Genomic DNA, 72089 nt, shown 5'->3' with positions numbered 1-72089 from the left:
TTCTGTGTCCATCAGATCCCAATCCCACAAGAGTTTGCTTGTAAGATTGAAATCCGATCCCCGTATCCGGCCCAGACCAGCAGGATAAAAGGAGAGGGGGAAAGGGACCAGGTAACTGCGTCCCCAATTTTGAAATCTCTAAGTAAAAAAAAAATATTCGACCCCTTAGAAAACTAAGAAGGTTCGAGGACAGTAATGAAACTAGAATAGAAGTATTATCTAAGATATCCCTAACTAATGATTTGCCGAAATAAAAAAAAAATTAAATAAACTGAATTTTGGATCGGTGATTTCTATTGCCAAACCTCACCGATAGCTACCCTGCGCAGACACGCCACGGTCTGGGATGTCGTTAATTTCCCTCGTCTAATTAAACTAAGAAAAGAAATGAAAATACTTAAAGGGACTAGGGGTCGACATCCGGGTACGCGAAAATAAATTTCAATAACTAATTGTTTTGATTCTGTAACCCTATCAGAGCTGTCGCCTCCATGAACATTGTAAGCTAGCCTGAGTAGGTAACGTGAAGGAAAAAAAAATCTCACGGAGCAGGATATTCTAATTTAAAAACCCGACCAGAAAATATAATTCACTACAGCCCTGTTGTATAACTGCTACTGTCTTTTCATAATTTATTATTCAATATGTCTAGTCAACGATTATATGATGCTACCCCTTCTATCAGATGGTATTACTATGGTTGATTATTATTATAACACATAAAACTACAAAGTATTACCATAGTCCGACTATATATTGCCCTCCGGTCCGCGTGATATCATGGTGCAGGGGTCAGAACCTGAGATGTTTGTAGTTACACGTATCTATTCAATATCTATATATCAACACACGGCGAAGTATTCACTGGGCTACTATATCTTTAACTATATGGGTGTCCTATATTCTATATTCATTTACTATAATATTCATATACTTATTATATTCATATTCGCATTAATATTCATTTGCCACGACGCTATATTCTACAAACACCCTGTTTCCTCTATCTACGCCCAGCCTATATACGCATTTCATCCTAACACTTTAAAATCTATAGCCACTACAAACATTTCCCATTCCGATCACCGCACGACAACCTCACTCGAACTCAAGACTCTTTCATCCCACACACAATACTATGTAATACTCGGTAGCTTTATTAAGAAGAAAGAAAAAAAATCCTACGTATATTCACTGAAAATAGAATTATCTGCGATAATGTTTAATGTTTATAAAATTCTGCAGCAACAATGGACTTCTGCAGCCACGAAGAAAAATGAACATCTAATATAATTTCAAAGCGAAGAACTAGCATCATATCGCCCGACTTCTGTTAAAAATTTACGTATTGTTTACTAGCAGCGTTCACCCCGCTTCGCTGCGGTCACCCCGGAACGCAATAAACGTTGTTACTTAGATAATTTTTACTTTTTCGCTTTCAAGTGATATGATAAAAACCATAGAAGATTGCATTAAATGTTAACATTATATCGCCTGTCATTTATGTTAACCCGCCCCGCTTCGCTGCGGTCACCCCGGAACGCAATAAACTTTGTTACTTAGATAATTTTTACTTTTTCGCTTTCAAGTGATTGCAATAAATGTTAACATTATAGCGCCTGTCATTTATGTTAACCCGCCGAGTGACACGGTCATGCGGGTTGCATATAAATACGTTTATTTTTACCTATGATGAATAACTAACAAAGGATTTGTACGTTATGGACACTTGAATGGTCAATTATCTCAAGACACTGGTAATTAAAAATTAAAGTGATATGATAAAAACCATCTAGGGTCCAAATCCTAATAACCCCCAAAAAATAAAAGAAATTGGTTCAGCCGTATTAGCGTGATGAGGGAACAAAGGATTTTGTACGTTCTCTTTTATATATAAGATTTATTTAAGTATTTCGATTTCTAGACTAGGCAGAGTGTTGAAATTTTCAGAATATATTAATTTTGGGGCACTTGACCTAACTGTACATTCATATGGGCTGTGAATTATACCTTCTAGGTTTTATTTCGGAAAGAAAGGCCAATTTCATGAAAACTAAATCACTAAGCACCTCGACGGAAGAATGGCGGTTAGTACTGACTTTTGACACTAGGGCTAGCGACGATATAATCAACCCTTGAACGACGGAATGTGACCTTGTACACGGAATTATTATACTATATTACGTTCACTTAATGACGGAGTAATAAAAATTTATCGCATAGTAAATACTACACTGTCCGTATTTAATTATCTCACACACTCTTTCATCACTTAACTACCACTACCACTGATACTACATTACAAATATACACATACTACTTAAACTACAAGACACATCATGCCAATACACACCAATTATCACTATCATTAATACATGTTGTACTGATAAATACACACAGAAAACATTCCTATTTTACCATTTTAAATCGGCTCTATGAAAGGAAAGGGGAAGAAAGGAAACAGGGCCAACTGGCCCTGTATTCACTAAATCACATTCTTGAGTGTTTAATTAATGCCCTGAGGGGACATATCGGAGTATTAGCTAACAATAGAACCCCTGCCCTGAAGGGGCAGGAACCCGGAAACAAACTACATGTTCAACTCATCCCGCTGGAAGCCGTACTCCCAATTTGGGAGTCAGATAGGAGCCCTTACTGTAAATTTACACGTACATTGTGATTACTATTCTAACTACAACAAAATTAAATACCGCCATGTATGCTAAAAAAAAAATCACTCGCTACCTACATAAACAGATTACTGAACGGACAGGTCTTACGTAACTCGAAAGGAAATAACTTTAAGGATAAAAATATTTTAAGGGGAAAACACTACTCTTCCGAAACTGTCTGTGGATATTTAAGAACCACTAGCAAACCGATGCACTTCGTGGAGCCTGTCCATCACTATCTATATCTGCACCTCCTATTTCAGCTTTTTTTAAAACCAGTTTTACTATGGAATTTAAGAGTTCATGGCTCCTCGAGACTTCCAGAGATTTTAGAGGTTAAAAAAATCCCAAATATTACCTTGTTTGTAGTTTCTCTCACTCCTTTCGACTTTTAAGTTAGACGAACAAAAACCAGTGTCTTCAGTAGCACTTTCCGGCGTGGAATGGAATAATTGCGCCCTAATATCATAGCGTGGGTTTATCAGCCAATCAAAACTAAGCATTTTGGCGGTGGGGCTTTGAAACGAATAAAATTTGGTAAAATCTGGATTAAACTAGTTTTTAGAAGGACCTAGGTATCTAAAAGAGAGGTGAAGGGTGGTCCTAAAAATTCTGTCGAATTTTAGATTGGTTATTTGATCTGGAAAGTTCCGTCCAATAGTGGATCTATATTTTCGGATAGCACTGACACCGTAAGAATTGTAATAATCCATTTACATATCCATATACAAGACTTATAACTAATTTAATATATAAATAAAGATATTGATTCCCAAAACTATAATTCCCAATAATTTTTTTTTTACAGTTTTCCATGTTAATTTGAAATAGAATAATGAACAATATTACGAATTATATGAACAGCCAGAAATTTTTTGTTAAACGTCAGGTACAGTCGGTGCAAAAAATTTCGGGCACCCTCCTATTAAGAACATAATATCATTAGACTGTAATGGCATATTACAGTTCCCCGGCGTCGTTAAAAAAATTTTGTTTGAATAACAAAATTTTGTTAAATAGAATTAACATGTATTAATACTAATAAACTAACTACTCACTCATACACTCATACACTCAAATGAGACAGTGTAACATTCACTTTGGGTATTGAGATAGAAGTTCCCGTTTTTTTGTCCTCAGTACAGTTGAAAAGCTTAAGATTTTGGAAATTGTGAGTTCACCTTTTAGGTAGCAGGAAAACACGAGGTAACCAGTTCGCAATGTTCCCATCAAACGTGGGAAAACGTTCGATGTCCCTCAGCGAAACCTTGGAACCCATACTAACATAAACAGGGGAATAGTTACTGGGAATTAACATATTATCCTGCACAATCGGAGTCGTCATCGGATTTACCACCGACGACGTAGTAGCGGTGTTATAATTACCCATGTAAGTGAAAGGGATTCTGTTGGTCGTATTGAGTATGTTGGGCTCCATCCCCGGACGAATCGCACCCATGAACAACGACTCAGAATGGCACCCATCTCCTCTTCCCGGCAACACGCTATGCGATTGTATACCTCCATGTAAGGAGGGAGCACTCACGCTAGTGACCGTAGTCGTCACAACACTCGACTGATTCGGCACACTATTAGAATTGAACCACGACTTTGGTTCTGACCGATGCATGGGGTAGTGCGTCGCAATATCCCGTGCATCAACCGACATTAAATTTTCTTTTCCTGCGCTACATGTAGTTGTTATCGCAGGTAATATTTCTGAGAAATCGCTACCGGGGAAAGGATAGGTTACCTCTGGTTTTCCGCAACTAGGTTTCGTTATTTCTCTTTGAATATTTGCTATTTCGTTCTGAATTTTCGAAATTTTTTGGTCAGTCATTTCCAGTTTGGTTTCTAATGATAAATCTGACAAGGTTGACTTTAAACTATCAATTTCGGCCTGCTGTGTTTCTAATTTATTGTTAATCTTGTGCAATTTGGTATCTATTTGTTCGATTTCAGAATTTACATTATCTAATTTACCCTCAGTCTCCTGCTGAAGTTGCTTTAGGGACTGTTGAGCCTCGCATCTGACCAAATCAATTTCAGTAGACGTTTGCTCCCTCAATTTGTTTATTGAGGAAGCAAAGTCTACACATATATTGTCTATTTTGTGAGTTAATACTTCGAATCGAGATTCGGTTTCTCGGTTCGAGGCATCTATTTTTTCATTCATTTCCCGGCTATTCTTATTCATTTCGCGTCTCATTTCCAGGCTATTATTATCTATTTTTTCATTTATTTCGCGTTTCATTTCCTGTAGCATTTGTTGCAATGAAAGGAGGAGAGCGTCATTATTAGACGACCCAGTCTTCCTTTGCTTTTCTTTGGGTTTATCACCAATTGGATCCCCATCTCTTTCATCATCATCGAGGTCAGATATCTCCACTGGAGATATTTGGCCTCGGTTCTTCGGGGTACTATACCCTCGCTCACCATCCGAATCGGGATGTTCATTTTCTTTTTCAGAGGATAAACTCATGGGTTGACGCGACTGGTGGAGCTTCCCCTCACATTCTTTGCAGTATTTAACTATCTCACCAGCCCGGACCTTTTCTGCGTTTTCAGCAGTATCCTCTAAATTAATACAACTGAAATGGATCCATTTCAGCCCACATTCGTGACACCTCACTAGCCTACGAGAGACGCGAGCTCTTTTCTCACTACTTTCTAAAGTACATTGCGTACATGAGACTTCCGCGTTCTCGTGTGATACTACTTCCCTATTGGTTGCCATAGTTTCCATATAAAAAGACACAATATAAACACATGCAATTATATCCTTATAAACTAACAATACTTATTAATCAAGTACTATTCATAAATTAAGGGACTCCTATCTAATTCCCTCCTTGGGTCAACTTCCAGCATTTTCAAATTTTAGAAGTCACTTTAGCAAATTCCTTCATTTCCCCCTTTCTACAGAGAGAGACAAAGATAGCAGAACAGCCAATGACTATGATTATTTAATCTCACTATAACTTTTTAATTATGCACCTTTTGTGGCCAAGTCAATATGTGCTCGATCCTAAACAGTGTTTAATAAATAATTTCAGATTCGTTACCAGGGAAAACAATTGTTTTCATGGTAACTGTCCGATGTCAACGGTCGCCAAAATTGAAAGAAAACGTAAACGAAGATAAAAGAGCTAATGTAGAGGAGTCGCTACAATTTAATTCTCTTTTACGAGGACGATTTACGAAACATCATCTACTAACTGAAATCATGATTATTCTCCAATAAAGTAACTTCCAATAAACTTTCTTGTTATCGTTAATTACTCCATATCGGACTCCCGAAGAAAACTCATCTAAACAACTTATTGACCGTGCCAATAGCGACTACTCGCAATCATGACTCCGTTTTCTTTCATTTAGAAATAGAAAAGAAAGAGAAAAAAAGTAGAAGGGTAAAAGAAGGAGGTAGGAAAAGAAGAAAGAAAAGAAATAGGGTATTTTAATAAGAAACAGATTACTGGATAATTCCGGAAATATAGTAAAAGGTCGGGAAAGTCGTCGAAAGATGAATCATTCTAAATGTTATTAACGACTAATCAATTTTGGAATGCTTCGAAATAGACACATGTTCCCTCATACCACCCAGACCTAGCTCCAGGCACCACGATCATGGGGTCGCCCAGACCTAGACCTGGGAATGAGAAAAGTGAAATCATTCTTTGTACTGTTATTCCAACCGGTGATTGATAACCATCCAGTATCTGAACTCTGTTCTCTAGGATCGACCACACATGAATTAGCCAAGGAAAAAGAAAAAAAAACTTATTAACTCAATATAAATTTATGTATCGTATCAATAAGAGGTTCGACTTCCTAGAAGAAAGATGTCGTATTTAGGCTTATCCTGCTATTTTTGCTTCACTCCTAGAGCCGATTTAAACCATTAGTAGCGGTCCTTCATGACCTAGGTTATTTACCTTAACACATATATTAAAACATGACACATATGTTGCAGCTGTTAATATGACAAATGACATCACTAAAATTACTTAAGTTAAATCTATCATGCATTCACTCGCTCACTCACTCAGGACAGTGTATATATGGTTAAAGGAAACCAACTAACTACAAAGATACAAATAATTTATTACATCCATAGTGAAAAGAAAAGACAAACAAATAATTATGAAGAAAATATTAAAAGCACAAGTTCTTGGTTATATATCAATAGAATACAAAGAGTTATATTTTAGTAAATTTTTATATATTCAATCATATTGACAAATGAAAAAGAAAGAAAAAAAATAATTACATATATTGTATCTTAGGCATGCTAAATCAAAATTATGATTTGCGACATACGCAAAGGAGACACTTATTTCACTTTAAAAAAAAAATTGGACAAAGCGGAAAGAAAAAAAACCTTTTGGTGGATTAGAACTTATATGAGTCTCTACCTCACATTGGGTAATAAAATATTAATGATTTTGAGCGTTCAAATCACAGATCACGCACTACTCATAGTGTCCAAAACATTTCGCTCCATTTAACTTAGTTTGTGTTTATATATATATCTCTATATGTATATATATATATCTATTGGTTTACAAAACCATTCGTCGTCTATACTTGGGTTATAACTTTTAACAGTTTATATCTGCAATCGCACACTGCGACGCTTTATACCCATCCAGGGATTTCGAAAAATCACTATCGCTAGAGGATGTTTCTCCTCTTAGACGGTCCATTTCCAAACTTATTAATTGAATAGTTTTAAGTTATTTATGCAACACTGGGACACGTCATGAGGCCTTTCCTTAGGATCACTTTCGTATATATTTATACATGGTTCGGATTAAAAAAAAAATGATCTTCCACAGGTGTACGGAGTATGATGGTTCAAATTGAGGATAAAAAAAACTGGTCAAGTCACAGGATACATATGACGGTGAGAAGGATTCAAGGTGCACTTTCCACAATGGTTTTTGGTTGGTAGATCAGGGATAATATTCGTTATGATGTGGGTTACGTTTAGACCTGCCGTTACTTTCCAATACATGCCATTACAGAATTACATAAGGTACCATTTACATTTATTCAAAAGAAAAGGAAAATTACTTAAGTGCACGGCGGTATTCTTAACAAAATCTACATTCTTACATTCGTCGGAGAACTTACTAGTAAACTATAGCAACCAATACACGTTTAGGGGGGACAGACACGAGCGCTCTTACATATATTCATAATACATTTAATATCATACTTTTACTTTAAAATCATATTCACATACTAATTACATATACATCTCGACGTATTCATTTCTCTATATATATATTTATATTCAATAAATGCGCACACATTTAAATTAATCACCCCAATAATAATATTTTTACAAGGTTGCAAACATTGTCCAAAAACAAATGACTTCCGACATTACATATGAAAAAAAGAAAATTGATTTTTTACTTGATACCGCGCATCTATAAATTTTTCACTTTTATATATTCAATTCGTGCTTAAATAATGAAAAAAAAACTTTGTGAGGCAGGCACGTAACACAGAGCATTTCTAAAGATATAACTAGATAAACCAAAGTACAATTTCTGGGCCCAGGTTAACTACAAGGTAATTGAAAACCAAAACAGAAAGGAAAGTGACCAATGGATCAAAAAAAAAAACTTAAGAGGAACGACGGTGAAAGAACGTAATCGAAGTGTCGTCAAATACTAAGTCTTTGTTCATTTCAGCGATAGGTCAAAATGTGATGGAGGACCCAATCACTATCTACTTTATCCATGAATCGTGTCTTGCAACGTCTCAGCTGGTAATTTCAGATCAGAGTTGTACGTTAAATAAATCGTAAGTAACAAGTTCAAAATCGGGGGGGGGGAGGTTGAAATTAAAAAAAAAACTTGAAGAAATGAAGACAGAGAGAGAGATAGAGAAGAAGGAAGACGAAGAATAGGGGCGCCAAAGACTTAAGTGAGAAATAACTAACGCTACAAAGATAGAAGTCGAATTTCGCTCTCAACAAAATCCATAGCCAAAATATTCTTAACATGCCAAAAGGGTGGTCTACTCAAATACGTAGACTCAAGGGGCGCCCTGCTGCCAAGGATGCAAGTTCTGTGTCCATCAGATCCCAATCCCACAAGAGTTTGCTTGTAAGATTGAAATCCGATCCCCGTATCCGGCCCAGACCAGCAGGATAAAAGGAGAGGGGGAAAGGGACCAGGTAACTGCGTCCCCAATTTTGAAATCTCTAAGTAAAAAAAAAATATTCGACCCCTTAGAAAAACTAAGAAGGTTCGAGGACAGTAATGAAACTAGAATAGAAGTATTATCTAAGATATCCCTAACTAATGATTTGCCGAAATAAAAAAAAATTAAATAAACTGAATTTTGGATCGGTGATTTCTATTGCCAAACCTCACCGATAGCTACCCTGCGCAGACACGCCACGGTCTGGGATGTCGTTAATTTCCCTCGTCTAATTAAACTAAGAAAAGAAATGAAAATACTTAAAGGGACTAGGGGTCGTCATCCGGGTACGCGAAAATAAATTTCAATAACTAATTGTTTTGATTCTGTAACCCTATCAGAGCTGTCGCCTCCATGAACATTGTAAGCTAGCCTGAGTAGGTAACGTGAAGGAAAAAAAATCTCACGGAGCAGGATATTCTAATTTAAAAACCCGACCAGAAAATATAATTCACTACAGCCCTGTTGTATAACTGCTACTGTCTTTTCATAATTTATTATTCAATATGTCTAGTCAACGATTATATGATGCTACCCCTTCTATCAGATGGTATTACTATGGTTGATTATTATTATAACACATAAAACTACAAAGTATTACCATAGTCCGACTATATATTGCCCTCCGGTCCGCGTGATATCATGGTGCAGGGGTCAGAACCTGAGATGTTTGTAGTTACACGTATCTATTCAATATCTATATATCAACACACGGCGAAGTATTCACTGGGCTACTATATCTTTAACTATATGGGTGTCCTATATTCTATATTCATTTACTACAATATTCATATACTTATTATATTCATATTCGCATTAATATTCATTTGCCACGACGCTATATTCTACAAACACCCTGTTTCCTCTATCTACGCCCAGCCTATATACGCATTTCATCCTAACACTTTAAAATCTATAGTCACTACAAACATTTCCCATTCCGATCACCGCACGACAACCTCACTCGAACTCAAGACTCTTTCATCCCACACACAATACTATGTAATACTCGGTAGCTTTATTAAGAAGAAAGAAAAAAAATCCTACGTATATTCACTGAAAATAGAATTATCTGCGATAATGTTTAATGTTTATAAAATTCTGCAGCAACAATGGACTTCTGCAGCCACGAAGAAAAATGAACATCTAATATAATTTCAAAGCGAAGAACTAGCATCATATCGCCCGACTTCTGTTAAAAATTTACGTATTGTTTACTAGCAGCGTTCACCCCGCTTCGCTGCGGTCACCCCGGAACGCAATAAACGTTGTTACTTAGATAATTTTTACTTTTTCGCTTTCAAGTGATATGATAAAAACCATAGAAGATTGCATTAAATGTTAACATTATATCGCCTGTCATTTATGTTAACCCGCCCCGCTTCGCTGCGGTCACCCCGGAACGCAATAAACTTTGTTACTTAGATAATTTTTACTTTTTCGCTTTCAAGTGATTGCAATAAATGTTAACATTATAGCGCCTGTCATTTATGTTAACCCGCCGAGTGACACGGTCATGCGGGTTGCATATAAATACGTTTATTTTTACCTATGATGAATAACTAACAAAGGATTTGTACGTTATGGACACTTGAATGGTCAATTATCTCAAGACACTGGTAATTAAAAATTAAAGTGATATGATAAAAACCATCTAGGGTCCAAATCCTAATAACCCCCAAAAAATAAAAGAAATTGGTTCAGCCGTATTAGCGTGATGAGGGAACAAAGGATTTTGTACGTTCTCTTTTATATATAAGATTTATTTAAGTATTTCGATTTCTAGACTAGGCAGAGTGTTGAAATTTTCAGAATATATTAATTTTGGGGCACTTGACCTAACTGTACATTCATATGGGCTGTGAATTATACCTTCTAGGTTTTATTTCGGAAAGAAAGGTCAATTTCATGAAAACTAAATCACTAAGCACCTCGACGGAAGAATGGCGGTTAGTACTGACTTTTGACACTAGGGCTAGCGACGATATAATCAACCCTTGAACGACGGAATGTGACCTTGTACACGGAATTATTATACTATATTACGTTCACTTAATGACGGAGTAATAAAAATTTATCGCATAGTAAATACTACACTGTCCGTATTTAATTGTCTCACACACTCTTTCATCACTTAACTACCACTACCACTGATACTACATTACAAATATACACATACTACTTAAACTACAAGACACATCATGCCAATACACACCAATTATCACTATCATTAATACATGTTGTACTGATAAATACACACAGAAAACATTCCTATTTTACCATTTTAAATCGGCTCTATGAAAGGAAAGGGGAAGAAAGGAAACAGGGCCAACTGGCCCTGTATTCACTAAATCACATTCTTGAGTGTTTAATTAATGCCCTGAGGGGACATATCGGAGTATTAGCTAACAATAGGACCCCTGCCCTGAAGGGGCAGGAACCCGGAAACAAACTACATGTTCAACTCATCCCGCTGGAAGCCGTACTCCCAATTTGGGAGTCAGATAGGAGCCCTTACTGTAAATTTACACGTACATTGTGATTACTATTCTAACTACAACAAAATTAAATACCGCCATGTATGCTAAAAAAAATCACTCGCTACCTACATAAACAGATTACTGAACGGACAGGTCTTACGTAACTCGAAAGGAAATAACTTTAAGGATAAAAATATTTTAAGGGGAAAACACTACTCTTCCGAAACTGTCTGTGGATATTTAAGAACCACTAGCAAACCGATGCACTTCGTGGAGCCTGTCCATCACTATCTATATCTGCACCTCCTATTTCAGCTTTTTTTAAAACCAGTTTTACTATGGAATTTAAGAGTTCATGGCTCCTCGAGACTTCCAGAGATTTTAGAGGTTAAAAAAATCCCAAATATTACCTTGTTTGTAGTTTCTCTCACTCCTTTCGACTTTTAAGTTAGACGAACAAAAACCAGTGTCTTCAGTAGCACTTTCCGGCGTGGAATGGAATAATTGCGCCCTAATATCATAGCGTGGGTTTATCAGCCAATCAAAACTAAGCATTTTGGCGGTGGGGCTTTGAAACGAATAAAATTTGGTAAAATCTGGATTAAACTAGTTTTTAGAAGGACCTAGGTATCTAAAAGAGAGGTGAAGGGTGGTCCTAAAAATTCTGTCGAATTTTAGATTGGTTATTTGATCTGGAAAGTTCCGTCCAATAGTGGATCTATATTTTCGGATAGCACTGACACCGTAAGAATTGTAATAATCCATTTACATATCCATATACAAGACTTATAACTAATTTAATATATAAATAAAGATATTGATTCCCAAAACTATAATTCCCAATAATTTTTTTTTTACAGTTTTCCATGTTAATTTGAAATAGAATAATGAACAATATTACGAATTATATGAACAGCCAGAAATTTTTTGTTAAACGTCAGGTACAGTCGGTGCAAAAAATTTCGGGCACCCTCCTATTAAGAACATAATATCATTAGACTGTAATGGCATATTACAATAATATTTACAAATATATACAAATGTACACATATTTACAATTATTTACAGGTCTAGTAAAGTCTCCTCCTCCACTCCGGGACTACTCCTCACATAGGCATATGAGACATGTTTCAGAGGCTCTTCAAGTTTCCAATTTGTTGCTCCTCCTGTTTGCTCTCCTTCAAAATTATTATCTTCTGAAATGCAAACTTGGTTTTCTGTTGGTGGCCCGGGGCGTCCTCCTCCCCTCCTGAGGGAATCACGCCTCTCCTGAGGGTGTCACATGTGTTCTAGATGCTCTTGATGCCTTCACTTATTGGCTGTGTTTCGGAATTATCTTCTTGAAATGTAAGGTTAGTTTGCTGTTGGTGACCCGGGGCGTCCTCCTCCCCTTCCCCGGAACCACTCCTTACCTGAGCGTATCAGGCTATCTAGAAAATTTTGAGTTTTATTTATTGTTATGTCTTCTGATTCTTGAATTGCAGCTAATTTATGAGGAATCAAAAATTTGTTTATTGTTGGTGGTCCGGGGTGTTCTCACCTAGAACAACTCATTTGAACGTTTGAGATATATCCTACAGAATTGGACTTTTGGTTGTCACTTCTTCTGGTTGCTGTTCTGGAACTAATTTCATGACAAACCTTTGTTTCTCTTTGGTGGTCCGGGATGTCTTGTCTTCTCTCCAGGGACCATTTCTCATGTGGCCATCAGGACATTCTAGAGTAGTATTTTGTTGTCATATCTTCCGGCTGCTGTCCTGGAAATTGCTCCCTGAGAAATACATCTCTATTTAGTGTTGTGGCAGAGGTTTAATCCATACTTCACCTGGATGTTTCCAGCATATTCTAGCTTAAGATTTTGCTAATCTCACTCATTTTATCCCTTAGTTCTTAGATTGTTGGAGACAATATAGTGATAAAACAAGATTTAGATAATAGGTGGTGACCCGAGGCGTTTTACTTCCCTTCCTCACGAGCAAGCTTCACCTAGGATGATGTCGATGTTGATTTAATTATGTTGACAGTTTCAGTGGATTAAACTGGAAAAAGATATTTTATACTGTCTTCACAAATAAGAGCAGGATTTTATACTGTCTTCACAAATAAGAGCAGGATATGTGATGACATTTTTTTTTAAACGATGAAGGAAATTTATATTTGCAGTGACGTTAACAGCAAAATGACATTCTAAATTTGAGTATATCATTCTAGTTGTGTGTTTTGTTAGCGTTACTCCAAAATTCTTGTACTTATAGAGTATACCAACCAAATATGTAGAATAACAAAGATACAGTATATACTCGTGGATTATGTTCAATCCTACTCATCTAGGGTTGAATCAGAGTGCGTTGTTTGATAGAGCAAAAATAGAAAAAAATATTTCGCTCATCTTTCCTTGTTCTCATGGAAGTGAAATTTTCAGATGATGAAAAATATGAAGTCTTATATTGTTAATTTGTTATGACAACACACCATTTCAAAACTGGCACATTGTTACGTAACAATATAGATTTATCAAACTATTTTCATCATTTATTAACTGTCTTGTCTGATAACTGAAGAGAACATTATCAGACCTGTAACCTGTAATATGTGATACTTTTAGTTAAATCGAACTTGGAATGTTAAAATGGAATAGTAAAGAAATGTTGTCCAAGTTTAATTTGAGGACGAAGTAATGTGTCACATGAAAATGAAAGTTAAAATTAAATAAAAGCGGGCTACTATTTCCACGTTAAAATTGAAGAAAATTTGTTGATATAGTGTTCGGTTGAATTAACCTTGCATTTTAGACGAGTAGGGGATTCACTTTACCGGTATCATTTTTTCGTCAAAAAAGAGGGAGAACATCTCTTATTTTGGAATATTCCAGTGATAAGTAAATGCCTGAAGTCAGGGATGCAAATAAGCAACAAAATTTTACTAGCCCAAGAAAAAAGCTACTAGCCCACATCTTACAATAGAAATCATTTAGGCCTACTTACTTTCGGTATGCTATTAAATACTCGCCCGCACCGATGAACCACTCGCCCCGGGCGAGTGGACTATTGCTTATTTGCATCCCTGCCTTAAGTACTTTATTGTGGCTACTTTTCATATTGAGTTAAAAAATACAATTTAATACAGCTTTGGTACTTGACGTTTAGAAATTTCCGTTATTTTTTTTAGAAACTAATACAATATAAGACATTGAAATATTGTTGGCTTCAAAGAAGGGAAAATGGTTGGAACATTGGCTAATAAGGAACTATAGCTAGAAAGGCGTGCTCGAGTGTATGGTGGCAGGTAGTGTTATATTTACGATGTTGTTTCGCGGGGGGGGGGGGTTCTAACTGTCTCCCTGGAAATGTGAAAATTCCACAAGATATTTCATTTACTTTAAAATAGTAAATAAAATTTCATTAGGGGCCCGGAAGCCCACACCATAAATACGCCACTGATATACCTCAAGTAAAAAATGGCCGTAAGAGATAAGTTAAAATTAAATGATAGTATCCAAAGGCGTATACATTTTAAGTGCATAAAAAGAGAGAAAGCAAACATACTTGGCTGCAGTTCTGGATTACTCGAATGGGTCAAATCACACATTAATTTTTTGCAGGGTTCTAAAATCGTCAAATAGCATACATTGTTTTGAATCGGACTTTGGTAATTCATGCTTTCCTTCCTTTGTCGTTTCCGTTTTTTGTGGTACTTTTATATTTTTCCTGAACATTTATACTAATCTTACAATAATTGTTACTATCCATTTAAAAAAGAAAGAAAAAACACAATAGCATCTGTCTTCTACGATCAATAAATCGTAATTGGTGTTTTATTGTTTTATTGCTACAGAAATTAAAATTTTGCTAATTGATGTAAAAAAAATCAAAACAAGAGAAATAAAGCATGAGAAGCGAAGAGGAAAAATAGAAAAGCGTTATTCACAACAATTGCTTATATTTTTGTACTCAATAGTCGTGTAATACAGCGAAAACATTTCTTCTCGCCCTTCATTTAGAAGATAATATTATAGGCCAACTATTTTTGTCACACTTTGTCCAAGGGCAGTGGAACAGAAAAGCGCTTCACCTTTCCACAACAATAACTAGGAAGAAATATTTATTTAAAACCACCGGCTACTGATTAGGATAGGAGTGGATCGATGACTAAATGCTTTAAAAGTAAGTCAATTGTATATTCCTTTAAAAGAAATATTAACTGAGACGCTGCCAAAAGCTACTGTGGGGAAAATTCTGCAATATTCGACGATCTGATCGCCTATGGTCCATTTCATGTTAATCGAAGATGAACCTTGAATTACCATTGGTGTCCAAAATATAAAATAAGTTAACTATGCAAGATAACGTTTTTTCTTCCAGGCAGTGATTTGAGAAAATTTCCAGCTATAACAGCAATTTAAAACGTATTTGTTTTGTTTTATTGTTATATCTAAGTAGCAATTATTCATTTCTATTTTAGAGCTCCTTTGTGGCTAAACGGTTAGCGCACGCGCCTTTGGCCTAGGTTTGATTCCCGCAGGAACTTGTGTCATTAGGGTCGCACGCTAAACTGTACGTCCACATCTGATGTAACCTCGTTAATGACATGGATGCTAAATTCCAAATCAAATCAAATCGTTTCCATGTTGTTTATTAATCAATATTTTAACTGAATATTTCAAAATTACTGGCGCCGACGTAGATTTACATAATTTAATAATCCAGATTTAGGTCGAAGTTAGAGAAAATAGGCAAGAAATTAGAGAAGGCAGGGAACAAAATAAGTAAACAGATTGAAATTCGAGCCGAAATGATAGAAAACATATAAGAAAATAAGTAAACACAAATTGAAATCAGAGAAGGCAATGAAGAAAATAAGCAAATGCAGACATAAATTAGAAACGAAATTAAAGAGAATAATAAAGTATTATGTGAAAAAGTTAATGAAAATTTCGAAAAATGCTATCAGAACTTTGTATTACTGCAAGCTCAAATTACTGAAAGTAGAGAGGAATTCAAGAAACTAGAGTGAAAATAGATTGGTTGGGAGAATTAATGGAAAGGATTCAGAAAGAATGTATTAAAATACTACGACAATAGAAGGAGACTTGCAAATGTAGAAGAAACCATTCGGAAAAGGATCGAACCCAAAATCTCAAATATCAAAATTATGTATCCACGAAGCGCATGCTAGAAATAAAAATAATGAGAAAAGTGGAAAAGTAGATGAGGTTTGTTATAAAGTAGATAAAAAAAATCACCCTTCAGCTCGTATTAACGAAAGATAAAAGTACTGCAAGGACAAATCAAGACCATTCACCGTAAGTGCGTCGCGACTCAACAACGCGAGCATCAAATGAATCAAGGCGTCCTAAACAAAATGTGCCAATACGAAGCATATTTGGAAAACAAATTGAATAGCGCTAGGAATGACCGATATAGTAATAGAGATTTAATTGGGATATGTTTTTCGAAAGTAGACGATCTGCAACATAATAAAGTTGAAGTAAATATACTCAAATGTAAAGTCAAGACAACAGAATTCATTCTTGGGGCGCTGAATCTGTAAAAAACAGTTTATTGATATCCCTTACCGGTTTTGCTCTACGAAAATAATTATTGAAACCAGAATTACTAGTAAATTTCAACAATTTTACTATTTTGGTAGAATGTTACTGATGCTGATGGTATGTTCTTCTTGCTGAAATCCACACTGAAAAAAAAATGTAGGTGACGTATTTAAAAAGGTAGGTTACATGAGTAATTCCTGTAGTTTTTGGACTTAACGTACAGCAGACGTATAACTGAAAACATGTTTTATAATACTTTTCATATAAGTGTTCCATCTATACGTACCTTCCGTATGAAACAATATAGGCGGCCAGGATCTCACATACAAATGGACGTATATAACATACAGCTGAGGAATATAACCTAAGTATATAAATGTGATATGCGGAAAATTGTTAGATGTCAGACATCCTGCAACGGCATGATGTGATACCTAAGGGCAGTGACTATGTAGCATATGGATAACGTATGCTCCGTATTGATTTCTGTAGTAAGCAAGAGGTTACCGTATATTTGTACAATATACCGCTGTCCGGAGAACGGATTTTTCTCAGTGCACTTGTTGCTATGTATTACATTTTTGTTCTATGGTGATCAACATTTAAACCGCAAATGGTTGATTTCTACCACTCTCGATTTGAGTAAAAGGTTAATGAAAGATTTGGAACTTATCCTTGAGATGCTGAACCTATTGAAAACGGCTTCTTGATATCTCTTAGTGCTTTCGCTTTATGAAAATGAATATTAGAACCGAAAGTAATAGTAAATTTTAACCACAACCAGTCTCGGTAGAGTGTTGCAGATGATGATGGTATGTTCAGTTAAATCGCAAAATCAGTTACAAAGATCGTTTGTCACTATCTATTATCGTTTCTGTTCTATGGGGATCAATGTTGAAACAGAAAATATTTTATTCCTACCACTTCCAGTCTAGATAGAGGATTAGCCTAGAATATGAAATATATTTTTATGACGCTAAATCTATTATAAAAAACCGCTTCGCGATATTATTTACCACCTTTGGTGTTTGGACACTAGTATTGAAACCGAAAGTACCAGTAAACTACCATTTCTAGTTTAGGTAGAGTGCTACAAGTGAAAATGATATGTTCTCTTAAGACGTTGAACTGATTGCATAAATTTTATTTGTCGCCCTTCTGTTCTGGCGATAAACGTTTTAGCCGGAAACGGTTGATTATTACCACTTCCCATTTGAATAGTAGGTTAGCTTAGAATGTGGAATCTGTTCCTGGAAAGCTCAATCGATTGCAAAAATTCACTTCTCGATATAAGTTTTACGTATTTGCTCTATGGAAATCAATATCGAAATTAGAACTGTAGTAAATGTCAACTACTCAGTGGCGAAGCGTAATCCTACAAGTAGAGTAGGCCCCATAAATTAATAACACAAATAACATTTAATGTATCATAAAATGTTCAAAATATAGTCAGAATTCTATTTTCCGTACTGAGTTAAACAAAAAACTATCAAATCTATTTACTTTAAAGAAATTTTCTAGCTGTATTTCTAACGCTGTTTAGAGTTAAATTTATGTGTATGTATACATGGTAGTTTTTGTTTAATTTAACAAGAATGAATGAATATTTATATAAGTAAAAGTAAACGGAAAGTATCCTATATTATTATTATTATTATTATTATTATTATTATTATTATTATTATTATTATTATTATTATTATTATTATTATTATTATTATTGTTATTATTATTACTCAACAAATATTTACATGAGGAAAACACACAATATGTATTAATGGAATATTCCCATTTAGCTCTACTACAAATATTCTGAAGTGCAGTTCATATTTTCTTCTGCCTGGGATTTGCAGGGGGCATGAGGGGAATTTTATCCTCACTTGCTGTTTTCATTTCCTGCATATTTGAAAATGGAGGGAGAGAAAAATAAGGTACATTCTTACAGTTAGCTGTCAAATTTTTGGATAAGCGTTTGTTACTTGCATCTCCAACTTTAAAGTAAATAGAATACCGCATTTAATTAATGCATCACGTGACAATGACTTTAGTAGAAATGCTCAGAATCAACTTCATTTGTTCAACACAAGATATTTAATATTGTACATATTTTATGCAGTGACATATTTAAGCGGACGAATTCCGGGCTTAAGCACTTACCGAAATTTTACGGCAATTTTTTATTGTTTTACATTTATTGCAGAATTTCCACATTTCCAGGAATAAAGTTAGCAAAGCTCCTCCCGAAACAAGCAAAGCCCCCCGAAACAAAATCTTAAAAACCCCGCTGATTCTATGAATTGGGAAACTCAACTAAAATTACACACAAATATTATTAAATTATTCTGCACGGTAGCCTTTGGTAAATTTATACATATGTTTAATGTATCAGACGTATATTCTACAAGCTATTATGGACCAGGCTTCATGTAGGAAAAAAAAAACAGCTTCTCTGAATAACTCCTGAGAGTATATACCTAAATTAAACAAGTTATCATTATAGAAATATATAATTCTACACAGAAACTTCTTACTCTGTATTAAGGAAACCCTTTTATAACATATTAGCATTAAAAAAGTCTTCAATGCTAAAACTAAACTTCTAGAAGCGAGCCTTCTCACCTTTTCAATAATGCGTGCAATCACCAGCCATAATAGCTTCGCTCCCTGAGCAACATAGCCCGTAAGCCTGCCTAGCAAGCTAGTGAGGCTCAGACGGAAGGGTCTCCAAGTGTTTCCAACCTACTATTTTAGAACGAAATGTTGAAGTATTGACTTTATTTTATAAAGAACTAAAGGTAAAAAAATACGGTATTAAACAGGGTAGGCCCGGCCTCAGAACCTCATAGTACGCTTCGCCACTGCAACCACTTCTGATTTTGGAAGAATGTTACGGATGGTAACTATGTTTCTTTCAGGTACACAATTGATTGCAGAAATCCACTTCTTACTATTTATTACTGTTTTGTTCTACTGCGAAAAAAGTTGATCCCGGAAATGGGTAATTTTAACCACTTCAGGTTTGAATAAAAAATTAATGGGGTAGATGAGATATATTCTTGGGACGCTGTTACAATTTTATAAATCACTTCTTGATATCTGTTACCGTATTTGCTCTGATATGTGTAGACAGAGACGAACAAACATAGCCATTGTACAAGACTTCCGATATTAATGCATCGCTTAGATTGGAAGTTTAATAAAGTGATTCGAGATTTCCTCTACTTTAATTTAAAAAGTCATACTTTTGGGGGATCACTTGAAAACTGAATTTCGTGAAATGGAAATCGATTAAATATTTTGCCTAACAATTTGCATGAAATTGATGAAATTGAGTGAATCTGCCGCTTCCTAACTGCACAAAAGTAATTTCATTATAATTTGGCGTTGATGGAAGATACTTTTTAGGAGTGGTTGGGTATATATTCACACAACTTTAATAATTTCAAGCTTCGTCAAGTATCTTGAAACGAGAAAGATGATTTTTAAAAACTTTCTCCATAAGATTTATGCCTTTTGCGCCAAAAAGAGCAATCTGCTATTATTATATAAAACACATTGAAGTTTCAGACATTCGATTTAGCTGCAAACGGAATTAAATAATACTAGTGTTTCATAAAGTAACAAGAATAATAAATGATAAACTCACGATAGATTAACATCCGTATTTCTTCGCAAGGAACATATCCCACGGCTTTGATTATATGTTCTTGGCCACAGATAGTTCACTAGAACATTTTTATAATTCTTGAATTATACTAGATCATATAACTTATTCCAAAACGATAATGGGATCTGCCCTAAATGCCAGCGAAGGAAATGGGAGTTATTATAACGTTTTCACGAAAAACTATAACTAATAAAAATATTTGATATCTTTTGGAAATACCAGACAACGAATGACATTTAATCTCCAAGATGGGAGTCAGAAATATTTCTTTCAACAATTGGAACGGAAAAGTTGCATTACCACAGTTAAGATAATATGGTAAGACTGATAAATTTCGTAGCATCTAAGACTTGGATTGTCTAATCGACATATGGAGAACTCAAAGGTATCTATAAGTAGGCCTATATTTAGATACCTACACAGATAAAAGAGAAACTACTATAATAGCTGACCAAAGAAAATATACAGGTATCATGAACATCCGTACATACAAAGATCCAGGCTGCGATTCAGACTATAATTCTGCGAGTGCAAAGCTGTTGGTAATAATATTAAGTACCCATGTTATAAACGGTGAAAGAGCTCCTCAATGAAGCTTCTGGTTCCTAAACTCTAAAGTTGAATAATTTATACAAGACAGACTCCATGTTAATAAAGAAGTTTTAAATTATTATTATAAATGTTAGTTATGAAATATTTTGCAGCATTGTGGAAGTGTTATATTGTGAGAGTGACACAAATGAATGGAAACATGGGAATGTATGGGAAAGACGATGAGCGGTGAAGAAAGTAGGGTAGAACAAAACTAAAACATAGATAAAAAGAGAAAAGACGAATAATACTGAAGCTAGTTTTAAAAAGGAAATTACATCGATAATGTTGTAACTTCTTTTGAGAACAAGAATTTGGAATGTAATATAAGTTGTCGGTAGAACATAAAACAGAATTTTATAGATAAATAATTATCAAAGTAAACTAGAATGTGTGGCAAATTAGAACATAAAATAGAATTTTATAGATAAATAACTATCATAGTAAACTAGAATAAGTGACAAATTTCTTTAATGACACGTATTATACAGTAACTATAAAAACACAGCCAGATAAATATTTATCATAAACTACGTACAAAACTTGATATTTCTGTATCGAACATGGGTCAACAAAGTAGAAACCTTGGCAAGTGAATATAAAAATTGTATCGAAAGCCCACCAGACCTTCCTGAAATGCATTACATATAAATAAATACTTTGGAATTAAATTCAAAATGGCTGAAAATTCAAACTTAGAAATAAACAACCGCTTATCTAGATTTTAAAGAATAGAATGCTGAACTAACACAATATCCAACTTTGTAGGTATATACAAAAGCAAATACATGAAATACGAAATTTTAAGTACAGAAGCGTTTGCCTGTATTTGCTTCCTTAAATGCGTATAATTATATTGCTCAGTTTCAGAAATCATAATAAGTTTCTCCACATTTATTTTCATTTGAAATTTTACAGTCTTGATATATTTTGTTTATCTTTTCAATATTAACTATTCTTTGTTGCTTTATGAAATATTTGCAACTAATTTAATATAAACAATATATTTCACTCATAAAAATTGACAAAATGTCTTACAGCACTAAAACAAAATGAGTATGCTTTACGGCACATTATTCAATTCTCTGATTAATTTTTTTTAAAGAAAAAAAGTAGAATTAACAAGTTTACGAGTTACATTGTCATAATCGTGTGTGATAAAACAAACAAAGAAGAAACAGAGCATGCTACATTTAATAAAATTGTTAAAACTAATAATTATATATTCATGATTACATGAAAATAATATTGTAGACTAAAATACAAGTAAAAAAACATAGGAGAGAGAGACAGAAAACTCAAATCCCCAAAAGCGATTACTGTTTTTAATATTTTTAAATATATGTTTTTGTAACTGAAAAAGATGCTTTAGGTGATTTAATATCTGTTAGAATACTTGTCAAGAATGACAACAAAATGAAATTAACTTCACATACAAACACAAAAGTTAGAGCTTGAATGGATTAAAAAAAAGAACGACATAACATTATTTTGACATTTCAAAAATTATATTCGCATAACTTCCTTCATTTTAAATTCTAAACTATTCAACATAAAACAGTATTGATGCATACAACACAAAAAATCAAATACGTGTTTGAGTTGTTGTTTTTTTTAAATCAATTTGTTTCACTACAAGTAATATGTGTATCACTGAAGGATTATATGCGTAAATGTTACAATTTTATCACCGTTGGAAAAAAATAAACAACGATAGACTCAATCTGCTCTTTAGCAATGCAGATTTTTTTATATTCAGTACATAACTATACTAAAAATACCAGTATCAGCATTAAAAGATATTTAGTCATTATTGGCAACGGAGGGCAGACAAATTTTTTTAAGTGATATATTTTAAGTGTGTCTTCATTGATCTTCTCTAAACGTAGACATGGGATATGACTATCAAGCATGTCAGTTTATTCAGTTTGATTTCACCTATTGACTAATATACGTATGACATATGTTCAAAAAGTATCGAACGTTTGTTTCCCAGAAATACATTTATTGATTTGGAAATGAGAAACACTGATTCCCTTTAAAGTAGTCTCCTTAGTAATGCACACACTTGTCCCAGCGCTCCCATCTCGTTGGAAACATTTCTGGAACGCAATGTTTGGAATGGTGAGCAATCGTGCCATCGTATTCCGCATGATGTCTCTTCTTAACTCAAATCCAATCCCTTTGAGTGGCATTTTCAGGTTGGAAAATAAACAGGAGTCACACGGAGCCATGTCGGGTGATTGGGAGTCTGCCGACACAAGAATATAGTGTTTGACTATGAAAGCCTGATTCACTTCGCGGATACTCTTCTCATGCTCAAATTCTGGTTCAAAATTGTACATATAGATCCGATGAAATAGTTTCCGCTTGGGTACCGTTAAGCTTTCGACAAAATTTGATGCAATATCACTGCTCAAGTTTTTTTTTTTTTTTTTTTTTGTCATTTTACAGAAAACTTAAATCTGACGACCACTCACTACACGTCTTCACTCTTTGGCCGACTGCCACCGACTGACATTTTCTGCGGGCGGGTGAAATTTCATGACTGTGCATGAATGTCCCCTCCACATCTGCAATGAAGAAAGTCTCTTGCGCATCATTGGTTTACGCAGGAAAAGGTTCGATACTTTTTGAACATACCTCGTATGAATAAGCCTTGAATATTATTTTACTCGTAGTTATACAGGTATTAAAGATTAAGAGTTAATCATAATTTTGTGTCATGGTTCTTTAGTCATACTAGGGCTTGATAGGCGTATAATTCAGAATCAGATTTTCCTAATAGGTGGCGTGATTCCCTTTCAGTATCAAGTTATAGGGTACAAGCCAAAGTTGTTACTCTCGATTTTCTCAAAAACTATTTATGAAATTTTATATTCATTCTTATCACACTGTTAAATTTAATGAAATCTATCGATTGATATAAATGTCTCATTTTTGGGCATATTTTTAGAAGCATGAAATTAAGTGTGATGAGTTATCCATTAATTGTTCACAGCTCCCAATTAAGATAACTTCGGCAAATAACGCCATCAGTTCAGTATATTACTCTGATATTCAGATTCCTTTACTTTCAGAACAGTGAAATTTACAGTGACAAGAGAGTGAACCCTTAGACTCTAAATGTCTCGTTCTGTTTATAAAACCTTGTAGGTACATGTCATAAGGATTATTTCGTAATAAAACATGATTTTTTTTCATTATCAGGTATTCGACAGTTATTTCCTTGTTCTGCTCTTACAGGAATGATTACGTAATAAGAAAAAAAGAAGATACTTTGCGTATGAATAGTGTTTATGTGACAGTAGATTAAGTTTATGTGACAGTAGATTAACGTCGGAATTTGAATGTTATACCTTATTTGTTTATTTCTCTTTCAAAGAGTTTCTTTAGTAATGGAAAGAGGAAGATACCTTTTCTAGTAATAAAGAGATAGTTCATTTTATCCAACAATAAATTAACCTTGAACTTTGAATATTTTACCTTGTTTGTTTTCCTGTTGTAAGGATTATTTCGTAATGAAAAAAGAAGATACTTTTCTAAGTAGTGAATGGATAGTTTTTGCCCAGTAGTAGATTAGCCTTAGAGTTTGAATATTATATATCTACCTTATTTGTTTGTTATCCTCTTATAGGGATTATTTCGAAGTGAAAATGAAGATATTTTTTCAGTAGTGGTTATGTAGGTTTTTCCTTTTATCTGACAATAGATTAACTTAGAAGCTTCAATATTATACCTTGTTTTTTATCCTATTCTAACAGGGATTGTTCTGCAGTGAAAAAAGTTGAAAAGATGAATTCTTTCCTGGTTTATATTTAACCTTTCATGAGGGCTTTAACCATGTATCAGTTTTTTCTCAACTAAAATATATTTTAATTAAAAACTTTCAAACAAAAAAATCTTTTAGTAAACCAAAAATCTTTCCATTTTAAAGTTTAATAAAATTTTAGCGTAACATAAATCGGCAAAGAGAAATATTGTGATATTCAGTGGTAATCTACTTTTATTATACTAAAAGTATTTTTAGTAAAATAGAAATGTGAAACAGAAAAATATTTTCAGTTATCCAAAAATTTATTTTCAGTCAAACGTAATATGTTCTGTAACCACAATTAAGTCTTGAGTTCAGACTATCAACCTAATTTGTAGGTAAACAAAAATAGTCAAGTTGAAGTATTCTGGTAAGAAAAATGCTCCACAATTAAGTGTCAAATGTTATCTGCTTTCGTAACTATTCGGTTGAATGATTCGATAGATGTTTCAAGATTAATCTCCACAGATCCAATAGCAAACACACACATTTTTAATCTATTAGATCTCATGGTTTAATCTTGGGGAAGTTTGATCTTGAAGCACTTATAGTGGTTCGGATTGTGCTTTTAACAGATCCACGTTTCATATAGACTTTGACACTGTTGAGAAAGCAGGAAATATTTATGAAGTTTTAAATTTCACCTGAAACTCTAAGTTTATGTCTTATGCAGCCTCGGTAGTAAAAGGGACAGAATATTTTACTGACTAATCTTATATGCAAACTAAAAACAAAGTGCTCGAACTTCGTAGTAAAAGACAATATGATATGGAGTACGTGGCTTAAGAGTTCGTTGTTTCGGAAGAAGTAAGGTCTATCACACGAGGAAGACAGTTTCTGCAAGCTTCAGTGTATTTTATATTTCTTTTTCAGTTGTTTCTGCTTCATGCTGAATTGAGAACATATAATTTAAGATGCTATGATAATTTTTAAAACCCATTCATGGAAATTTTGTTTCGATATATATATATATATATATAATGTATCCTTTTAAATACAAAATTAATTGTTTAAAGAAATTGCGTTTAAATAAATTTGTAAAAGAACAATTGTTGTTACATTTAAAAAATAACTTTTCATCTAGTCTGCGGGAACAGATATTAACACTACTACCATAAAAACTTCAATCACAAGACCAGTTAACACAAGCTTAATGATGATAATTATCACAGTTACTAAACCTCGCGTGTAATATATTTGCCACACTACCTCTTACAAGGTACACTCGCGAAGTGTCCCCTCGGGATTCGTGTAAAATTGATTCAAGGTAAAAGTCCTCCGCGGCCCTATGTGTATTGTACTAATTTTAGCTCAGCCCATACTGGCAATTGGCGTATTTATGGGCCTTCATGTATCCGGAATTCAATCATACACTACCATAACACAGGGACTCAAAATTGCTTTCAGTTTCTTTAGATGGAACTGGACATGAATATGGGCATAAACAAAACAAATTGGATCAAGTACAGCTTCTCCGACACATGTTACTCTCCCGGCCGCCATCTCGGATCCACCATACTGGATTCAACTTTCGGTTTTTCAAATGGGGATAGGTGTAGGTGATATATCAAATTCATGTACAATTTTCTCAGAAACTCACTGGTGTAGCGTATTTTAGCTTAGCTTGTACCATTGGGAAGGTATTGCATGTTAAATCCCTTCAGGCACTTCGTGAATAGACATTGCAGAGTACGCCTTACGTTATGCCTTACGTTTTTGATGTTGACAAATCAAAACAACTTCCAACGAGAAAACTACTGTAGGTATAAACAAACACTCTACAACATTTGTGTCATAATCCTATTACATTTCTATGAGTGATTGTTATTACCTCCATGTTATACTATAACAAGGAAGTATTGTATTACGGTCAAAATGCGTAATGTAAATCCAGATACGACCAGATTTGGGTGAAGATCTACCATTTAAGTATTGACACCTGTGTGTCTATATGTATGCGGATTAGCCAGAACATCATGACCATCTACCTACTATCGATATAAATCCGCCCAGGCGATAGCAGCGTCACCTTTCGAGAAATGCCTGCTAGTCAGACACACGTGCGGTGCACGTAATATCAGTGAGCGTACTGGCCGTGTGGGGGAAGGAACGTGATCTATCTGAGTTTGACCCAAGGCAGATTCTAATGGCCTAGAGGTCCGGCACTAGCATTTCGGAAACTGCACGATTTGACGGGTGTTGAGAAGTGTTGTGGTGAGTGTCTTCAACAAGTGGTTAAACGAAGAGGAAACGACGTCCAAACGTCAAGATATTGAGCATCTCTCCCCTCGTTACAGACGTCGGACGTCGTAGGCTGGGCAGACAGGTAAACAGGACATAAGTGAACTGTGGCGGAACAAACATCAGACTTTAATGCTGGACAGAGTACAAGTGTGGTCTGAACCCACAGTGCACCGAACACTTCTAATGATGGGCCTCCGCAACTGAAGACCCATCGATATGCCAATGTTAACAGGAAGACATCGGCAAGTACACTGAAATGGGCACGTCACCATCGCCACTGAATCTTGGCGTAGTGGCAGAGCGTTGCATGGCTGATGAATCCTGATAACTTCTTCATCATGTCGATGCGAGAGTGCGAATCCGTCGACTTAGAGGGGACAACTCCTTGACACCTGGGACGAAGACAAGCTGGGGGTGGCTTAACAGTCACGTGGCCATCCATGGGTCCAGCGGAGCTCGTGCAAGGCATCATAAGGCGTATCGTACAATGGCTGCAGACCACGTACACCTCTTCATGACGACATGTTTCCAAACGGCAGTGGCATTTTTCAATAAGATAATGCACCATGTTACACAGCCAGGAGTGTGATAGAGTGTTTTGAGGAATACAGTGGCGAATTCCAAGTGATGTGTTGACCCCCCAACTCGCCGGATCAGAACCCAATCGAACACTTCTGGGATGTGATTGAACATGCCATCAGAGCGTATCTTCCCCTCCTCGGAATTTACGGAAATTAAGTGACCTGTGTGTACAGATGTGGTTTCAACTCCTTCCAGCAACCTACAAAGACCTCATTCCTTCCATGCCAAGATTCGTAGCAGCTGTTATTTGTGCCATGGACATACCGACTACTACGTAGGTGGTCATAACATTCTGGCTGATCAGTGTACGTTCAAAAAATATTTCGTCAGCGATTAATCACGTAAAAGATTACCTATACACACAGTGCCCTGCACAACTTCCCATTTCGTTCAATATTCGTGGAGTGCCTGAGATATTTCTATTAAGTTTAACTTGTTCTTTTTCTCTTCTTCAAATGTTTATACAGTTTAGATTTAAGAAATCCTTGCTCCACACCTCCTTTTGAGAAACTCTGTATTTTCACTTACATGTGAAGTTAAACCTAGCAAATACAACCTTCGTTTCACCAATTGGAGTATTATTTCAAGTCGAACTGTTCAAATGATTGCAGAAATATGGCATGTAAAAGGAGGAGAATGGTAAAGTTCTTTTTTAACACTATTGTTCATCCCAGAAATGTTACGTAAAATAGTATCTCCGATAAAACTGTTGTATGCCTAACGTTATTTGTGAACAACGAATTTAGTTCGAAAATTTACCGTCTACACAACTTATGCATCAGTTGCATATTATGTTCACTTTGAATCATATTTTCTGCGCACAGACTGAGAACTAAATCACGTTCATCAGTCCGGTAAAGTTAATTAATAACATAATATAATAAGCGTGAACATAGTCGTATAGGTCGGTAGTGTGTAGCGGGAGGATTTTATTGACTATTTTGTGTAATACAACAGATTGTTTAGATGAATTGGTTATATCTACAAAGCAAAACCGAAAAGAATGTAGACAATTCTGGAAATGGGTTTCTACATTAAGTAAAAGCTTCTGACTAAACTTCAATTTTCCAGCGGTGAGAAAACCACCTGCACTATCTTTCGTGAAACAGTAACAGTGTACAAAGTTTCCTCTTTCCTGGATAAAAAGAAAAAACAACGATTTTAATTGGAAGATAAATTTAAGATTCTTTTTTTTTTTTTACCCTTCTGTTTCCGGCTCTGTATTCACGGTCCAGTTCGTCTATTCATTACTGATTCACTAACAACTTAGCCCCAAGACTTGATCAATAACCATCTTAATCCTTTGTCGGAAGGAAATGAGAAAAGAGGACGCCCGGGTTCTTTCGCCATGTTAGGATTATGAAGATTGGAATTGAAAAGATTCTCTAGAACCTAGAGATAGCTATCAAATTTTTTGCTAGCGTGTTATAAAAGATAACGTTCTTTTCACTTCTTTCCTCCAGATCCTTAGTTTCATTAAAACAGTTTATATATATATATATATAGTATATTTGGTTGCTTGGAAGCCTGTGCTTTTATGATATTTTCTTTTAATTTAGTTTCAAATCAGTGGAAAAATATTTCACTGCTTCAGTTTCTTCTACTTTGCTAACTCTTTTCCCTTTCTACATTTCACAGTTACCATATTGACATTTCGAGGCTTCTCTGTGCGCTTGTTTTGTCATTTGTTTCCAGAATCAAAAGAAATTAGTTTTCATTCATATTGTGAAAATATAGTAAATTTCGAAACTCTAGAGGTCGATTATGGCTATTGAAAGTAATAGATCTACTAAATTTTATTCCAGTTTCAATTGACGGAATAGGGAAATAAAAGAAGAGATGGAACATATTATCGGGATGGTGAATTAACATCAAAATGAATGTTTTTCCTATCTCTAAATGTCTTTGTTTATGAGAATACCATCATGAAAGAAGTTGATCTAAATGCTGTCAATTCTAGCTTTTGCATATTTGGCAATAATCACATTTTAAGTAGTTGCATAAAGCAATTCACTACGAGCACTAAAGTGAATACTTTTATTTTCAACATATTTACCAATATCGTTGAATCATTTGTCTAACCGAGAGACAAGTTTGTTGATATAATTTTGGTAAAATGTGGAGTCCTAACAGTTGAGCCCGCGTTGCACAACTGTTATGACACCTTTGTTACTGTCTTGTAAACTTTGTGTGGAACATCCGCCGTACAGCCCTGATATAACCTCCGGAGATTAACCGTTCTACCCGGTTTTTCCAGGCTTTGAAGGAACATCTTGGTAGGCATAACTTCCAAAGTGGACATGTCAAAATGTCAGGACCCCACTTTCTCAATGAAAGGATAAGGGCAAACATTGAATCTACTTATAAAACTGAATATGTATCATAAAAAATATTTCTTGCTTCCTTATCGCTATTGATCCACATAAACCAGTAGTGAAAGTGGAAATGGTTATGTATTTTTTAAATAAACATCCAAATGTCTTACGCATAATGTTGGGAAGTCATACAACAAGTATGTCCTTCTGTCGACAAGCATTAGAGCAACAACTGTAAGATACAGTGAGCAGAAATTTCTCGGCAGGCGCGCACGCAGAATTTTTTTTGGGAAGGGCCCAGCCTTTGGGGAGGTCCAATACTATACGCCACTACGTCTATATGGTATTGAACGTGTATTATTGTGCATCCAGAAAGACGATAGGGAATTCTGAAATACTTCCACCTATATTTTCAGAACAAAAATGATAGAGCTAGATTGTTTTATAAGAGAAAAAGTACAGATGAAGTGTGAGGTCATATTTGCATGCTACATCAACCATTTCCTTGTGAAACAAGTATAGTTTTATTAAGAAAATATACAAATTCATGTTGAGTTAGGAAGTTTAGGGGGGGGTTCGGGATCCGGTGGACTCCTCGTGGCTGCACTCCTGTTTCTTGGAATCGATTCAGTATTACAAAAATAAAGGTAGATTTCTTCACCTTTATCTCTTCTGAAGCCGATAGGGACAGAGATCTACTGCCATTTTCGGTCTCACTCCTTATCTCCATAACAAGAAAAGGATAAGAAAGAGTGAGAGAGAGAGACATAAATGGATTTTTAATATAAAAATTTCAGTCCCACAAGAATAAGTATTATGTCTGTCTTTATCTCTCGATTCAAACCAGACGTATTATAAATCTACCATTTCGGGCTTCAACATGATGCTCGCAATAGAAACAAAAAACTAGTAATAGAAGGCGGAAAGCAGGGTTTAGATATTGATTCAGTACCGCAAAAATAGGTCCCATGCCTATTTTTGCTCTTATATTACACCTGGAAGTGACAGAAATCAATTACACTTTCGTTCCAATATTGATTGATACATTGAAAACGGTAATAGGATGCAATATTTTTATATGGATTTTCATGTAGGTTCTTATTTTTCTAATGCAACCGGAAGAATTAAAAATTAGTGCAACTTATTGTTTCAATATTATTTCCTATATCTTTTAAACGCCCATTGAAGCAACTGTTGCGTTAAGGCTTTAAATCTCACTAGCTCAGAACTTAAAAATATACCTCTTCTGGGCCAATACGATTTTCTTCTTTCAGACCAAATGTAAAGTAATTATATATACATAACATTTCAAAACAATGAACGGTAAGCTCATTGTTGACGTTTTTTGTATGTGTATGCATTCTTATACACGCGGCGCACGGTTGAAATTTTACGTTGTACGCCACGTGTATTCGATTTCATACACGCAAAAGTTTGTATTATTTTTAGCATATTTTGCCTGTTTTGTTTGTAAGTATCAAATTAATTTCAAATTGTGTTGAAATAAATGTTGTCTGCACCAAATTCCTGTGCTTTGTCACAAAAAAATTTTAAAAAATCCAACTCTGACAATTAGGCTATTATAGAAAGATTTATTATTTTCCAACAATGAAAACTATTTCTGGCATGGCTTTGCAACAGTGATAAAAACAACTGAATGCTATGTGTATCCTGCAATTTTGTTGTGAGTCGTGAATATTATTGTTCTATATTTCCTGTGAGAAATGGATGAGGACCAGATTAGACTTTACCTTCAGGACGATGAAGAATTGAGTGATATGAGTGGTGAGGATCTAAATTACGATTCTGATCAGGACCCTGAGTATCTTCCAAGCGAGGATTGTGATGACTGTTCAACTTCATACAACCAGAGACTAGAAATCACATCATCTTCGATCAATCGCCTTGTAGTGATCATCCAGACAGTGATAATAATGAGGATCCAGCAAGCGGATACCTCTCAGATCACTCGCCGTGATTTCAATAACTTATTCTGGGATATTCCAAGGGGTAAGCAACCCAATATACAATTCAATGGATGAGTGGGAATACATCCAGATTTGACGGCAACGTTATCATTAGGTGAACCTCAAGATTTTTTTCAGTTCTTCATAAATGATGACATAATACAAGTGATGGTCGATCAAACAAACCTTTATGCAACCCAAGTTATTTTGTAGAGTGATGTGAGCCCGCATACTAGACTTCACAATTAGGAGCCTCCACCCCAAATTAGAAATTTAAAAAAAAATCCTTGGTCTGTTAAGGTTGATGGGCTTGGTACAAGTACCAAAATTGTCCGACTACTGGAGCACTAGTGCTTTGTACGATTTTCCTCTTCCTCGACGAGTAATTAGTAGAAAAAGATTCGAATTACTCATACGACTGTGGCACTTCACAGACAATTCACGTGCTGTTCCAAATGATAGGTTACACAAAATTAAGGACATCATTGAAAAACTAAGTTCACGATTCCAGGAGATATATACACCAGGAGAAAAAAAATTGTGTTGACGAAACGATGATACCATGTCGAGGAAGACTTTCGTTTAGGCAATACATTCCTTCAAAAAAGAATAAATATGGTGTGAAACTTTTCAAAGTGTTTGTCAGCAAGGGCTATACGTGGAACATTTCGCTGTATGTTGGAAATATAAATACGTCCAATAACATGTCAGTTCCTGAAACAATTGTTTTCGATCTTGTAAAAGATCTTTTTGGTGAAGGACGGCGACTATACACCGACAATTATTACACTAGTGTTCCTCTTGCTTACCTTGTAATTGAAAATAATACACACCTAATCGGTACAATTAGGTCTAACCGTAAATATTTGCCACCCAATGTTGTTCAAGGGAAACTGAAGAAGGGTGATATTGTGGGTAAGGAAACCAAGGAAGGTGTGATGGTTTTCAAGTGGAAAGACAGTAGAGATGTATTAGTGTTATCTACAGCTCATTCTGCTGAAGAAGTAACTGTGACGGAAAAACGTGGATTAGAAATTAGAAAGCCTACTGCAATTGTTGATTACAATAATGGCAAGTCCTTTATTGATGTAAGTGATCAGTTAGCTACGTATGGCAAATCTGTACGAAAGACTACAAATCTGTACGAAAGACTACAAAATGGTATAAGAAAGTGATTCTAGAATTGATATGGGGAACGTCGCTCGTGAATGCCTATATTCTCTATACTGAGTGTATCCATCTCGATAACCTACATATAAACGAGTTCCGGGAACGTATAATTCTATTATAAGAACAACTACCTCCAGCACAAGACCTTTCTTCACCTGTGCAACAAGGAAGAAAAACTCCAACTCATTATTTGGTAGACAAAGTAGGGGATAATGGAAAAAAGAAGCAAGGACGCTGTGTTCATTGCTACAAAATATATGGAAGACGTGGAAAATCTGACTCGACAGGGAGAAAATTTGCTAAGTGGGTGAAGACAGAATGTGACAAGTGCCCCAAGAATCCTTTTATGTGCAGAGAGTGTTTTAATAAAAATCATTGAAGTTTCAAAAGTACTTAGCCAATAAATCATAAATCTTTATAGGTTATTTAGAAAAAAACCTAAGACTAAAAAATGTACCAAAATGATTATATATTGAAGAGTTTTCTAAGAGTTTAGATGTATGATTGATGAGGTACATAATGTGTAAACTTGTGAAATAGAACTTGAAACACATTGTATTTTGCGACCAAACCATCTCTTTCAATTGTCAATAGTAAATACAATAATTCGTAATAGTAAATAAAGTTTTCAACATTTTTTCTCTGTTGCGAAATGAAAGAACTTAAAATTCTTACTGCCCCGTTTTAGCTGTACGCCATAACTGTTTAACGATCATATAGTTTTGCTTGAACTGTGTATACATTTTTATACACAAGGCCTAGAATTAAGATATTCCTTGTGTATGGAATAGCATACACGCGGCGCAGAAGCAAGACGCCATGTGTATGAAATAGCATACACATGGCAGTCAATGTGTTAAGCTAGGAAAACAACTTTTCTATCAATATGTTCCTCAAGAATGAAGTTTTTTGTCGATATGTATTTTATGTGTGTGAGGGCTACAACAGCGGAGAAGGAGGGTAACGATCGTGTTTTTTTTTTTTGCAACAGGTTCTTTTGGGGGGCCATTTCCCCTTCTTGAAGGTATACTCATAAAAATTGGTATGTGAAACAATGAAGAAGTCCACTACATGGTAATATATCTTGTATGCGTACTTGTTGCTTATATAGGGGAGGAGGGGGGCAAAGTTGGCCAATGTTTTGAGTCTCAGTTTTTTTTTTAGGTAAATTACATTTATTTTTTTAGAACGGTTATATACTAGATTGGTCTGAATACTTTTCACTGAATTGGTCTATACAAATATTACCTCATTGGAATCTGCGTTCCATAAGCGTTCCAACGATGACTTTAACTCTGGGCTAATCATAAATCTAATCATGACTCTGTGATAACTAGGGTCCCTAACCTGAAAGTCTCCGATTTCGTTCAAATCCTGTCGGGTGCAGGAAGGATATAGTAATAATCGTATGAGATCGCAAGAAATTATATTTGATAATAAATAACATGATCCTTTTCTGACCTTATCTCTTTGTTGCAACCGGAAGTTATAGCTATATCCACTAGTTTTACGGAGCACTATGGCTCAGTGGTAGAGTGTTTACCTCTGGTGGATGAGGTCCGTGGTTCGATCCCCGGCCACGTAAGTTTGTGGTGGACAGCATCGTGTCCCAGGGTTTTGTCGGTGTACTCTCCCATTTTCTCATTTCGCCAATTTTCCACCATCATTTACTGTCTTTAATAATCCTCTCTTTAATCTAAAGAGTATATCCGTGGGACGTTAAAGTGAAAAATATCATTTTAACTTACTATTTTTGTTTTCAGTACTGAAGGCATATGGTTTGCAAGCGTATCATAATTTCACAATTTTAAACAGAAGTCACTTGTTTAATAAAAGTAATTTGTTCGAAAATTGTATCTGATTTCCAGACTTTGAATCAATATAAAATAGTTTTCTCTTACACATTTTGGATTACATAGATCAATATTAAACATATTAGCCTCCTATAAGGCAACTTAGACAAATAAATGAATATTTGATGTGAATTCAGTGTCACAGGAATACATTTCAAGTAGGACTTTGTCTCTCTGTTCAAACAAGAAATGGTAGAAATATATGAATTTTAGTTTTAACATAGTGGTCACCATAGTAAAAAATGGTAATAGATAGCTAGTAGCAAGTTTTTGATATGAAATCAGTACCAACAAAATAAGTTCATTCCCCAACTTTATTCATCTATTAAATCGGCAATGACAGAAAAAATCTATATTTTCGTTTCAACATTAATTTAATATTGATTGATACACCAAAATTTTCTGTGTAATATATTGACAATAATGGAGACCGTATCTTTCTCGGTCTTTTAATCCACATAAAAAGCTTTCTCGATGTGACTCACTTGTTTAAAATTTTATAAACGTCAGAATCACTATATTGCACTAAGAAAGTATTGAGAAATTTTGTTGTACAACCCCTAGCGCATTATGCAACCGTAATCACTCTAAAGAATGTATGGTTGCATATGTAACATGTTATTTTGCCGTAATTAACTCATAATCTGTTGCATTGTTTCATGCATAGTCTAGCTCCAGAGATTCTATTCTATCCTAAAGATATTTATGCGGAGCCCACTGGGAAGATATATTTTTTCGAGTATAAAAAATAATTAACATCAGTACATCTATGTTCAATGAAATCGATGAACATGCTCAAACACCCCCAACAAAAGCACACACACACTTCTTTGTCAAAGATGTTAAGATGTAAAAGAATTATATCATTTTTTTTCTTACTGAACACTATTTTTTCTCAATCTTCCGTTGACGCTCACCCCGTCTCTTCCATAGTGAATATTTTATGTTATGTATTTGGTATATCTTCTATGCTCTATGGGATTTTAAAATACGTTTTTGGAAGGCACAATTATACGTAAATGAACATACAGGGTGTCTCACAAGTAAACATACAGGTCCGTAGTAATCGGCTTATGGCATTTTATATCATTCACTTATTTTTATCCATACAGGTTAACTTAGTTTCTTCTTTATTTGTTCTTAATTTCTTTTCACTTATACCTTTAGCTCGGAAAAATCCAAACAAATAAATTCATTAACTTAATCAATTAAAATGTCATACTTGATCGATGCAGGTCTGTATACTTACTTTTAGGCCACTCTGTATAATAGAATTATATTATGTAATAAAATAAAATAATAAAAATGTTGAAGAACAGGATGCAGACAATGTGTAAAAGATGAAAGAAGTTCAATATGTTATATGTAAACCATAAATTTAATGAGTTGAGTAGTGAAATAATTACAGGCAAATACTTGGATGTAAACGAAGACTTAACCGTTCTTCAGTGTACAGGGTTTCAAGTTTGATTCCCGGTGGAACAGCCTTGAACTATGAACAACACGATAGTTCGGATTCGACTTTTAGTTGTATTTCCATGTCCCATATAGCCTTTGTGCTGGAACGAAATTCAAAATGCCATCCAACCCTTGAAGACTTTATTTACTTTTATATTTTTATTTTTGTTTTTTACGTTATTACTCTTCAATTTTATTTATTTATTTTTAAATCTAGGAGTGAGTGATATACTTAAAAGATGTTACAACGCAAGCTAAGAAAGAATAACAGCCATGCACCTTATTTGGGCTATTTGAACCAATATTTAATATTAAATGGGAAATAAGCCAAGTTATTAGAATTCTTCACTGTACTTTGTATTAATAAGTAGCAGAACAAAGAATATATAGAAGAAGATTGGGGGAGGGAATGTTGATAACAAGATTAACAATGAATATATCATACTAATTGTTTGAGAGATAGTGCTTTCCAATCGTCAACAATTTGACGAAGCGTCGTATCTCAAAATTTCCCTTTTTCAGACATAAAGAAAGAAATAATAATTACATAGACAGAAAAGCAGTTCAATATGTAATAACTGGTCACTTATTCCAGATAATTAAGTGGCATTATCGATCAATTATTTCATATTTAACTTTTCTCTTCTCTATGGAATTGTATTTGTTTCTTTATGTCTGAAAAATTAGATTTTAAGATATGACCCTTCGTCAAATTGTTGACGGTTTGTTTATCTCTTTAATATATATTCCTTATCTCGTATCACCGTATATACTTAATGAAAATCACTGTTAGAAATTTTAGGTTTTAAAAGAAAAAATATGAATGTAAATAGAATATATTCTTAGGACACTGACCCCATATAACAAACGCTTCTCGCTGTCGACTAAGTTTCTGCTCTATGTTGTCCGTGTTGAAAACATAAGTCATTCATTCCTGTCATTTCCGGTTTGAATACATGGTTTAAGGCGAAGAAGGAATGAACTTCAAGCGCTGAATCGATATACAACAAAATTACTTTTCGTTATATCTTACCGTTTTCCAAAACCGGGAGTTGTCATAACTTTTTATTAGTTGTTCTTACAATACAGGAACTGGGGTGAATATGGAAACCAATTTTGGGATGCTGATTTCATGGAAGGAAACTGCTTTTCCCTGTCTATTGCCGTTTTCACTCTATTAGAATAAATACTGAAACCACAAATTATGGATTTCTGTCATTTCAGTTTTGAAAAGAATTTGAAAGTGGAATACGGAATTTATTTTTGAGATACTAAAACTATATAAAAATATTACTTCCCGCTCTTGTAGCTTGTTTCTGTTACCTGTCAACAGATGGGCGAACAGACAAACGTAACCCATCTTTAAGATTTCCCTTACTATTAAATGGCATAATTTCGAATAACAAAAGAAGTGATAGGCACAAAGGGAGAAATCTCGACTACTCAATGCATGAATTACTTGCAAATATGCATCATAGTTTGTCGTTTTTCTCCCTTGAAGAATACGAAAACAGTTTTATACAGAGTGTTTCAAAACAACACCGACAACGTTTGAGAGATGATACCTGGCATCAAGACAAGACAAAAAGTATAGACAAACCTGGGTGAACGAATGCTTCCTTTTGGAGTTACAGGCTACCGAAAATATGAAAAAATGAACTTTAAAGATCATAACTCCAAAATGATGGAACCTACCGTAGTCGGGTCAAGACTTCACTTAGGAATTAGTATGTGCCCTATTCAAATATCCATCCTTCAGAATCCTGCGGAACTTCCGCAACAACTTTTAAAGAGGTAGTTGGTGAGTACTTCAAGTTATATGCCCGTATCCAAACTCCCTCCATAAGAATTGCTGCGTGGATACCTTAGGATTCTAAAACACGTACTTTTGGATAGTGTACATATTAATTCCTAAGTGAAGTCTTGATCTGACTACGGTAGGTACGTTAGTCTTGTAGCTATGGGATTTTAAAGTTCAATTTTCATGTTTTCGGCAGCCTGTAACTCCGAAAGGAAGCATTTGTGCACCCAGGTTGGTCTATACTTTTGTCTTGTCTTGGTGTCAGGAATCACCTCCGTAACGTTGTCGGTGTTGTTTTGAAACACCCTGTATACATTTTGTGTAAACTATGGTTTCCGTATTGAATCTTTTCCTCTTGAAATGACTTGTTTCTCTTCCTGGCAAAAACATAAGTAAAAATCTGCTATCGCATCCTTCATCACAACCCCTGAAGATGAATGTGATGTCTGCATTCGAAACGTTTGATATCAATACCTTCAACTGGCTGATAGCCCGAGAAGACTTATTAAAATCACGTCGATAGAAAAACTTCAATTCTTTTTTCATAAGTAAAACATTTTGCCAAGCACCGCACCGTTTTTAAATAACTAATGCAAGTGCTTTTATTACATGGTGGCTTGTTGGATTTCCGACAACAGTACTAAGCCTAGAGTAGAAATTGATAGTTGTAGTTTGGAACCTACATGAGAGGGTAAGATCTGTCTCATATTGTCTTAGTACTTCAGAGGATTGTTAATCTTCAATCAATTAATCAATCTGAAGTATCTACAATACAATATCAAGAGATCATTTCAACAACACCTAATATCTTCTTCCGTGTTGCCACTGAAGAGAAACTGGCTAAGTTCTAATTCACACAAAACAGTAGACAAGAAAGAGTTGACAAATTCCAAGTTAACAGTATAGAGACATCGAGCAGTCTCGCTTTGTGAGCCTATATCTTGACTGTTAATTTATGTTACTTGTAAGAAGCATTAGGCGTTTGCAGAAGTCATCCAAGACATGTGCCACCACAAACAACTTCACCTTGTACTCCTCAATCATCATTTTCTTATTATTCTTCTGAAATCTGCTATGTGTAAGTGTTCGAAGTTTAATAGAACTACTTTCTCCGTCCGGCTGTTGACAGATATCAGAATATAAACAGTAAGACATGTCGAAACGAGTTTTCTTACAATCGATTCAGCGTTCAATCCATCTGCTCCATTAAATCTCTATTCAAACCAGAACTGATTGAAATTGGTCATTTCCGGTTGCAACGTTTATCGACAGAGAACAAAAATGGTAAGAGATAGAGAGAAACTGTTTTAGCAAGCTATTTAGTGTCTCCATAACTATTTCAAACACTCTACCAAAACCGGAAATATTACTTCCGGTTAAAATTTAATATTACTTCCGATTTCAATACTGAATTCCAGAGGACAAAAACGGTAAGATATATTGAGATTTGATTTCCTGCAATCGACTCAGCTTTCCAAGATTAGGTTCCGTCTTCTCTCATAACAATCTATTAAATCCTGAAACACTTCAAATTAACGATTTCCGGTTTCAACTTTTATCGCCATGGAACTAAAACAGTAAGGGATAGTGAGTAATAGCTTTTTGATATGGATCTACAGTCCGAGGAGCAGGTTCTTTCTTTGGTCTTCTCATCTATTCAATCAGTAGTTATACCGAGGTAAGTGAACTACTAGAAGTTTTACTATTGAATTCCCATAGTTTGGAAGTTTATTGTACTTTCAGAGAGTGAAACGAAACTCACCTTTTCTTTCTACCTCTTCTTGTCTCTGTAGTCAGAATGGCCTGATACTCCTTTGCTACTTGGGGAAACTCCTTTTAAGAGTAGGAACTTACATCATTCCGTCGTGAAGCATACGAAATCATTGTTTAAATATATACTGTATACAGGGTATTCCAAAAGTAATGGTAACTAACTAACTAACTAACTCTATGGCCTATGGAACCCGCAGGTTCAGTGCCGCGTTCACAAAAGCTCTCCACTGACTTCTATCCTTAGCTAATTGCATCCATTTTCTACTTTGTATTCCTATCTCTGCGAGATATTCCAAAAGTAATGGTAAAAATGAAATCAAAGATTCCTGGCACCACAACAATAAAAAAGTTTATATGACTTATAAAACCGCATTGAAGATGCTTGTGAACAGTTACGGAACACACTGGGAGTGATGGGGTGCATTCGAAACTCATGATTAGCACGTTGCATAGACGTGGGAGGACAGCACTTAGAACATTTTCAGTAGCTACGTTTATTGTTAGCACGTATGACCTAGTAGTTTGTACTGCTACTCTGTGTAAAATTCAAATAAAGTACGTTGTTGTGTATTCTGCCTGCTATTTCATTACATTACACTACTAGTTATACTTGTTCTTATTTCTATCCTCTATATGCAAGTTTTTATCTGGTATAACACTTTCCATTCCCTCTGATAATATGCAACCATGTTAAGTGGTCTTTGCTTTGACTCTCAGTTTACATGTGCGTGCAATCGTGCACGGATAACAACCTTTTTCTGTGTGGTTTCCATCTTTACTTCACCGTTTCAATACCCTTGCTGTACAGACATTCAGTGAATTCCTAAATGGCGTAGGGAGACTCTTTGGTGCTTCTCCTTTGTTTTTGGTTGGAGAAGGAGTGAAATCGGCTGGTGGATGTTAAGAAGTCCACCGTGTCCATTGAATGCAGAAGGATGGTGACGGAGATCGATGGTCTAAAGTTCGGACAGTAAAGATCTTAGAGTGCTGTTTCTGAGACCTCACAGACTCATCCAGGCTTCTTGATCTCAGTGATGTCCTTTAAGCAACTATTCTTGGCTGTGCAGATGTTCATAAAGCATAACGAGAATCCGGAAAGTATCAAGAGAACCTTCTAATCCTTTCTTCCTCTCTTCATTCTTTACTATTCTGAACTAAATATTACCGTCTTTTTTGTTATTCAATTAGGTTTGTTTTATTTCTCAATACTATTTATGTTCCACTCTTAATCATTTAGGTATTCATAAGAGAGAATTATATATTGCACAGCACTCCACGTAACTCTGAGTTGTCTATGAAAACCATACCCTCAGACTCTTAATCTGACAACTCTATCATCCCCCTTTCCCATCAAACTATTGTACTCTGAGATTACGTAGTTGCCGGTCTGTTCAATTATTCCTCTATCTACAGCCTTTCCTCACTATTTTAGTTTGAAGTTGACTCGATATTAGTTTGTCTTACACACTAGTAATCTAGCCACAATCTAGTCAGACATTTCTGCTTTCATCAACTGCTATTCCCAACCTATTTTAACTTCAATCTATTCCTCTGGCTTCCCTCAGTTTTTCCTGTCAAATTATTTTACTTTGGAACTAGTACACCTTTGTTTCCATTATAACATAAATTTCAACACTAAAGCAAACATGGAATACGCGACAAAACGTACTAGCGACAAAACGTACCACCGACAAAACGTACCACTTACCCTGAGGGCTGCTTGTGAAGGGTTTTCTAAAAACACTTTAAATAATGACAAGCGACAAAACGTACCACTTTCCTGGAGGGCTACTTGCGAAGAGTCTTCCAATCAGCCATCAAATAATGTCAGGTGACAAAACGTACCACTTGATACCACGGTATATAAGTATATACAGATGGTGATCAGAAAAATGGAAACGCATGAACGAAATTGCAATTTAGCAGATTAATATGGTGTCGGGCCACCTTTCGCCTTCAGAACAGCCTTGATGCGACGTGGGATGGAGGCATAGAGGTCGTGAATGGTAGCAAGTGGAATTTTACACCATTCCTCGTGCAAAGCATCGGCCAGTTCTGTGAGAGAAGGGGTGGAAATCGTCGCCGGAGTCGTGTTTCCAAGACGGACCACAGATGTTCAATTATGTTGAGATCTGGGGATTGGGCGGGCCAGGCAAGGTGTTGAACTTCATCCCGATGTTCCTCAAACCACGCTGCAACAACTACAGCTGTGTGAATGGGTGCATCGCCATCCTGGAAGATGGCGTCATTGTCCGGAAACAACATCCGGACCATAGGATGCAAGTGGTCTCCTGAAATTGAGACATAATCGTTGGCAGTGATTCGTCCGCTAAGTGTGATCACAGGACCCAATGAAAACCATGGTATTGCGGCCCACAGCATCACCGAGCCGACGCCATGTTTCACAGTTGGGCGGAGACACTGCAGATCATAAGCTTTCTTGGGCGTTCTCCACACAAAAACACGGCCCGTGGTTGGGAATAGGGTGAAGGATGACTCATCCGACCATATCACACGTTTCCAGTCCTCAACGGTCCAAGTTGCATGGTCGCGGCACCATTTGCGGCGTGCGAAAGCGTTATGGTCCCTGATGAGCGGTTTGGCCCGTGCAACACGACCCCATAAGTTCATGTAATGTAATTCGCGACTGACTGTGATTGTCGAAACAGGATAGGGGAGATGCTGATTGAGTTTCTCCGTCACTTGCTCCGCAGTGGCACGATTGTTCTGCGTGACAATGAGCTTTAATTCCCGACGTGACCTGTCGCTCATGATTTTCTTCCGCCTACTGTTCCGCTTCCCCGATGTGGTTTTCCCGTGTGTTGTGTAGGCCGTCATCACCTTCGACACTGCCCTACGCGACACACCTAACACAGTAGCCACTGCCGTCACTTTCGCTCCACATAACCGCGCACCAACAATTTGCTCTCTTTGAAACTCTGAGAGGTCTCCCATTTTACACTACCTCCGTCTGCTGCAGCCAGAGGACACTGCTGTTCCACTGCGCCTGACGTAGTATGGAGACCGACCTAACACACCACCACCAGCGATCCGGCACTGCGGGCGCCACGACACGATTGCCAACCCATACATCTGACGTGTTGCCAACTACAGGTGTTTCCATTTTTCTGATCACCATCTGTATATATCGGCCAAAATAAGGTTAAAAGTTGAACAGATTGGTGGTTAGAAAAGTACCGATGCAAGACCAAGACCAAGACTACGACTAAGGCTAAGGCTAAGACCATGGATGCAAGATTCTCGCAACACCAAGACCATACCTGCAAGATTCTCTCCAGACCAAGACCAGCAAGAATCTTGCATATGCAATATTTGAATATTAACTGATTTCCATCACACTTTATCCAGGCTTTGGACCAGGGACGGATAGGCGTTATTAGAGGGGCGCGGACGCTTTCTCCCACAAGGGCCACCAGCATCTCAATGTCACAAATCAATTGCACAGTTTTCTTTCTACAGTAAATCAATAGTATTAACAATTAACAATTAACACCTGATATTCTTTCATTAGTATATTGTTCTGAATTGTTCAAAATATTATATGAAGTTCAAGGAGAACGTATACTATATTACAAAATTAGCAGATGTTTTAGTATACTAGTTTTTGATGCTACTGTATCTATCACTTTTGCATTCGAAATATTTTTTAATAAATCTTTCTCAATAGACATCAACAAAATGTTTTCAAATGTTCCTGAGACATGGTACTCGTTAACCTATTTTTAATGTATTTCAGTTTATTTCAATTTTGAAAAATTTCTTTCACATGTTACCTGAGTTACGGGCAAAGTCAATAAAAATTTGCATGCTGGAAACCTTGATAAGTATTACTGCACAAATTACAATTCTGCAAAATTAAAAAGCAGCACATTGGACAATTTTGCAACACGTTTTGCATTCGCTTTCCTTGTAAACAAATGTATTTTCTCCTAATTCTGAATCACTTGCACCATCATCACAGTCATTTTTCCTCGGTTGTGCACGTCATCAAGACTGACTTTCAAGGATATCCACGTCCTTCAAAAGTCCAAGAGAATACATTTATAGTATCCTTGGAAACTTCTTAACTGAAGTTTTTAAGAAAATATGTAAGTTTATCGAAAGGCACGTCTGGAAGTTCTGTTACTTGGTTGAAGTGTCTAGGGTCCAAATAATCCTTAAAGTACATTGCTTCTTGAATCTTGAAGAAATACTCAAAACTACCATGTCCAATGTTGTGTTGAATGCTTCGATGCAATACCTGGTCATTGGATAGAAGCAGCTTCATCTTCATATTCACAAGAAAAATTTTTGCCCATCTCTGAAGGCGAATTGTCGACAGGTCAATAGAAAAAAAAAAGAAATCACGTTCTAAGTCTTCAAATTTGTTATTGGCCCATTCTGCAAGGCTTAATGCTGCATTCTTAACGGATTCAAAATCATCTCTCTACTTTTTCAGTTGGAACAGAGTAGGCTGCACCATCCGATAGGACTACACTAGCAGCACCCTCTATTTGGAGATAGTTTGACAGAGAGGTCGTCAATTGAAATATCTTAAGGAATTTTTCTGCTGTCCGAATTGTTTTGAACTTGAGAAGATCTTTTATATATCCTTTCGCTTTACACCTAGCTTTTGGTTTGATATTTTCTGTAGAAGCAATTTTCTTAATTGCTATGGTCAACTCTATATACAAAGCACTTTTTGCGTTCGAAAAATGACAAAACTTTTTCTGAAAAACAGTGTTTTCTACCATCTTGTTTCCGCAATAACTGTAAGACGCCTTTGCTAACATTTGGTCTTCCAAATGTACATTCGCTGATAAGACTCACGCATAAATATCGCAGTCATTCAGCAGAACAATGACACAGAATCAATGCATTTTTTTTTTGTCAGATCACATATGACATGATTGAGTATATGAGCGTAACACCACACGTGTAACTGAGTTTCTTAGTAATTAAGCGGTTAGCGTATGCGCCTTTGTCGTGGGAGACCTGGGTTCGATTCCCGGCGGGAGCTTATGTGCTTAGGGGTTCCCGTAAATCAGTATATCCCGTCTCATATAGCCTCGCTGCTAAAAGGGCCGTTGAACTCAAAATCAACTGAATCACACCTGTAACTGATCATAGGTGAATTGAAAAAATCCGAATATTGTCCTTGCATGTTACTTGAGCCATCGGTTGAATTTCCAATACACTTCTTAATATCAAGGTTCAACTTCTGCAGAATTTCCAGCAGTAAACCGCAAGGACACTGGCCTGTGATAAATACGCATTTTACAATGACAACAATACTTTGTTTAACAACCATTTTAACAACATACCGTAAAACAACAGAGCACTGGCCTGAAACTACTATAACTTAAGTAGTGTCTAATAGAACAGAAAATATTGAAGCTTGAGAGACTTCTTTCGAAATATCTTCTCTGAGCATTCAAAACATAATTCACCATGTTTAGTAAAAGTTATGCGACAACTATCCTGCTTACTTCCTCGTATATGACTCTTCTCGGTGAGCTTATCTAAATTACCTTTAAGCGGAAGATCAAATTTGCTTAAAAAAGGAATAATATTCAAAAAGTTTCCATGATCTATAGCTGTGTCTTTCAGTTTAAAGGCTGCTACATTTCCTCTGTAAAGGAGCCCTCTTTTACCAATGAATTTCTGACTTTGGCAACTCGATACATTACCTGTCTGTTCTTCTCAACCTTATACTGCCTTTGTTTTACCTGTTCATGAGGAAAAACAAAAGTAGTACATTTTGTCTCGGATTAAATATTCGAAATGTTTTAATTAGTCCATGACAGGTTGTAATTTATATAAGTGGTACGTTTTGTCGTGGAATAAATATCAAAAATGCTTTAATTAATCCATGATAGGTTGTCATTTATGACAGGTCGTCAAAAGTGGTACGTTTTGTTGCGAAAATTCAAGTGGTACGTTTTGTCGCTGGTTCGTTTTGTCGGGCCACCGCAAACATACATTTGCACTTTATCATCAAACATGAATTTCACGTGCTCATAGTGATATCCAATTAGAGGCAGTCTTTCGTACTGAAGGCTAGGACATTAAACATTTACTCGCAGTGGTGGTCTTAGTAAAACCTCTTTTTTGTTATCGTCATTTCTGTGAAGTTCTGATTTGACATTATTATCAGTTTTCTAGAATTAATAGTAACTTTGCAGATCAACTCTAAATATGATAGAAAGTTATTAATTATCATACAGTACTTAAGGTCAGTAAAAACAGTAGCCTATCTTTCTTCCAGTAAATCTATTATAAGCTGCTATAGTCAACGGCGTCGACTTTTCGAAATTTATGTGGGTGCATATCAATGGCAGAACGTTTTATATGTTCTCAGAGGAGTTTCGATATTTTTTAAAAATTCATTTCCTTTTAGTTAAAGTCTTTTATGAACACTTACAAAGGACTGTGCTCGATTCTATTCACAACATAGTTCCATTTATTATTATTATTATTATTATTATTATTATTATTATTATTATTATTATTATTATTATTATTATTATTATTATTATTATTATTGTGGGGACTGACTTTGACTAGGCCAGAGAAGGCAAGAGAGGGGGAGAAGTGTGTTGCTTGGTTGCCTTTGAACAAACACATTTGAAACAAACAATTATGTTTTAGACATTAAAAATGTTAACTTCTATCTCAATGCTTTATTGTTATTTTTATTTTATTTTATTTATTTATTTACTTTTTTTTTGATAATGACGAGTGAGAAACATTTATTTTATTTTGTTTCTATCAAACTAAAAATCTTGTGGATGCGCCGTACCCACAAGATTATTTGTGTGGGTACTGGAGCTCCGAAACACTCACGTAGTCGGCGTGCATGTCTATAGTTATGCTACTTTATTTCGAAAGTATGGCATTAGGAAGCATTTTTACGGAAAGTGAACAAATAGCATTTTCTCAATATATTAGATGTGCTGATTCCGAATATACTCTTTGCTAATCTCGACTTTACTGGTATGTCCTTCAAAAGCATTGAAACCCAAAATGGTGGTCATTTGAAATGAAGTTCTAATAACTTATGTGTGAGTAGAACGAAAATTTAAACTTCGGTATCAAACATTACACCTTTGATTATACTGAATCAAAATCTTGGTTGATATCAATAAAACGGACAATTTACTCATTATTCCCAATTTTGGAGTACTTACTCTCATTGATATCAATAAAAAGAGAACTGAGCACTGCTAGTCTCGGCTCACCTCGCAGAAGCCCTGCCCCTTTGGAGTAACCACACCTCTATTCTCGAGCCGAGTAACTACTCTGTGTTTGATATCAATAAAAAATCAGGGACTCCTTTGTGATGCTCGTAACTTCTCCAAGTGGAGCAAGCTCAGTAGGTGACTCCGTGCGAAATATGGCAGAATATATGATTGTTTTGCAGCGTTGAGAAACTTATAAGCTGCATAGAAATGTTGCAAATGGTGATTTAAAAAAAAACATTATAGGTTCACGAAAAGAAATGCAGAGTGGTTACCACAACATTGTTTTCTAGGAGAATCGACCGAAAGCCGGGGTGGTGCACTACGTAATGACGAAAAGATGCAGGTTTTCTTGCATTATGTGAGTGATCCGGGATTCCAGGTCGGAGTGTCAGAAGATTCTGGTGTGGCTCAAAGTACTGTGTCTATGACTATTACAACTGTAATGGATGTGATTATTGCGAAATCTGAAAACTGGATTGTTTCCGGCAAGTGTGCGTAATATGCAAGCAACAACGGCAGAGTCTCAAGAATAATATACATTTCCGGATGCTACCGGTTCACTCGGCTATACACAAGTGGCAGTGGAGAAACCTGGAGACGAACACGTTAATAGGAAGAACTTCGCGGCTAAGCGGTCAGCGTACATGCCTTTGGCGTGGGAGTCCCGCGTTCAATTCCCGGCAGGAGCTCATGTGGTTTGGATTCTTCGTTAATCAGTAGGTCTCGTCTCATATAGCTTCGCTACTGAAAGAGACGTTAAACTCAAAATCAACTCAACTCGACTTTGATAGGAAGGGAATACACATGTGAATGTATTTTGCTTATGTCAAGGCGGAAGGGGACACGTATGGTGTGGAAAACGAAATAAGATAGACATGCTTTATGACGTGATTGAATGGACTTTTTTAAAAAAGGAAACAAAGGGGTCAAGTGTCTGATTTCCTTCTTAAAGTCAAACAATCTACAAAGACCTTTGACAATACGTGATATGCGCTTGTCGTGTTAATCTTGATATTGCTGGATTCGAATCAACATCCATCAGCTCCAATAGGTTTGTTCCCGTGGTTTCAATATTACTTTCTTGTTTCCCTTCATTTTTTAAGAATTAGTTTTTTGTTTTATTCTTGCTCGAATATTAAAGATTCTCTTTTGGATTTGTGTCTCAGTCGTAGATGTATTTGATATTTCGTTGCATTTCACTGTAATTCTCTTCAAAGCTTTGGCTTTCCTTCATTTACCCTCTGGTAGCTGTGACTTAGAAAGTACCACTGGAAACTCTTTTATAATATCCATAAATGCACTTTGATTGAACCTGTCATCGCTACTTGTCCCTTCCGTTTAGCATACTGCGCCATAGGTTAACCACAACGAAATGACCGTGCGACGGATGGGAGAAATAAGTAATAGCTCCTAGCTCCTTGTATTGATATGATTCACTGCTACGCGCAGAGGAAACGCGAGTGAACGTTCATTAGTCTGAAGCAGTCTAGACCTGAATAGTGGTTTGTTTTATTAATACGAAATTGAGAAAGGAGATTTCTCCAGTTGTAGTTACTCCGATTTCCGAGCAGGAATTCTCAGGAGTAGTTACTTATTTTCATTGATATCACCCATTATGTTTTCTAATTTTATATGTTAAGCTATTTGCTAAATTTGCTTTAAAAAAATCAAAATAGCGGCCATCCGAAAGGAGTTCCTAATAACTGTTAGAATAGCAAATAGAAAATAGTGATCTTTGTATCAAACATTCTGTATTTGTTTATGCTAAGTTCAAATGTTATGTTTTGTAACCCCAAATGTTAATCTTTGTGCTCTAAATCGCTATAGAAACAAAATAGTGGTTATGTGCATTCCTGCAATTCTCGGAATTGTCACATTAAAACATTTAGAAAAGGTTGTTTATCCGCTTTCCCTTAAAAAAAAAAAACGTTTTACAGCCACAGTTCTCAGAATTAGCACCACTCTATTACAGAAGGGTGTATACTTTTAAATAAGTTGAATTGAAATGTTATGTTTTCTATTCTAAAAGTTTTCAAAAGTTGTTGCGAACTAGCTTTTCGTATTTTTCAAGCAAAGGAAACACAAAAATGATTAAACTTTTATTTTTTCTTTATTTCAGAACGATAGAAACATGAAATCATGGAGCTACTTATAAAGAGCCTATCTGGTTGCAACGATGTGAACAGACTTTGCGGAGATCGCTGAAATTCAGCTTAAATATAGAAGAGACTATGTAGATTCTATATTCGAAAAGCAAAGTGTCCTGCAATGGTTGGAACATAGTCAAAATAGCACTAAACACTAGCATTACTGTCAATTGAAAATCAATGAAAAAAATCCTCCACTTATGTCAAAAACCAAAAGAGGGAGATGGCTGAAATTCAGCTCAAGTGTAAAAGAGACTACGCAGATTCTATATTTCAATAGCAAATTGTCCTCAAATGGATGGAACACAGACAAAACGCACGATACTTCAATATTAATGCTAATGGAAATTCAACGAAAACAAATAATTCCTCCATTTATATCAAAAACCAAAACGTTAAGATGGCTGAAAATCAGACTATGTGGATTCTAAATTCAGAAAACAAATTGTCCTAAAATTTAATGGAACATAGTAATAAAAGCAAAAAACATTAACATTATTGTCAATGGAAAATTAATGAAAACAAATAATTCTTCCACTTATCTCAAAAAGCTAAAACAAAAGGTGGCTAAAAATCAAATTATGTATAGAACAGACTATGTAGATTGTATATACATTCGAAACAGAAATTGTCCTAAAATGGGTGAAATATATTCAAGAAAATCACGAAAAATGAACATTAAAGTCGATGAAAAATCCGTAAAAGAAAAACAAAGAAGAAAAGGTTGTCCACATATCTCAAAAACTATAATAACGAGATGGCTAATTGAAAGCTTATTGCAAAGACAATGAAGAGCTTAAAAAGCAATGTATAGCACGTAAGGTAAATATGGATAGAACATTGTCAAAAGTCAAGCTGTTTGACTAAAATCAACAATAATGATTAAGTATATGCGTCTACTTCGAAGTACCCAGGGCGCTCCAAGCTTAGGTTACATGCTTGAAATATATCACATCTTGATTTGGAATCTCCGAAATCGACTTAGCACGAAACGTGACTTTTGACCTGACCACGTTGATAGTCTGGTGCTTGTGGCAAACCGGATAGTCCCTTTGAAAAACTTTGTACCTGTGTACCACCATCATTGCAACATTTATTCTTTGTTTGTTTAGAAAAGATGAAAAACTATTCTCCAAACACTTTCCAAAACTTTTAGAACAGAAAATATAACATTTAAATTCAACATACCCAAACCATAATACAATGCTGCAAATTCCAAGAAATGTGGCTGTAAAAATGTGGGATGCATTCATTTTTTTAAAAAAAAGTGGACAAGCAACCGTTTCCGAATGTTTTGATTTGGTAATTTCGACCGTTGATTGATTTTCGTATCCGCTATTTAGTTTATTAGTAATTTGGAGCAAATAACTTAAAATTTCAGATTAAAATCATAACATTTAGATTCAACATATCCAAGAACGAAATCAAGATTACTATTTTCTTTCTTTTTTTTCACTAGTTATTAGGACCTCATTTCGGATAACCACTATTTTTTTCTGATTTGAAACATATTGCACGAAACTCAAGAGTGGAAAACAAAATATTCTGACTCAGCGCGTCAAATACATTCAGAAAAATAACTGTTTGTTCTGTTTTCCGCAAATAAACTTCTTACAACCTCATTTCTCAGAATTTGTACTAGTTAATTAAATTAATGTATAAATTCCATTGTTGAATATTTCAATTTGGAATCTTGTCAAGTATTGGCAGACTAATTATAAATGAATGAATTATCTAATTAAATAAATAAATAAAAATGTAACAAATAAAATAAGCTATTCAACGTGCGGACAAAATTGTCATACGTTCTACAGGAAAGACGATAGTATTCTAAGCTTATCATTTTTTGTCATTAAAGTATCATATATGCATACCTTTTTCATTTGTTGAATCATCCAAGCGCGTACTGTTCTTAAGTTAAGAGGTAACGTTGTCGCCTTGAATTACAGAAAGAAACACGAAACTATATCTGAATTAGAAGTAAAATCTGAAGTTTGAAATGAATCTTTTTCTTGGATATATTTCACTTTACTTTCATTTCACGAAACAGCTAAAAATTAAATAATACGCAATTGATTAGATTATAATACCAGGCGCATCCACAAAGTACATTTCCCACTGCGTCCCATAGCTGCATAACGACTGTATGTACGTGAGAGAGTAAGGTCCTAACATGGCGCATGCGTCAGCAGAACTTCCCTAATTCTCTCAGTAGCGTCGTGGCAGTGATTGAAGATTGGCGTTCATATTCCAGCTCCCGCCGCGTGTGAAGTGCGAGCAGTGATAAAGTTTTTGAATGCACAAGGCATAGCACCGATTGAAATACATCGTCAGCTGTATCGTTGCAAAAATGTCAATGCTGACCTTGTGCGCTTTTCTTTGTGATCTAGGATCAGTTGCTTCAACACAAAACTTCTTCATCAATAGGCAGTCCGTGACAGTGGTGTGCAATAAGGAGCGGAAAATCTGCCGGAACTGCTTGCTCATGCCGTTAGGCCCATGGTCCTGGCACAGTTAACGATGGATTTCCGTTGGTGCTATGCCCTGTGCATTCAAAAGCTTTATCACTGCTCGCACTTCACACGCGGCGGGAGCTGGAATAGGAACGTCCATCTTCAAGCATTGCCAGGACGCTACTGAGAGCACTAGGGAAGTTCCGCTAGTGCATGTGTCATGCTATGACCTTACTCTCTCACGTGCACGTAGTCGCTTTGCGCAACATACCGTTTCCTAGCTATGGGACGCGTGGGAAACTTACTTTCTGGATGCGCTTCGTATTATGAGAATCGGAGTTTCGTGTTGAAAATGGATAAACTTTTTGTTAAAAATCCTATTATTCTCACTTACAATGTTACTAAATGTCGTGTATCAGTTGTAAATACTGTGTGTTCAATAAACATGTAGCAGTAGAGTTCATATATCAACTGACTGACCAACCCGCCGGTCGTCAATGCACTAGTCCCAGGGTCGATTTCCAGTTGAGGCGCAAGCCCATTAATGTTGACAGGATAGAAAGGTTTACAGAATTATCTGTCGAACTACAAAGTATTCGTAGCAATACGGAAAATAGTAATTCGGTGGTTATGATCTATCTATATATATATATATATATATATATATATATATATATATATATATATATATAAGAGAACGTACAAATCCTTTGTTCCCTCATCACGCTAATACGGCTGAACCAATTTCTTTTATTTTTGGGGGGTTATTAGGATTTGGACCCTAGATGGTTTTTATCATATCACTTTAATTTTTAATTACCAGTGTCTTGAGATAATTGACCATTCAAGTGTCCATAACGTACAAATCCTTTGTTAGATCATCATAGGTAAAAATAAACGTATTTATATGCAACCCGCATGACCGTGTCACTCGGCGGGTTAACATAAATGACAGGCGCTATAATGTTAACATTTACTGCAATCACTTGAAAGCGAAAAAGTAAAAATTATCTAAGTAACAAAGTTTATTGCGTTCCGGGGTGACCGCAGCGAAGCGGGGCGGGTTAACATAAATGACAGGCGATATAATGTTAACATTTAATGCAATCTTCTATGGTTTTTATCATATCACTTGAAAGCGAAAAAGTAAAAATTATCTAAGTAACAACGTTTATTGCGTTTCGGGGTGACCGCAGCGAAGCGGGGTGAACGCTGCTAGTCTTATATATAAAAGAGAACGTACAAATCCTTTGTTCCCTCATCACGCTAATACGGCTGAACCAATTTCTTTTATTTTTGGGGGGTTATTAGGATTTGGACCCTAGATGGTTTTTATCATATCACTTTAATTTTTAATTACCAGTGTCTTGAGATAATTGACCATTCAAGTGTCCATAACGTACAAATCCTTTGTTAGTTCATCATAGGTAAAAATAAACGTATTTATATGCAACCCGCATGACCGTGTCACTCGGCGGGTTAACATAAATGACAGGCGATATAATGTTAACATTTACTGCAATCTACTATGGTTTTTATCATATCACTTGAAAGCGAAAACTTCCGGGATGACCGCAGCGAAGCGGGGCGGGTTAACATAAATGACAGGCGATATAATGTTAAGATTTACTGCAATCTTCTATGGTTTTTATCATATCACTTGAAAGCGAAAAAGTAAAAATTATCTAAGTAACAAAGTTTATTGCGTTCCGGGGTGACCGCAGCGAAGCGGGGTGAACGCTGCTAGTATATATATATATATATATATATATATATATATATATATATATATATATATATATATATTTGTATTATTTTCTAACATGAAATTATTGTACAATAAAAAAGTCATATTGGTTTAAATTCTCAAAAATATAGCACATCGATGTTTTCAGTACGTTGTGGTATTTCCGAACGCTTCAAGAAAGCAATTATTCCACTTGTCCCGCTTGCAAATTATCTATTAAGTACGCCTACTCTCTTGAATATTTAGCAGGAAGCTGATATAAGTACAAAAATTTTTACAGATAGTTCTTTAGATATTACAATGTTCCCTCATACTAGTAAACAACAACACATTCTTCAGGAGAAGCAGCAACAATCAGCTGACGGATGTCGTTTCCGATGAAATACGAAGAGGACACGAGGAAATACGAGAAGGGCACGAAGCGAGTCCCTACAATCCCTTTACAGGCTCCCTCTCCAAAGTTTGCTATGAAAGAGGACGTCAGCTGATCTTCCTACCTTTCTCCCAAAGATACTCTGGGTGGGAGAGTCTCATTAACCTTACCAATTTCCGCACTGCGCTGGGTATTAGATACCAACCCACCTTCACGCTGATACGGGCAAGAGGTTCCTGTCCAATTTCCGCGCTGCACTGGGCAGGAGGTTCAACTCATACTCAGATACCAATACTCAGATAAAGACCAGGCTACAAGTTATAGAATTAAAACTAACAAACACTTAAGGAACAGACAAACGTAAATATTTGCGACTATGGTCAATTGTTTACCACATAACACCTAAATGAATCGGAAGTATATATCTAAAAAGACGTTGTTTATTAGGACCATTCAAATAGAACTTACACTATTCAGCATAAGTATATCCGCAAGTACAAGCGTACGTTGCTCCTCAGGATAACTTAAACGAAGCGAATTTTTATTTTTATTATTTTATTTTATTTTACTTTTTTGCAACAGCTGAAGCAATTATCTTTGAGAGATCGTGAATGGAGTAAATCCACTAATATCTTAACGGGTAGATTTCACTTCCGCTTTTGTTAATGCACACGATAAACTTTTGAGCGATTTAATGCACTATTCAACAAAACAATAGCAAATTGAATTATTTATTCATTATATTTTCTGTTATTTACAGATTAAATGAGCCTGGTGTTTTGTTAATGTTATGAACATATAATTAAAACATTTTAATACAGTTTATGTAGTTAAATATTAAATAATCTTTGGGCGCTAAAAAGTGGAAAAATTGACTTTAATTTTCATGATATTCTTCAATTATAGAAGAGAAAAGAGAAGTTAAAATATATAAATTATACACTACAACAACAGAAAATGTCTATTGAGTTGAGATAGGAAAATATGAAATGGAAGGCCTAAAGTGTATAAAATAATAAGAATTAAGTAAAACAATTAATGTATTATTTCTAAACGTTACAACAAGAGCAATATAGAATCAAAGCAGGGTGATCAATGTTTGTTTAAAGTTAATTTTGCGTTCGATTAGGCAAAGTTTCTGATTGTGTCGGAAATTGCAGTATCAGTTATTATGTAGTTATAGAAACGAATCCGGGTAAACAATGGGCACTCTATTTTCATAATATTCCGATGCCGACGTCATCACACTGAGAAAAATCCGTTATCCGGACAACGGTATATAGTACTAATACTGTATACAGAATCCTTATGTTTAGTACGGAAATCAGTACGGAGCATACGTTATCCATATGCTTCGTACTTTTCCCGCTTAGACGTTACATCATGCTGTTGCCAGATGTATGACATCCATCAGTCTTCGTATATTACATATATTTACGTATGTTACATATGTCAGCTATATGTTACATACGTCCATCTGTATGTGAGACCCTGACCACCTATATAAAGTTCTTTTGTTCGGGTATGAAGTACGTTTATTCGAAACACTTGTACAGAAAGTACGTATAAAATATACTTTCTCAGTTGTACGTTTAGTGTACGTTAAGTCCAAAAACTACAGGATTTACACATGCAACCTACGGTTTTACGTACGCCACATAATATTTTTCTTAGTGTATATTTTATGTAATGCAATTATTAATATTATCGTAACTCCAGTAGCCAAATATTGTATATTGATTACCAGGAGATACCCACGTATTTACCAAATCCCTAAGAATTAATGTTAGCTTGGTAATCGTAGGTTCTGCAGACAAGTATGTCGTCATAAGTACTTCAGTAAACAAAACAAGAATTAATGATAATGCTTAATGGCAAGTAAACAAAGAAGTTGTCAGAAAAAAACTGATTAACGAAGATGAAGAAATAAATATACAGAAAAGTTAAATAATGATTTAAGTATGTGAGAAGACAAGTTGCGATACTATTTATGTGATTTAAAATAAACTAAACGATAACCTAATCTAAAACATAACCTAATCTAATTGCGTTTAATGAAGCTAACCTCAATTAATCTACCTGTAGAAGAGAAACATAAATACTTATACTTGGAATACCTTGAATGCTGAAAACTGAAATCAATCTTGGAAACTCATGTCATCATGTTCTGGATAATCTTAGGCACTTGTAACAAAAAGGGAAGAAATACATTAACATTGTAAACTCGTATTACTAATTGTCAGAACATTTATAATGTACAAAGGGCATTAATAAAGTTTTGCAATTTCCAACTGGAACTGGAAAGATTTCCAACTGTGTTAGTGAAAAGAGGTGGAGATGTCGTCGTGGTCAGAAATAGAATAACGGGCAACTTTGGGCTACAATTTTGCCCATGATTTAAGTGTCGATCAGTGTTTAGAGGAAATGCCTCCTGTACTAGGAGAGGGTTGTCATCATCGTACAACGATATCTAGGTGGTACGAAGAGTCTTGAAAAGGAAATGTCAGCCTTGAGGACGCTCCAATGTCAAGTCGGTCATCTTCATCTGTGACGGAACAAAACCTTGCTGTAGCAGGAAAAATGCTTGAGACACGTAGACGGGCTATATATCATCACATAGAGGTATGCTTGGACATTAATACACCAGCAGTTCGTGCTATTCTTCGCGATAACGTTCGTGTTAGAAAGCTTTGTACCTTTGAGTATCACATGACTTGACCAACGAGCAGATGGCACATCGTGTTTCATGGTGCAGTGAAATGTTGAGCAAAAATAAAAATGGAAAATCTTCCTCTGTGAACAGCATTGTGACAGGAGATGAAACTTGACTCTATTACCATGATGTTCCGACCAATGCTCAAAACAAAGAGTGAATGTTCGAAAATGAGGAGACCTCCGTGGCTATTCAAAAGTCTACATCAGTGAAGAAGAGAACGGTGGCGGCACTTTTCAATATGTGAGGAATTGTCGAGCGAGTTGTCTTAGAAACACAGAATACAGTTACAGGGAAGTGGTATACTGGGAAATGTCTGCCTAAAGTTCTTACAGCTCTCAAACAGTTGCGCCCAAACTCAAGGATGGACACATGGTTTGTTCACCACGATAACACTCCGGCGCACCATTTCAAGGTTTGCTTACAGTATTTGGCCAGCACTAGATTAACACTATTAGAGCATCCTCCGTACGGCCTAGATTACGCTCCCCGTGATTTCGAACTGTTCCTCCATGTGAAGACCAGACTGAAAGTAAGTAGTTTTACAAGCGATAAGGCCCTACTAAGGGCTTGGGACAATGAGTGCACCCAGATATCTGCCGAAAGATGGCAGAGTTTCTTGTACGACTGGTTTCGAAGAATGGAAAAATATGTACTGTGTGGTTTAAAGTACTTGTATCGGAAAAGTGAAGTAAAAGTGGAAAAAGTATAAGAAATAGGATCTTATTGCAAAACTTTAAAGCGACCTTTGTAATTAATATGTGGGGTATGTCATAAAATGCTTAGCTGTTTCTGTGCCTGAATTTATGTAGTCATCTGATATGCTGATTTGAGGGTGAAAACATTTTTTCAACGGAGCTTGGAATTGCATTAGGGGATGCCGAGATTAATATGGCAACCTATGGTTAAGAGTCGCCTCGTAGGTTATAGTGTCAATTGTGGTTTTACGTGAACTGATTCAATTAACATAATTTAGTTATATAAGACCCAAGTTACACTTCATATAGGTATCCAACTGGTTTCAGCGATTGACAGTCAACTTCCTTGTTCATTTATATGTCACCATATGATAAGTGAAGAAGGACTAGATCAACAAAAGTTAACTTTTTAATTATATTTCATTTTTTGTAATTCTAACAAAAGTACACATCTCGCAGTTAGATGGCAGGAAACATCGTCCAGCGATTGACATCTACTGGACAAAATTAGCAGTTCTAGTGCGTAATACTTTACAGTGTCTATCAGTGTTACTTACTATTTATAAACAATAACTTTACATCATTCACGAATATTATTTTGTCCATTTATATTACCTTAACAATATTAATTTCAGTAACATCTAGAAACCAAAAGTAAAATATCTCTTTTAGACGTTAACTTCTGGAGGACGCGTTCACTGTCATTTGGCAGCGAGATGTGTAACTTCTACTATATCTGCAAAAATAGAATTTTTATTATTATTATTATTATTATTATTATTATTATTATTATTATTATTATTATTATTATTATTATTATTATTATTATTATTATTATTATTATTATTATTACATAGATACTGTGTACTTCAGGATTTCCATAGGTAATGAGAGTGGCATGGGTAAACTCATGTCATATTAACAGTCCAAATTTACATAAAGTCCATTGGTCTTCCGTCAGAGATTTTGACACGAAGATCATGAAAGTTAATAATAAGGATTCCCGTTTCTTAGATCCTGTCAAAATGAAACCATAGGGTATGAGTGGGTAATATATCCATGTGGATCCACACCTGGTTCTTGTTTGTTCTATACAAACGAGGAATGACTTTCCGATAGATCGATGTCATGAGGGATTGCTGGAAATTGCAATAATTGAAATTTATGTTTTGTTCACCGTACTCACCAACCAATTTCCTCTAGTAACTACATTCGTTGACAATCATGATTTCTGCAAGAATTCTCTGCTCTGGCTGTAAACCTTGGTGGATCGTTTGTTCAGCAGCTGAGGGTATAAAGTTGTTTGAATGATATTATTACGAGTGATATAAGTTTACGACTCATCAGTGGCATCTATAGAGGTAAATCACTTCGATGAAAATTTTAAATTTTGCCTCTGCGAGCACAGCAAAGCAAGTTCCATACAGTTTCGAAAAGTTAAGACAATAATTGGTACATTAGATAAGGTTTCCTCCCTTCATTTGTAGTTATAAATTTTATTTGTTTTACTGATGTTACTTTCATGAAGAATCGCAACTTGGACTCATCTAATGTGATATCCGCCTTCCATTTCCTTCACCTTCTAAGTGTCTTTCCTGCTGTTAGATTATTTTTTTCTTACGTTGAGAAATTGGCACCTGAGAATATTGTAAACCGCAGAGAATGTGGTTTACAGTGAGTTGCATTAGATTTTGTCAGGCGATATTTATCTTAGTAGCCCTGAACTAACCCCTTTTGTTGTCGATTTTTTTTCCTTTTTGGATCATATTTGTATTTGCTTGGCCACCATATCTTGAGCTGTGGCTACTCCGATGCTTAAACATTTTCCCCATACTATTGCACTATTGATTTGTACAAAAAATGTGCATGGAAAATAGCAATTATGTACAAATTCTAAAAACGATTCATTTTCGATTGTGTTTTCCTAACGCCAACACCGTGACACTTTGGCAGCTGCAAGCTAAGACAACACGATGATAAAGGCAGTGGCTCCATATTTTATCATAAGTACGTAAATTGAACAACTTTCTTTGCATAACCTATCGAGACCAAATTTTAAGCAAAGTATTATATGATATTCTTTATTGTTAAAATTATCTCTACCTCCCAAAATGATAGGACGAAAGTTGGAAAAAATGAAATATTGAGTTTTACGTCCCACGGTTATGCCGGTTAGGCTAAAGGAGACGCTGATGATGAGTAATGAATGAAATGGTGGAATGAAGAAAGTGGGAGGAAACGGGAGAATCCCGAGAAAACATACGTACATGGTGTTTGTCCACCACAAAGTTGATGGGCGGGGGCTGGGATCGAACCCGGGACCCCAAGCACCAGAGGTGAACGCTCTACCACTGAGCCACCGCGGCCCCAGGACGAAAGTTGGAAATCGCTCCTTTAATGTCAATTGATTATCGATATATATTAAAATGACAGTTACTACGTTTGTGACTTAATAACTCTTGAACCACCTTACCGATCTCGATTAATTTTCAACATAGACGAGGTTAGAACCTGGGATGGTTTCTATCATTTCACTGTGGTGGTGCAACTTGGGGGAAGGGGAGACATATAAAAATGATCGAAAAATACCGATATTGGTTTCGAATCCATAACTTTCAGAGTCACTGATATAAACAATGACACTTTCGATCATATACGAGGAAGGTTTAATAATTATTGTCCCCGGCATATTTAAAATACTTCAGCTGGGATTTCTGATGGAGAATATTGTAGCCTAATGCTATATTAATATTCTTTTTTGTCGTTTCAGGTGTGAGAGCTGGCGCCTAGCTTAAAAAATGGAGAAAACCGAACAATGAGCTGTCATCAAGTACCTCCAGAAAAAGGGGTTAAGCCCAAAGGAGATTCATGAGGACATGATCAGTGTGTTGGGTGATAAGGCTCCTTCCTACCAGGTGATAAAGAACTGGTGCTGCGACCTTCGTTGTGGCAGGGAAAGCTGTCAACAGGCTCCTGGTGCTGGTTCTCCAACAACCGCGTGCACCCCAGAAAACATTGATGCTGTGCATGATACGATTATAGCAGACAGACGAATCACGTTGCAACAGTTAGCAGACATGATGCACATCTCTGTAGGCTCAGTGAAAACCATTGTGCGTAAACACTTGGGATTCAGAATGGTGTCAGCGCGATGGGTACCCAAAATGTTATCTCGTGAAAATGAGAAAGACAAAGTTCGATGTCCAAACGACAAAGCATGGAGTGGCAGCACAACAGTTCGCCTCCCCCACGCAAGTTCAAGGTGCAAGCATCAACACACAAGGTTATGGCCAAAATATTTTACGTGAACTAATTCAATTAACATCATTTAGTTATATAAGACCCAAGTTACACTTCATATAGGTATCCAACTGGTTTCAGCGATTGTCAGCCAACGTCCTTGTTCATTTAGATGTCGCCATATGATAAGTGAAGGAGGACTAGGTCAATGAAAGATAACTTTTTAATTATATTTTTTCGACAGATATCTAGAGCAATTATCACGCTCGTGTTCACTAACAGAATCAATTTGTTAACGCCTTAGTGAAAAATTGTGAATTAAGTGCATCAGTTACATCACACAGTATCAATGTAAATAATAATAATAATAATAATAATAATTATATTTTTGCAGATATAGTAGAAGTTAAACATCTCGCTGCCAAATGACAGTGAACGCGTCCTCCAGAAGTTAACATCTAAAAGAGATATTTCATTTTTGGTTTCTAGATGTTACTGAAACGAATATCGTTAAGGTAATATACATGGACAAAATAATATTCGTGAATGATGTAAAGTTATTGTTTATAAATAGTAAGTAACACTGATAGACACTGTAAAGTATTACGCACTAGAACTGCTAATTTTGTCCAGTAGATGTCAATCGCTGAACGATGTTTCCTGCCATCTAACTGCGAGATGTGTACTTTCTACTACACTGTACCTTTGTTAGAATTACAAAAAATGAAATAAGAATAATTACCGTTAAAGTCACTGCTATCTGTTAAGATGTTAATGAATCGACACCATTAATAAACTCGGTTAAAACTCACTCTAGCTATCTATTGTGAAAACAGAATCCAAAACTTCACTTTTGTTATTCAGTTATTATATGCATTAATGGACGAGCTTAAGTCACCGTTACCCGTTAAGATAACGGATTGACCTCAGTATCGAACTAGGCGAAAAATTGTTCAAAAATTCGCTTTCATTGAAGCGCTGCTGATGGCGCAACGGACGGACGTAAGTTATCGTTACCTGTTAAGATATTAACGGATTGACCCCACTACTGAATTCGGCCACGATATTCGCTTTAACTATTTATTGCGAAAAAATAATTAAAAAATTCACTTCCATTCAAGAGTTATTGTGTGGACTAACAAATGGATGTAAGTCACCGTTATCTGTTAAGATGTTAACGGATTGACCCCACCACAGAACATTGACGCAATAGTCACTTCAGCTATCTATTGCAAAAATAATTTAGAAAAAATGCCTTCGTTCAAGAAGTACTGTATGAAGTAACGGACGGATGTGAGTCACCGTTACCCTTTAAGATAACGGGTTGACCTCACTATCGAACTAGGCCACAATAATCGCTTTAAATATCTATTGCGAAAAATTGTTCAAAAATTCGCTTTCGTTCAAGAGCTGCGTATGGCGTAACGGACGGACCTAAATTATCTTGCCTGTTAAGATATTAACGGATTGGCCCCACTACTGAATTCGGCAACGATAGTCGCTGTAACTATCTATTGCGAAAAGATAATTCAAAAATTCACGGGTTCATTCAAGAGTTATTGTGTGGAGTAACAAATGGATGTAAGTCACCGTTATCCGTTAAGATGTTAACGGATTGACCCCACCACAGAACACGGACGCAATAGTCACTTCAGCTATCTATTGCAAAAAAAATAATTTAGAAAAAATGCCTTCGTTCAAGAATTATTGTGTGAAGTAACGGACGGATGTACGTTACCGTTACCCATTAAGATATTAACGGATTGACCCCACTACCAAACTCGGTCGTGATAATCGCTTTAACTATCTATTGCAAAAAATAATATTTAAAAATTAACTTCCGTTCAAGAGTTATCGTGTGTAAACGTACCAACGGACATATTAACATCCTAATAAACTATAAAGAAACTTTTTACATAGACTTCGCAAAGTATATTTTATTAAGATTTTTCTTTCCTGGTTTTGAAAACCACTCAATCAATACCAATCTCTTTTTGTCACATTGTTTTACAAACACACAGAGAACAATTAGGTCTTCTTCAATATAAACGAACTATCGTGAAATAAACAGCGATATATCTACACTAACAAGGCCCATAGCCTTTAGAAAGGAACGATAGCAAGCAATCTGTGGCCATCGTTTGTGGGTGGATTCAGCATGCGTTAAAATCCCCCTTTAACGAGGGCCGTTATTTATTCAGGTAGCGCTTCAGAAGCCTTCTCTCATTAGGCTTAAAGACAAAGCACACTAATTATGATGTGAAAGAAGAAAAGAAAAGGTTCCCCTTCCACCCTTCCTTTCGTCTCTATTTTAAAAAGATGAGTTGATAAAGAAAGCGAGAGAATTTTACTTTCAACGCTTTCTGAACAAAAGGCTCTGACGAAAGGAAATGAGATTGAAAATTTTATCTTGCCTCTTGGATGCTATCTATAAACAGAGTATTCATAAGATGTGAGAACAAGCTTACTAGAAAACAGTGTATATTGGTATACAAGCTTTTCTCTCATATCTATTCCGTCTATCAATACAAAACTTGGTACACACATTTCGTATCCCTTATAGTATTTTTCGAGATTTTTCGAAATCCTTATAATATTTTGTAGAGATGCAAGGGCTCGAAAAAAAACGGCTTAAAAAAACTCGTTTTTTTCTGCTTCGCTTTTTTGCTTGGGAAATTTTGGGCTTTTTTTTTTCAAAATTCTGCTTTAAATTGATAAAGCAGACTTTGTTTCGCTTCTCTGTAACACAAAAAGTCATTTAATTAGTGGTTGATGCCGATAATAATATAAAACCTCGAAAATAAACCATGAACTTCGAAAAGATATTTCAAACAATTTTACTTCAACATTTTTACATTATGAATTCCAAAGGATTAACCAATGTATATAACAAAAAAGAATTAACCTCCTATATACAAAAGTAATCAGAGTTGGCAAGAACCATGGTTGTTTCTGAAAATGCCAAAACCCCATTTTGTTTGGGGGGTAGGGAGTTTAAACCAGATATTTTGATTTAGATATTTTGCTTTATGTATTTATATTACATATTCACAGAAATAAGTTTGTTTCGCCTCGGTGTTATTATGCTGGAAGAGGTCCCATAAGCTTAAAGAAGTCCGGTCAGTAAATTTCTTAAATTGAGAAACTCCCCCCCTAGCCATCGGGAAAATCCCGTCATTATTCTAAATGTAAAACAATAACGGGAAAGTCCTGTTATTGCTTTGCATGTAAAATTTAAAGGTCAACGTATCATAATCAGTACGCTAAAGCTGAGGTATTAAATTACAAATTTAGTATGTAGATATCATTGAAAGTCCAATCGAAGCTAATGTTGGAAACTACGTAGGCAATCGATAAATTTTGCCAATATCTATCAATATATTTAAGCAAACTTGGCTTCTTTATAAAACAACAGGCATTCAGGCATGCAGAAATATATAATTTGGTTTCGTTTCGTATGTTTAGGCTTAACATCCTTACGTAGTACCGAGGTTATCAAGGAGAAGACTTTCGCTTCAAGTGACATCCGAACCACTACTTGGTTTGCACATGAAAGAAGGGTCGTGGTTCGACCAAGAATTGAACATGGGACACCTTGATTGACAGGTGAAAAGGAAATAAAACTAATGCAGATGGTTTGACATGTGGAAACGTCACCATGAAGTTCACACGATTCGCATTTTTCGGTGTTTTTATTTTTTTGGTTTAAACCAGTTATTTAAAAAAAAAAACAGCTGGTGTAAACGAGCCAACCCTAAAAGTAAAAACTTCTTTTAAAAAAATATACAAATAACTAGCAAAATTGTATGTAGTATTTTTACTTTAAAATATTCCATACCCTCTTTTTGAAACAAAATAAAATTAAAATAAAACAAGAGAAATACTTAAATTTATATGATACGCAAAGGCTGCACAGTGCATCTAGAACTTTTGGTTCTGTATATTCTTGAAATTCTACAGTTAAGTTTTTTATAACCCACCACGGTTTACCCAATCCTCGAGTTTTCTGAATTTTTAACAAGAGGGATTCAACATATCATTACGGAATTCCTCCTCCCCACCAAAAAAAAAAAAAAAAAAAAAAAAGAACTACAGAATATATTTAAGTTAAGCTAAATACAACTGCACAACAAACATGACTGAGTGGTTAGCTTTTGCGCTTCTATCGGGAAGTCCGGGATTCAACCCAGCATTCGTCCATTCTGACAAAGCTTTTCTTCATTCCATCTGTGAAAATGAAATGAAATCTTTGAGTTTTACGTCCCACGCTTATGCCGGTTAGGCTAATGGAGACGGTGATAATGAGTGATGAATGAAATGGTGGAATGAAGAAAGTGAGAGGAAACGGGAGAACCCCGAGAAAACCCACGCACACGGTGTTTGTCCACCACAAAGTTCACTTGGTGGGGGCTGCGATCGAACCCGGGACCCCAAGCACCAGAGGTGAACGCTCTACCACTGAGCCACCGCGACCCCCATTCCATCTGTGAATGTAGAAATAGTGCGTGTATTGTGAGTTTACCGACTTCCTTTCTTATTGTTTTTAAAATCGTTATTATTACTAATTACTAGCAGTGACGGTTTTGCTAAGGTTAGGGGGTCGGTCTTTCGGACTGAAGTCTGTTCCCCAAATTTGCGGAATGTCTAAAACAAACGAAATATCTATTATGTCTTTACTGATGAACTTTAAGCTCCCGTCAAAGAAAAATTACGAATGTTTAGAAAAACTAAACATTAGTAAGAAAACCCCCTTCCAATATACTTTTCTAAATTCGCCACTGATTCTCAGTATAAAATGATCTTCAAGGTTGTATCCGGAAGATTATTGATAAACATATAAACGAAACGAAATATTAGTTATGCCTATACTCATAAACTTCAAGCACTTCCCAAATAAAATTAGGACTTTTTACAAAACGAAACAATTAGAGAAACCCCTCCCAAAGTACTTTTCTAAATCCGCTACTGATTATTTGTATAAACTGGTATTCAAGGTTGTATCCGGAAAATTACTGCTAAATCATTGCACAACTACAGTATAACAGAAATGTGGAAGTACGGTTTGACGGACATACTGAAAAACGTATGCTTTGACGGATATATAGTAAAGACGTAAGTTTAGTTTTTGTGCTAGAAGCTAGAGTACTAAGCTCTTATAAATGAAACACGGGTAACAAACTAAAACGATCTAGAGAAGAAAAAAATGTAGATAACTCAAAAGTTAAAATAAAGTCTGTAAAATTGCCCTCAAATACTACATTCTTCATGTTAGCTTTAATTCGTAAATCATGTGCTCCATCCATCTTGATGGTGAATTTCAGAGCGAAATATGGCATTTAGGTCATGGAATTCTTATCTAACTATAGAATATATTATAAGAAAGCTATTTAGATAAAAAAAATCATGAAAAAGAAAAAAGCCAAAATTTCCAAAACTCTCGTTTTTTCCCCCAAAAAAGCCGGCTTTTATGTGAAAAAAAACATCGATTCATAAAAGCCGGCTTTTTTTGCATCTCTAGTATTTTGGATTGTGTGCTTTTACACCGAGCCACTCAAGAGTGGTCCAAAGTTGATGGAAGGAATTTCTGGAGGGAATTTTCCCAACATTCTTCCAATTTTGCTTGTTCAGGTACATTATAGGCCTAAATACGTACTACCTGTGGGAAGATTGTTTCATGCTGAAGAGAATAAATTACAAACCATGACTTTGCAATGAATAATGTTGATGCAATAGCTATTTCACTGCGAGTCTACGATTTTAAAAAAAAATATTAAACAGGGTTAATGGGCCCCAGGACTTACTCCGTTGTTCATGGCACCTATTTTTTTGTACATGAACATATCTTTGTAATGTTTATCTAATGGACTAGGTTTGATTCTTACGTACGGTTCATGTCCGTTCCATGAGTATGATTTGAAACACAAAACATCATTTACAGAATTTTGACACATATTGCACCTGAATGTCGACGTCAAGAAATTTGTCGTTGGACGTTCGAAAATGATTTATTAAGACTCTTGTATGGAGTGTGGCGTTTTACGGATCAGAGACATGGACATTGAGAAAAGCTTAAATATCCAAGCTGAAAGCATTTGAGATGTGGTGTTGGCACAGAATGCTGTGCATATCATGGACTGAAAGGGAAAGGAATGAAGACGCATTAAAGGAAGCTAATGAAAGACGGCAGATCATGGAGATAATAGGAAAAAGAAGAAACAGTATGCTTGGCCATCTTATTCGGCACTACAATTTGATCATCGTGTTGATAAAGGGAAAGGCAGAATGAAAACCAGGAAGAGGAAGACCAAGGATATAATATCTAGATGCTGTTATGAAGAAGAGATGTTATCAAAGTATAAAACAGCTCTCCCAAGGGAAAGAAAAGTTTTAAATTTCCATGTTGCCCACCAATCTATGGTTGAGAAGAGAAAGAAGAAGAAATTCATATGTATTTCCACCCAGGTATAGGAACTATGGTATTGGAGATGAATAGAAATAATATATATATAAGTGTTGCAAATAGAATATGGGTTTCTTCTGTTTCAATGCCACACACCAGTTGTGGCTTCCATTTTATTTATTTAATCTAAGAAGAGATATGTTGCAACCCTTCACATACTGACCAACCTGTAGTACGTCCAAAGTACCCATTTTCCTGAGGCAAGAAATCACTTAAGTGTATTATTCTTATTGTTTAATATTTTTAGTATTAGAATTTGCTCTCATGACTGAGTTCTTTGGACTGGAGAGAGCATGAGAAGTGTATTACAATGAAATGATAACACAATGTTAGAGATCTGACAAGGATTCGAATCTACGACTAACATGTCTTGAGATTACTAGAGCAAAGCCTTAAACCACTAAACCACATTGTGAATAAAGATAGAAGAATAATAGACCAGTCTTCCAAAGGAGAACTAACTCAACCGATTCGATTGATAACTAACACCTTTGTATAAGATAATGACTGAATTTCAGGATTTGCTAAAAATATATGCGTACGATGTAGAAGAATTATGAGATATCCGGTGGAGATTGATCGAAAACTATTCACCGAGAACAAACCTTACAAGTGAAATATTGAGAGCAGAATGTGCTACCTTCAGCATGACCAAAATTAAGATGTTATTCTTGTTTTCGTCTTCTGATAAGTAGAATTATTGTTTCTCAGTATGAATGTTTCGATTTCAAAACTCACTTTGGAGCAACCTTGATTGGTTTCCTTGCACTTCTATACAAGTGTACCTAGCAAATTATGGGATAGTATATATGAATGAGAGCTTTCAGTACCCAATACATTTACACTTTTTGTTACTGCATGAAAAAGAGCGTTTCACGTTAGTGATATAAATACTAAACACGAAAATGTAGTTATATTATTTTCACGTTGTGTGAAAAATCATTGAAACGAATAATAAATGCTTTACTGTGTTTTGCAACGACAACTGTTTTGTAAAAAATTCAATAAATGTTCACAATATGCAATAAGAGATAATACGTTTTGACCGTGGCTTTTATAGGCACTTAGCTTCTCCAATTTTATGTACTTTTTCTAAGATATTTGTGTTTCTTTGTCCCATGGCATTTTTAAAAGAAAGCCAAAATGCTGTAGGCGGTACCACATGCTCGAAACTGTCGTCCTCGGTAGCGAATTACTTCTCGCCCTAAGATTTAAGCGACCAGATGGAGAGCGCGTAGGGTGTTTAAGAGCTTACCATAAACATATCAACCGCGAAAATGCACGAGCAACAGACCTCCTTTCTGTTTCTATTTTTTTCTTCCACAGGACTTTTTTCTTATTCCTTTAAGAACGGCATCTTTTGAATAAAAACGACCAGATAGGAATAGCATTGAGAAACGGAAAATACCACTATGAGCATCATGCCATCATTGAGAAACATCGGTTCTTTCTTATCACTAGAAGAAATATACAAATTATTACTTTAGATATTATTTGAATGTATTGTAAACCAGCAGAATACCTGTTCTTAGCACGGGGAATATATGTTTCATTTTGGACATAAAGGGCTCAATTTCGACTTAAACGGCATCAGAAGTGTCACTGTTCACTTCAGAGACACCGAAAACTTTGGATTCGACACTTATATCGGTCATTTTCGACCATTTTTAATATGTTCCCCCTCCCCTAAGTTGCACCGTCAAAGTGAAATTATATAAACTATCCCTGGCCCAAAATTCCTCTATGTTACAAATTTGATCGTGATCGGCAGGGTAGTTCAAGAGTTATTAAGTCACTAACATAGTGAAGACAAATGTTAAGTCACCATATATATCCCAGTCACCAGAGACCAAACGTGTCTCGGACAAGAATTTGACAATATCACTTCGCACTCTGACGTACCCATTTGATCAGTGTTGCCAACGAATTGTAAATACAATGTAGCAGATGGTTTCTGTACCACTGCATGGATATCCATGAAACGTGACACTAGATAAAATATGCTGTGGACATATTCCTCTCCAATGAACTCCAGTTTGTCAGTGTTGCCAACCAATTGTAAAAATGAGAAGGTGTAAAACAGGTTCTGTACGGTTATATATTTATACATTAAGGTTGACAGAACATTACACAAGCACTATAGCGAAAATATATTGAGTGTGAACGTCTCCCAATCATTGTAGATTGTCAGTGTTGCCAACTAATGCGAACATTCAAGATTTTTGCATGAAGTCTACAGTATGCTAGTGTGAACCGACAAGCACCCATGTTGTCAGGTTTCCAACCATTCTAAAATGCATTTTCTGGAAAAGCTGCCTGACCGTTGCATGCATAGAGACACAGCTTGGCATAAACTTCATTCGAGACAACAGCAAACATACCGTGGTTGTTTCCATTCCCCAAGCACTCCAGTCTGTCAGTATTACCAACGTTTTCAAAATGGAAGTTCTTCAAATAGCAATATACTACCTTGGTGGTATTTTTATATTGTCTAATGATATGAACATGTAGCTGAACATATGTAACACGACTGCTCACCACGCAACAACGAACGGTACAGGTTAGGGAGCTTGACCCTGGATTTGCATGGCCTAATCCTAGCTTTTGGAGAAAATGTATTTTAGAATGGTTGGAAACACTGACATCATGGGTGCTGGTCGGTTCATACTAACATACTACAAACCTAGTATGGGTCAAGTCTAATTATGTCCATCAATGCTGTAGACTTCATTCAAAAATCTCGAATGTTCGCATTAGTTGGCAACACTGTCAAACTATAGTACTTGGGAGACGAGGACACTCACACTATGTTCATTGTCCAATGCTGCTTGTGACACATTTCTTATATATTCGTTCAATGGCAAGCACGCCATTTGCAACATTGTGATGTTTACAATTGGTTGGCAACACTGACAATCTACAATGATTGGAGACGTTTACACTCAATATATTTTCGCTATAGTGTTGTGTGATGTTTCTGCCAACCTTAGTCTATAAATGCATCATCGTACGGAACCTGTTTTATACCTTCTCATTTTTACAATTGGTTGGCAACACTGACAAACTGGAGTTCATTGGAGAGAAATACGTCCACAGCATATTTTCTCTAGTGCCGAATGATGTTTGTGCCACGTTTCGTGGATATCCATGCAGTGGTACAGAAACCATCTGCCACATTATATTTACAATTCGTTGACAACACTGACCAAATGGGTACGTTAGAGTACAAAGTGATATTATCAAACTCTTGCCTAGTCACGTTCTAGCAATGAGCCGAAAGGAACATGATATGCTTAGGCGCTTACGCGTGATGCATTGTAACATTCATTCTTACTTCTGTCGAATATGTCATACATAGGATCACAAACACCAACAAACTGGCCCCTTCTAGAGTCAGGTTGCGGATTTGCCCGTGATTTGAAAACGGTTTCGTACTTCTCATGGCAAGAGCTTTCAGACAATATATAAGTTTTTCTCAGATACTTGGTATCGGTATGAAATCATAACTAGTAAGGCGTAGAGACTACAGAAAGTTGTTCGGATCCTATCCGGCCAATTTCCAATATATACTAACCCGATGAAAAGTGTCTCGTTGTGTTCTATCGGACCGCCAGACTTATGAACTATCTCCCAACATTGTAATTACCATTGCAACAAACTATTTTGGAGCACATATTAAATCCATCCCATTTCGTCCTTCAGGATTTCCATAGGTAGTGAGGGTGACATGGGTAAACTCATGTCATATTAACAGTCCAAATTTACATGAAGACCATTGGTCTTCCGTCAGAGATTTTGACAAGAAGATCATGAAAGTTAATAACACGGATTCCCGTTTCTTAGATTCTGTCAATATAAAACCATGGGGTATGAGTGGATAATATATCCATGTGGATCCACACCTGGTTCTTGTTTGTTCTATACAAACGAGGCATGTCTTCCCGATAGATTGATGTCATGAGAGATTGCTGGAAATTGCAATAATTGAAGTTTATGTTTTGTTCACCGTACTCACCAACCAATTTCCTCTAGTAACTACATTCGTTGACAATCATGATTTCTGCAAGAATTCTCTGCTCTGGCTGTAAACCTTGGTGGATCATTTGTTCAGCAGCTGAGGGTATAAAGTTGTTTGAATGATATTATTACGAGTGATATAAATTTACGACTCATCAGTAGCATCTATAGAGGTAAATCACTTCGATGAAAATTTTAAATTTTATCTCTGCGAGCAGAGCAAAGCAAGTTCCATACTGTTTCGAAAAGTTTAATACGATAATTGGTACATTAGATAAGGTTTCCTCCCTTCATTTTTAGTTATAAATTTTATTTGTTTTACTGATGTTACTTTCATGAAGAGTCGCTACTTGGACTCATCTAATGTGATATCCGCCTTCCATTTCCTTCACCTCCTAAGTGTCTTTCCTGCTGTTTGGTTCATTTTTCTTACGTTCAGAAATTAGCACCTGAGAATATTGTAAACCGCAGAGAATGTGGTTTACAGTGAGTTGCATTAGATTTTATCAGGCGATATTTATCCTAGTAGCTCCGAACTAACCCCTTTTGCTATCGATTTTTTTCCCTTTTTGGATCATATTTGTGTTTGCTTCGCTACCATATCTTGAGCTGTGACTACACCGATGCTTAAACATTTTCTCCACACTATTGCACTATTCAATTGTACAAAAAACGTGCATGGAAAATAGCAATTACGTACAAATTCTAAACACGATTCATTTTCGATTGTGTTTTTCTAGCTCCAACACCGTGACACTTTGGCAGATGCAAGCTAAGACAACACAATGGTAAAGGCAGTGGCTCCATATTTTATCATAAGTACGTACATTGAACAACTTT

This window comes from Thermobia domestica, chromosome 12, assembly GCF_964235325.1.
Source record: "Thermobia domestica chromosome 12, izTheDome1.hap1.1, whole genome shotgun sequence".
Lineage (NCBI taxonomy): Eukaryota > Metazoa > Arthropoda > Insecta > Zygentoma > Lepismatidae > Thermobia > Thermobia domestica.
Note: the sequence above shows the minus strand (reverse complement) of the source record.